This window comes from Panthera pardus, unplaced genomic scaffold (assembly GCF_024362965.1).
Source record: "Panthera pardus isolate Hobbes unplaced genomic scaffold, ASM2436296v1 HiC_scaffold_1, whole genome shotgun sequence".
NCBI lineage: Eukaryota > Metazoa > Chordata > Mammalia > Carnivora > Felidae > Panthera > Panthera pardus.
Window position 1 is genome coordinate 4726885 of NW_026526654.1, and position 72089 is coordinate 4798973.

Sequence of the window (72089 nt, forward strand, 5' to 3'; positions counted from 1 at the left end):
TACTGAATACAACCCACACATATATAAATCAATTAATATCAAATATAAAGAAACTAATTGATAATAATGCAATAATAGAGGACTTTAACCTACCACCTACAGTAGTGGACAGATCATCTAAATACAAAATATACAAGGAAACAATGGCTTTGAATGGCACACTGGAACAGATGGACTTAAAAAACATGAGAACATTTCATCCTAAAGCAGCAGAATACACATTCTTTTCAAGTGTACATTGAACATAATTCAGAATAGATCACATACTGGGTCACAAATCAGACTTCAACAATTACAAAAAGGTTGGGATCATACCGTGCATATTTCCATACCACAACACTATGAAACTTAAAGTCAACCACAGGAAAAAGTTTTTAAAGACCATAGATACATGGAGATTAAAGAATATCCTACTAGGGGCACCTGGGTGTCTCAGTTGGTTGAGTATCTTCCTCTTGATTTTGGCTCACATCATGATTTCATGGTTTTTGAGATAGAGCCAAGCTTCTAGCTCTGCGCTTACAGTGAGGGGCCTGCATAGGATCTTCTCCTCCTCTTTCTCCCTCTCATACACTCTCTTTCTAATTCCATAAATTTAGAATAGAATAGAATAGAATAGAATAGAACAGAATAGAATATCCTACTAAAGAATTTTCTGGGTTATCCAGGAAATTAAGAAAGGAATTTAAAAAATACATGAAAATGAAAATAAAAACATGACAGTCCAAAACCTTTGGGATGCAGCAAAGGTGGCCATAAGAGGGAAGTATATAGCAATACAAGTTTACTTCAAGAAGTAAGAAAATTTTCAAATATACAACCTAACCTTATATGTAAAGAAGCTAGGAAAGGAAGATCAAATAAAATCTAAACCCAGCAAAGGAAGGGAAATAATAAAGATTATAGCAGAAATAAACAATATAAAAAGCGAAAAAAATAAAATTGCAGTAGAAGAGATCAACAAAGTAAGAGCTCGTTCTTTGAGAAAATCAATAAAATGTATAAATCCCTAGTCAGAAAGATCAAAAAGAAAGGACTCAAATAAATAAAATCAGGAATGACAGAAGAGGGGTCACAACCATCAACACAGGAATGCAAACAATTATAAGAGAATGTTACAAAAAAAAATATGCCAACAAACAAGACAATGAAAAAGAAATGCATAGGGGTGCCTATGTAGCTTAGTTGATTAAGCATCCAACTTTGGCTCAGGTCATGATCTTAACAGTTTGTGAGTCCATGCCCTGCATCGGGCCCTGTCCTGACAGGTCAGAACCTAGAGTCTTCTTCAGCTCCTGTGTCTCCATCTCTTTCTGCCTCACCCCTGCTTGCACTCTGTCCCTCAAAAATAAATAACATTAAAAATTTTAAAAAAATTCTGTCTCTCTCTCCCTCTGCCCCTCTCCCAGCTCATGTACTTGCTCTCTCTCTCTCTCTCTCTCTCTCTTTCTAAAACTAAATAATGATAATAAAAAAGAAATGTATAAATTTCTCAAAACATACAAACTACCAAAACTGAAATAAAGATTAATAGAAAATTTGAACAGATCTGTAACCAGAAAGGAAATTGAATCAGAAATAAAAAATCTCCCAAAAAACAAAAGTCCAGGGCCAGATGGCTTCACAGGGAATTTCTAAGACATGTATAGAATAATTAATATTTATTCTTCTCAAACTGTTATTAAAAATAGAAACGGAAGTAAAACTCCCAACTACATTCTATGAGCCCAGCATTACATAGATTCCAAAGTTAGACGAAGACTCCACTAAAAAGGAGAATCACAGGCCAATCAAAAGACCTGATGATTTTTGATGAAAAAAATCATCAAGATACTAGCAAATCAAATCCAACAGTACATTAAAAACTTATTCATCATTATCAGGTGGAATTTGTTCCTAGGTTACAGAGGTTGTTCAATATTTGAAAATCAATCAATTAATCAATCAACATTAATAAAAGAAAGGATAAGAACCACATTATTCTCTCAATAGATGTTGACAAATGGAGCTAGAATGTATTATACTAAACAAAATAAGTCAATCAGAGAAAGACAAATATATGATTTCATTCATAAGTGGAATTTAAGAAACAAAAGAGATAAACATACGGGAAGGGGGATAAGAGAAGAAAGAGAAACAAACCACAAGAGGCTCTTGACAATAAAGAACAAATTGAAGATTGATGGGGGGGATGGGCTATATGGGTGATCAATATCACAAGGAAGGCACTTGTGATGAACACTGGGTGTTGTATGTAAGTGAAGAATTGCTGATACATATATACATATATATAACTAATATATATATTAGTTAATATATATATCAGTATCTCAAGGAAGGCACTTGTAATGAACACTGGGTGTGTATGTAAGTGATGAATTACATATATACATATATATTATATACATATATACATATGATACATATATACATATATACATATATGTATATATGATATATACATATATATTAACATATATATACATATGTACATATATACATATTCTACATATATATACATATATATTAACTAATATATGTATTACATATATACGTATATATTATACATATATACATATATTCATATATATTAACTAATATATATATTAGTTAATATATATATAATCTAACACACACACACATATATATGTATATATGTGTATATATATATATATATATATATATATATATATATATATATTAAAAGAAAACCCAGAAATGTACCCACAGCTATTTGGTCAACTAATCTTTGGCAAAGCAGGAATAAATATCCAGTGGAATAAAAGACAGTCTACTTAACAAATTGTATTGAGAAAACTGGACAGTGACATGCAGAAGAATAAAACTAGGCCAATTTATTACACTATACACACAAATAAATTCAAAATGGATGAAAAACCTAAATGCAAGACAGAAAACCGTCAAAATCCTAGAGTAGAACACAGGCAGCAACCTATTTGACTTTGACCATAACAAATTCTTACATGTCTCTGGAGGCAAGGGAAATAAAAGAAAACATGGACTATTGGACCTCATCAGGATAAAAACCTTCTGCACAGCAAAGGAAACAATCAACAAAACTAAAAGACAAGCTACAGAATGAGAGAAGATATTTGCAAATGACATATTTGATAAAGTGTTAATATCCAAAATCTATAAAATATCATTGAACTCAGCAAACAAAAAAATAAATAATCCAGTTAAGAAATGGGTGGAAGACATGAACAGACATTTTTCCAAAGAAGACATACAGCTGGCTAACAGACACATGAAAGAATGCTCAACATCACTCATCATCAGGGAAATTCAAATGAAAACCATGCTGAAATACCACCTCACACCTGTCACAATGGCTAAAATTAATAACACAGGAAACAAAAGATGTTGGCAAAGATGTGGACTAAGGGGAACCCACTTACACTATTGGTGGGATTGCAAACTGGTGTCGCCACTGTCAAAAGAAATATGTAGTTCCTCAAAAAGTTAAAACTAGAATTTTAAAGCTATGACTCAGCAATTTCACTACTAGGTATTTACCCAAGGGACACAAAAATAGTGATTCGAAGGGACACATGGCCCCTGATGTTTACAGCAGCATTATCAATAATAGTCAAACAATGGAAAGAGCAAAAATGTCCATCGACTGATAAGTGGATAAAGAAGTTTTGTACATTTCAAAAAGAATGAATCTTGGTATCTGCAATGATGTGGATGGAACTACAGAGTGTTATGCTAAGCGAAATAAGTCAGTCAGTGCTATATGATTTCATTCATTTGGAATTCAAGGAAAAAAGCAGATAGATATAGTGGAAGGAAAAAAAAGAGAGAGGGAAGCAAACCATGAGAAACTCTTAACTATAGAGAGTATACTGAGATTTACTGGGGCAGGGGAGGCTACTTGGCTGATGGGTATTAAGAGCACTTGTTATGATGAGCACTTGGTGTTACATGTAAGTGATGAATCTCTCAATTCTACACTGGAAAACAATTTTACCATATATTAACTAACTAGAATTTAAATTATAACCTGAAAAAATAAAATTAAGTCCTCTCCTACTATTGTAGTACTATCAAACTTTATCTTTGTTATTAACATATATACACATACATACATACATACATACACTGTCATGTTGGGTGCATACGTACTTACAATTGTTACATTTTGTTGTTGGATTATGTCCCTTAATATAATGTCCTTCTTTGCTTTTACAATCTTTATTTTTTGTCCAATATAAAAATTGCTATTCTAGCTTTTTTTGACACCATTTCTATGGAAACTGTGTCTCCATCCCCTCACATTCTTTCTTTCTTTCTTTTTTTTTTTAATTAACTTGTTTTATTTTTTATTTTTTTAAATTTACTTCCCAATTAGTTAGCATAAAGTGCAGCAATGATTTCAGGAGTAGATTCCTTAGTGACCCTTAACCATTTAGCCCATCCCCCCTCTGACAGCTCCTCCTGTTACCCTCAGTTAGATCTCCATATTTATGAGTCTTCTGTTTTGTCCCCCTCCCTGTTTTTATTTTATTTTTGTTTCCCTTCCCTTATGTTCATCTGTTTTGTCTCTTAAAGTCCTCAAATGTGTGAAATCATATGATTTTTGTCTTTCTCTGACTAATTTCACTTAGCATAATACCCTCCAGTTCCATCCATGTAGTTGCAAATGGCAAAATTTCATTCTTTTTGACTGCCAAGTAATACTCCAGTGTGTGTGTGGGGGTGGGGTGCACCACATCTTTTTTATCCATTTAGCCATCGATGGACATTTGGGCTCCTACCATACTTTGGATATTGGTGATAGTGCTGCTATAAACATGGGGGTGCATATGTCCCTTTGAAACAGCACACCTGTATCCCTTGGATAAATGCCTAGTAGTACAATTGTTGGGTTGTAGGGTAGTTCTATTTTTAATTTTTTGAGGAACCTCCATACTATTTTCCAGAGTGGCTGCACCAGCTCTTGTTTCCACCAACAATGTGAAAGAGATACTCTTTCTCTGCATCCTCGTCAACATCTGTTGTTGCCTGAGTTGTTAATGTTAGCCATTCTGACAGGTGTCAGATGGTATCTCATTGTGGTTTTGATTCATATTTCCTTGATGATGAGTGATGTTGAGCATTTTTTCATGTGTTGGGTGGCCATCTGGATGTATTCTTTGGAGAAGTGTCTAGTCATGTCTTTTGCCCATTTCTTCACTGGATTGTTTGTTTTTTGGGTGTTGAGTTCGATAAGTTCTTTATAGATTTTGGATACTAAGCCTTTATCTGATATGTCATTTGCAAATATATTCTCCCATTCTGTCAGTTGCCTATTAGTTTTGCTGATTGTTACCTTCGCTGTGCAGAAGATTTTTATTTTGATGAGGTCTCAGTAGTTCATTTTTGCTTTTAATTCCCTTTCCTCAGGAGATGTGTTGAGTAAGAAGATGCTGTGGCCAAGATCAAAAAGGTTTTTGTCTGCTTTATCCTCAAGGATTTTGATGGCTTCCTGTCTTACATTGAAGTCTTTCATCCATTTTGAGTTTATTTTTGTGTATGGTGTAAGAAAGTGGTCCAGGTTCATTCTTCTGCATGTCGTTGTCCTGTTTTCCTAGCACCACTTGCTGAAGACAGTCTTTATTCCATTGGATAGTCTATCCTGCTTTGTCAAATATTAGTGACCATACATTTGTGGGTCCGTTTCTGGGTTCTCTATTATGTTCCATTGATCTCAGTGTCTGTTTTTGTGCCAGTACCATACTGTCTTGATGATTACAGCTTTGTAGTATAGCTTGAAGTCTGGGATTGTGATACCTCCTGCTTTGTTTTTTTGTTTGTTTGTTTTGTTTTGTTTTGTTTTTCTTCAAGATTGCTTTGGCTATTCGGGGTCTTTTCTGGTTCCATAATTTTAGGATTATTGGTTCTAGCTCTGTGAAGAATGCTGGTGTTATTTTGATAGGGATTGCATTGAATATGTAGATTGCTTTGGGTAGTATCAACATTTTAACAATATTCGTTCTTCCTATCCAGGAGCATGGATTCTTTTTCCTTTTTTTGTGTCTTCTTCAATTTCTTTCATAAGCTTTCTATAGTTTTCATTGTATAGATTTTTTACCTCTTTGTATAGATTTATTCCTAGGTATTTTATGATTTTTGGTGCAAGTGTAAATGGGATCAATTCCTTGATTTCTCTTTTGCTTCATTGTTGGTGTATAGGAATGCAACTTATTTCTGTGCATTGATTTTATATCCTGCAACTTTGTTAAATTCATGAATCAGTTCTAGCAGTTTTTTGGTGGAATCTTTAGGGTTTTCCAAGTAGAGTAACATGTCATCTGAGAAGAGTGAAAGTTTGACCTCCTCCTAGCCAATTTGGATGTCTTTACTTCTTTGTGTTGTCTGATTGCAGAGGCTAAGACTTCCAATACTATGTTGAATAATGGTGGCAAGAGTGGACATCCTTGTCTTGTTCCTGACCTTAGGGGGAAAGCTCTCAGTTTTTCCCCATTAAGGATGATATTAATGTTGGGTCATTCATATCTGGCTTTTATGATCTTGAGGTATGCTCCTTCTATCTTTACTTTCTTGAGGGTTTTTATCAAGAAAGGATGCTGTATTTTGTCAAATGCTTTCTCTGCATCTATTGAGAGGATCATATGGTTCTTGTCCTTTCTTTATTGATGTGATGGATCATGTTAATTGTTTTGTGGATATTGAACCAGCCCTGCATCCCAGGTATAAATCCCACTTGGTCGTGGTGAATAATTTTCTTAACGTATTGTTGGAGCCAGTTGGCTAATATCTTATTGAGGATTTTTGCATCTATGTGCATCAGGGAGATTAGTGTATAGTTCTCCTTTTTAGTGGGGTCTCTGTCTGGTTCTGGAATCAAGGTAATCCTGGCTTCATAGAAAGAGTTTGGAAGTTTTCCTTCCATTTCTATTATTTGTAACAGCTTTAAGAGAATAGGTGTTAACTCTTCCTTAAATGTTTGGTAGAATTCCCCTGGAAAGCCATCTGGTCCTGGACTCTTGTTTTTTGGCGGATTTTTTATTAGTAATTCGATTTCCTTACTGGTTATGGGTCTGTTCAAATTTTCTATTTCTTCCTGTTTCAGTTTTGGTCGTGTATATGTTTCTAGGAATGTCCATTTCTTCCAGTTTGCCCACTTTATTGCCATATAATTGCTCATAATATCCTCTTATTATTGTTTTTATTTCTGCTATGTTGGTTTTGATCCCTCCTCCTTCATTCTTGATTTTATTTAATATGTCCTTTCCTTTCTCTTTTTGACAAAACTGGCTAGTGGTTTTTCAATTTTGTTAAATCTTCCAAAGAACCAGCTTCTGCTTTCATTGATCGGTTCTACTGTTTGTTTTTTTGTTTGTTTGTATGTTATTGTTGTTTTGTTTTGTTTCAATAGCATTAATTTCTGCTCTATTCTTTATTATTTCCTGTCTTCTGTTGGTTTGGGGTTTTATTTGCTGTCCTTTTCCAGCTGTTTAAGCTGTAAGGTTAGGTTGTGTATCTGAGATCTTTTTTCCTTCTTTAGGAAGGTTTGGATTGCTATATACTTTCCTCTTATGACCGCCTTTGCTGAAGCCTAGAGGTTTGGGGTTGTGATGTTATCATTTTCATTGATTTGCATAAACTTTTTAATTTCCTCTTTAACTTCTTGGTTAGCCCATTCATTCTTGAGAAGGATGTTCTTAAATCTCCAAGTATTTGTTACCTTTCCAAATTTTTTCTTGTCATTGATTTCGAGTTTTATAGCATTGTGGTCTCAAAATATGCACAGTATGATCTCGATATTTTTGTACTTGCTGAGGGCTGATTTGTGCCCCAGTATATGGTCTATTCTGGAGAACGTTCCATGTGCACTGGAGAAGAATGTGTATTCTCCTGCTTTAGGATGAAATGTTCTGAATACATCTGTTAAGTCCATCTGGCCCTGTGTGTCATTCAAAGCCATTGTTTCCTTGTTGATTTTTTGATGAGATGATCTGAATACATCTGTTAAGTCCATCTGGCTCTGTGTGTCATTCAAAGCCATCGTTTCCTTGTTGATTTTTTGATGAGATAACCTGTCCATTGCTGTGAGTGGGGTGTTGAAGTATCCTACTATTATGGTATTAATATCAATGAGTTTCTTTATGTTTCTGATTACTTGATTTATATATTTGGGTTTTCCCACATTTGGCACATAAATGTTTACAATTGTTAAGGTTCTTGGTAGATGCACCCCTTAATTATCATATAGTGCCCTTCTTCATCTCTTGATACAGTGTTTATTTTAAAGTCTAGATTGTCTGATATAAGTGTGAAAACTCCGGCTTTCTTTTGTTGACCATTACTATGATAGATTGTTCTCCATCCTCTTACTTTCAATCTGAAGGTGTCTTTAAGTCTAAAGTGGGTCTATTGTAAACAGCATATAGATGGATCTTGTTTTCTTATCCATTCTGTTACCCTATGTCTTTTGCTTGGAACATTGAGTCCACTGAGGTTTAAAGTGAGTACTGAAAGATATGAGTTTATTGCCATTATGTTGCTTGTAGTTTGAGTTTCAGATGGTGTTCTCTGGTCCTTTCTAATCTTTGTTGCTTTTGGTATTTATTTATTTATTTATTTATTTATTTATATTTTCATCTTTTCTCCCCTCAGAAAGTCCCCCTTAAAATGTCTTGCAGGGCTGGTTTACTGGTCACAAACTCCTTTAATTTTTGTTTGGGAAACTTTTTATCTCTCCTTCTATTTTGAATGACAGCCTTGTTGGATAAAGAATTCTTGGCTGCATATTTTTCTGATTCAGCCACTCTTTTATGCCACTCTTTTATGGTCTGTCAAGTTTCTGTGGATAGGTCTGCTGCAAACTGATCTGTCTTCCCTTGTAGGTTAAGAACTTTTTTTCCCCCTTGCTGCTTTCATGATTCTCTCCTTGCCTGAGTATTTTGTGAATTGAATTATGATATGCCTTGCTGATGGTCGGTTTTTGTTGAATCTAATGCGTGTCCTCTGTGCTTCCTGGATTTTGATGTCTGTGACTTTTCTCAGGTTAGGAAAATTTTCTGCTATGATTTGCTCACATAACCCTTCAACCCCTATTTCTCTCTCTTCCTCTTCTAGGACCCCTATGATTCTGATGTTGTTCTTTTTTAATGCTCTAATTCTTTTTTTTAAATTTTTTTAAACATTTATTCATTTTTGAGAGAGAGACAGAGTGTTAGTGGGGCTAGGGTCAGAAAGAGAGGGAGACACAGAATCTGAAGCAGGATCCAGGCTGTCAGCACAGAGCCTGATGCAAGTCTCAAACTCATGAACCATGAGATCACGACCTGGGCCAATGTCAGATGCTCAACCAACTGAGCCACCCAGGCTCCCCTGCTCTAATTCTGAAATTGTGCTCTTTTGCCTTAATCTCTCTCTTTGTTTCTGCTTTGTCATTCTCCATAAGTTTGTCCTCTATATTTCTGATTATCTGTTCTGCCTCATCCATCCTTGCTGCCATGGCATCCATTAATGATTGCAGCTCAATTATAGCCTTTTTATTTCATCCTGACTAGCTCTTACTTCTTATATCTCTGCAGAAATGGATTCTAATCTATTTTTGACTCCAACTAGTATTCTTATTGTTGTGATTCTAAATTCTGATTCAAACATCTTGTTTGTATCTGTGTTGGTTAAGTCCCTGGCTGTTATTTCTTCCTGCTCTTTCTTTTGGAGTGAGTTCCTTCATTTCATCATTTTGAGGGGAGAAAAGGAATTAATGAGATAGAAAAAATTAATATAAAAAATTAAAATTAAAAAAATATTAAAATTAAAAAATTAAACACACACACACAAATAGAATAAATGATGCTATACCTTATGTGTGTTTGGGTCTGGGTGTTCACAGTGGCTTGAAAGATTAGAAAAAAAAAAGGGGGAAGAAGGAAAAAAAGGAAATCGTTTGAAAATTTGAAAAAATGAATACACTGAAGTAGACCCAAATTAGTCTACTTTTAGTAGTGATGGAAGTAAACTACAATTTGAAAAAATTTACACAAAAGTAAAAAATATAGCAAAAAAATTAAAGAAAATGTATTTTTAATAAAAAGTGAAAATAAAGATATTTTTTTGTCTTTCTGTATTCAAGAAAAAGAAACTAAAAAGAGAAAAAAGAAAAAAAGAAAAAAGGAAATCGTTTGAAAATTTGAAAAAAATGAATATACTGAAGTAAACTAAAATCAAATGATGTAAATAAAATAGAATTTGAAAAAAAATTACAAAAAAGTAAAAAATACAGTAAAAAATAAAGAAAAATATTTTTCATAAAAATTGAAAATAAAATGAATTTTTCTCTTTTTTGAATTAAAGAAAAATAAATGAAAAAGAAAAAAAGCAAAAATATAAAGAAAGAAAGAAAATTGAATAGATGGACTTGCTGAGACTGAAACACAACTGAAATTACTTTGTTTTCCCCTAGAAGTTAGACTATGAAGCTCCTTATAGTCCATGAACTAAGCAGGTGGTGAGGCTTCTGTTCTTGTATAGTGAGGTTAGCCTAGTGTGAGAGGCTTAGTGTAAGGGCTCAGTTCTCCACTAGATGGCGCTGCTAGTCCACTGGGGTGTATTGTTGTGGTGCTTGTAGGTACTTATGCACATGCGCGGGAGAGGCAAAAATGGTGTCACCCAGCTACCCAGTCTCTCATGTCAGAACTCTGTTCTCCCTCATCAGCAATCATGCACCTGTCCTTTGGCTTCAACTTTCATCCACTCTCCTCTTTTATGCTGTCCGTGAACAAGCCCAAGTAGTTCCTTTCTCCTGAGTTTTGTCTCAGATGCGGCTGAAGATGCTGCGGAAGCCCAGAGAGTGCAGCCAGGTGCCAGCCCACTCCAGGAAAAGTTTGCGAGATACTGTAGCAGCAGTGTTTCAGGGATTATGGAAAATCAGAACACACATCTGGCACCAGGCTTAACCCTTAACAACTTTGTTCCATCACATGCCAATGTGGCCATTCTTTGGAGTCTGCTGGGCCCAGGTTTCCTCACAGCCTCTACCAAATGTCCTTCTAGCAGTGGAACCGCTTCTCCCTGTGTGGCCCAATAACTTCCTGGACTCCACTCTGCTCCTGGGGATTTGCCCATCCCACCAAAGCACCACCAGTTATCGAGCTATGGAGTTGCAGACTGCATTCTCTTTGTTTACAGTCTTAATAGAATTTAAACCCTCTCCTTTCTCCTTTCTCCCTTTTTAGTTCAGTCCCTGTGGCTGTTTCCAATTTTCCACTTTTTCTTCAGCTGCTTTTGGGGAGGGGTGCTTTTCTCATATTCTCCCCACCGTCTCTGTCCTCTCTCCTCAGGCAAAATACTTCCCTGCCCTCTGTGGCTTCTATCTTCCCAAGTTCACCTCTCTGTGCTGTGTACCTGCTGAATTCTGTGGCTCAGGTTGTGAAGATTGTTGTGCTAATCCTCAGATCAGTTTTCCAGGTGTGCAGGATGGTTTAGTATTGGTCTCGCTGTATTTCATGGCCACAAGACACACAGAACACTTCCATACTGCTCCACCATCTTGGCTTGCCCAGAAAAATATTTTAAGTGAGTTATGTAACATAAAAAGTAAATTCCTTAGGATGGTTATGTGAAAATTAAAGTTCAAATGGTGCCTGTGGTATGAAGATGGAGGTATATGCTTAAGAATCCATACATTGGGCCATGCAGTGGAAGTGGATTGGAGGGGTGGAAGAGAACTGAGGAAGGCTGGCTTAATTTGTCCAGATAGAACAGGAACTTATTGTTTGCTTTATTTACCCAGAGATTAACTCCTAACTTTTTATTGGGAATCATGGTAACACCTACTGCTTAGAGTCAGTTTTAAGAATTAAATTATTTAATTTAATTGGAAGTAACTTCCAGTGTTTCCTGGCATGCTGCAAGCAGTTAGTAAGTACTAATTTTAATAATGGTCATTGTTTTTGTTATTTTTATTTGATTATCATTCTATATAAACTAAAATGCATCCAAGAATTGAGACATTTCCAGTGCTTTGCTCCAATATGAACACAAAACTTTTCAATATTTATACACATCCAAGTGTGACCTACTTCTATTAAACACTCAAAAACAAACAAACATAAAAAAGACCAAACTATCCCAACAGAAAATAACTTAAAATTAACCCTGTAGTATAACCACTTATCTGCTTACATGTGCAGCCCAACCCAACCACATTGATACTGATCAGAGCTGACCTACTCCCGCTCCTCAGTTCACCATCACAGGTGCATCAAATGCCTATTTTTCCCACCTGGGAAATACTTTAGTCCCATACATGGGAGCTTAACCCCAAATAGTGAACTGAGAGGGATCTAAGGTTTCTTTACCTCCATTTCTAAGTTTGGTCCACACAAGAAAGGAAAAGAAACATAAAATATTGTCCTGTAGTAGCTGATCCAAAGTAAAAAAAAAAAAAAAAAATTAGTTTAAGCAAATATATCATGAAGAAAATGAATAATTGCATCACTATGTCAGATAGCTTTCCTTTAGGTGTATAGACTGGGCACTTTTGTTCCTTAAAATCAAGGAAAATTTGAACTTCAGGAATTGGATCAACCCGAAGCTCAAGAGCAAAACAGTATTACCATGATGTAATTGAAAAGAACTACTTCCAGTTTGTTTTTTCTGAGTTGTACTTCAAATAAAGTATGACATTGTAATTTACTTAATTTTCAGGGAAAATCATCTTAGTTATTCATTTATTTGTTAGTTAACTCATTCATAATAATATACTGATTAGGAAATAAATACCAGGGGGAATGTTAAAACTCTGAAGTACAAAGATGTATATGTAATCCCTTCTCTCAAGAAGTCCACAATAAAAGAGATGGATAATAAGATCATTACAGTTAAACAGATAGGTATAAATGCGTTATATTCAAGAGGAAGTGCATCTAACTCTGTCAGTTGTGGCAAGAGGGAGAAGGGAGGGGAGGTGGAATAAACAAGTGTAGAAGGGCAACATAACAGAAGTCGTAAAATCTACATGGACACTTTAAGATTATGAGAATGCCTAGCTAAGTGAAGATGTAAGGATTTTCAGGAAAGTTATCATCTTGGCATCTGTCAACTCAACATTGTAAATATTACATATTCAGTTATAAAAAAATGAGTTACTACAGTGTAGTAAATATAGGGAAAGATAGTTATTAGGGTATAAAAATCATTCTATTATGGAGTAATTTACTCTGTTCTCATATTTCCATTTCTCATTAAACAAAGAAAGAATGAATCACAGCAAACAAGAAGCATGGTTTAGCAGTTCAATAGAACCTTGTTCCTTGAAAATAATTTGTTCATATGTTGACTCCTACAGATGGTCTTTCTGACATGACATCACTACCTACTTATATACCTCAGCAAATTACCTTTTTCATCTATATTTAGTAGTCTTTATTGTAACCATATAGAGGAAGACATGTCCTCTCCACTATAGAATATTTATAATCATATTATTATGGCTATATACACTGATGTTCTAGATGCTGCCTGGTTGTTCTGCATCCTTGATTTATACTGCATGGAGTTAAATTTATAAATGGCAGGAGACGAGTAAATGTTACTTCAGACACTAGCATGTTTAAGCACAGAGAAACATATGGTCATACATGAGAAAGTAAAATAAGTAGAATTATTGTATCATAAAATTCCAGGCATGATCAACTTATAAATACATGAATAAGCCAGATGTGTGCATTTATTAAGCAGTTTATAGTTTTATATTATCAGATTTTCCAGATGAAATTCTATTTTTATGAGATACTGGCTGATATAATAGAAATAATGCCTATGTATATCCCACTCTTATGTAAATGTGTGTGTGTGTGTGTTTGTGTGTGTATTGTTTTCTTAAAATTGATATTCTAATTTGAGAGCCAATCTTGAATACACTGAATTTATGATTCAGTTCAGTGGTGTTCCTAATTCTGGGTATTTCCCTTTCTTCAAAGCACAGTTAACTATCTAAATGGACTCAGGGCACGTTGGGGAAAGCTAACAGGAATATTTTTAGCACATACACATGGATAGTGATTTACAGATCCTCTTCAAGTATACCTACCATCCCATTTTTCAAGAATGTCTGAATCTATAATTTTGTGCTAGTTCTGCAAATGCATAAAGTAGAAATTTGATCTTGTGAAGAACAGATATCACTTTGCATGGAAATTGCCAAAAGTGAGCTTGTACAAGATATTCCGATGAGAATGAAATAAAAATTATTTTTAAGGAACTCTTTTGCCAATCTGTGCTTATTAGACAACGCTTTATCATTCTTGTTCATTATGACTGCTGTGTTTTTGTCATATTGAAGAATGTTTTCTTGGCTCCCAAGTTATGACAATATTTGCCTAAATTATTTTCTTTATGCTTTATTGTTTTACCTTAAACATTTATATCTATGGTCACCTGGATTTGTATTTATTTTTAATTTACAAATGATATGGAAGAATGAGCACATGTTTTTTTTTCTTTACACAAAAGTGTGCAGTTGATCTGGCAGCTTCACTGAACAGAATTTCCTCTTCACTGACCTAAACATCTACCTATGTCATAAATTACACATTACAATTAAAATAACAAAATGTAATAATAAAAAGTGAATTTTAAAACCAGCAAGTTGTGGACAGCTTGGAAGATGGTAATGTAAGAGGATCCTATGCTCACCTTGTCCTGCAGATACAACTTGATAACATTCACATCAGTGTAAACAATAGAGAAAAAGCCCAAAGTTGACAAAACAAACCCCACAACTAAACTGTGGGGCCACATTGTAGAGGGCAGTAAGACAGAGATTCAGTGGGGAGAAAAGGGGCCTCGGGACTGTCCATGATAGGAAGGTACATGTAGGCATGAAAAGGGAAGATAAACTATCACACTGAGGAGCCCCTATGGGAACGACAAACCTCTATATGATTTGGTTTTGAAAACTAGAGGGGCCAGATTTCATGAGTACATACTCCAGCAGGACTTAAAACCCAGAATTTTAAAAATCAGTAGGCTCCATTATAGGAGAGGTAGAGGGGAAGAGGGAACTTAGTCACTGCCCTTAGACAGCACAACCAACAGTCCAAAGAAATACAGCATAGAAGCAGCAAATTGAAACAGTTATTACTTAACCTGCTGACTGTGCACCCCACCCACCCATGCTTGGTGGGTCCACCCCCTCTAGCCAGGCAGGCATCAGAAAACCAGCACACAAACTTTACCAACTCTGAGTTCTGTCCCTCCCCATGTTACAGTTATACTCCCTCCCTACTCTCTTGGCCAGAGCCCATCCAAACTGGTGCCAGAAATGTGGCAGTGTGCACACACTGATAGGAGCCAGAAACTCTCCAAAGTGACTCATACCACATGGAGATGGAAAGATAACCACACATACCAGTCTGATAGCAGCCCCAACAGTGAGCTGAAAGTAGGCAATTGGTTTGGTTGTAGGCTATGCCTACCAATGAAATCTAAGTGGAAAACACAGGGAAAGCACCCTGTAATCAGGTGCTCTGACATCTATGGCAAATACATGAACTTATTCAACTCAAGTTCAAGGTGGCCCCAGCCTGGCCCACTATCACCACAGGGACCAAATGCTGTCCAAAACATCAGGCAAAGAGAGATACCCCACATGACTGAGATGAAGGAAAAAGTGGTTTAGCTACAACAGCAGGGCACACAAAGAAAATGCCCCGGAAAGGCCAAGTACTGGTAAAAATGGGACACTGCACTTTGGGTCACTGCAGGATCTCTTCTTCATAAGGCCACTCCTTTCAAGACCAGAAGACAGAACTGACTTTCATACCCCACAGACACAGATGCAGGGAGTTAGAAGAAAGAAGGAAATAGATGAGTATGGCCCAAATGAAAGAGCAGGACAAAACAACAGCAAGACACCTAAGCTGATATCCCTGATAAAAAAATCACATGCTAATGGAATGGAAGAAAACACATTGTTAAAATATCTATACTACTCAAAGCAATCTACTCATTTAATGCAATCCCTATCAATATGCCACCAACACTTTTCACAGAGCTAAAACAAACAAACAATTTTAAAATTTGTATGGAACTACAAAACATTCTGAATAGCCAAAGCAATCCTGAAAAAAGAAAACTAAAACTGGAGGTATCAAGATTTCAGACTGCAAGCTCTATTAAAAACCTGTAGTCATCAAGACATTATGGTCTTGGTACAAAAACAGACACATAGATCAATGAAACAGAATAGAAAACCCAGAAATGGACCAGCAACTATATGATCCACTAATCTTCGCCAAATCAGGAAAGAATATCCAATGGAAAAAAGACAGTCTCTTCAACAAATTGTATTGGGAAAACCAGATGACAACATGCAGAGAATGAAACTGGACCACTCTCTTACATCACACATGCAAATATTTTCAAAATGGATTAAAGACCTAAATAGGATACAGGAAACCATCAAAATCCTAGAGCATAACACAACAGTAACCTCTCTGGCCTCGAACACAGCAACTTCTTACTAGACACATCACTGAATGCAAGGTAAACAAAAGCAAACATGATCTATTGGGGCTTCATCAAGATAAAAAGCTTCTGCACAGTGAAGGAAACAGTCAACAAACCTAAAAGGCAACTGATGGAATGGGAAAAGATATTTGAAAATGATATATCAGATGAAGGGTTAGTATCCAAAATCCATAAGCATATCAAACTCAACACCCAAACAATAAAAAAACCCAGTTATGAAATGGACAGAAGACATGAATAGTCTTTTCCAAAGAAGACATCCAGATGGCTAACAGACACAAGATGCTCAACATCACTCATCGTCAGGGAATTACAAATCAAAACCCTCATGAGACACCACCGTAGACCTGTCGTAATGGCTAAAATTAACAGCACAAGAAACAACAGGTTTTGGTAAGGATACGGGGAGAGGGAAACCCTCCTACACTGTTGGTTGGAATGCAAACTGGTGCAACCACTCTGGAAAACAGTATGGAGTTTCCTCAAGAAACTAATAGAACTACTCTATGATGCAGCAATTGCACTATTAGGTATTTACTCAAAAGACACAAAAATACAGATTTGAAAGAGAAATGCACCCCAATGTTTAAAGCAGCACTATCGACAATAACCAAACTAAGTAGAGAGCCCAAATGTCCATCCACTGATGAATGGATAAAGAAAATGTGGCATATATATACCACGGAATATTAGTGACCCATCAAAAAGAATGAAACCTTGATATTTGCAATGACGTGGATGGAGTTAGAATGTAGTATGCTAAGCAAAATAAGTTAATCAGAGAAATAAAAATACTATATGATTTTATTCATCTGTGGATTTTAAGAAATAAAACAGGTGAACATATGGGAGAGGGAGAAAAGAGGGAAACAAACCATAAGAAACTCTTTTTTTTTAAGTTTATTTATTTTGAGAGAGAGAGAGCATGAGTGCAGGAGGGGCAGAGAGGAGACAGAATCCCAAGCAGGTTCTGCACTGTAAGCACAGAGCCCTACAAGGGGACTCAGAAAACTATGAGATCATGACTTGAGTCGAAACCAAGAGCTGGACGCTTAACCGACTGATCCACCCAGGCACTCCAAGAGACTCTTAAAGACAGGGAACAAATTACGGGTTGACAGAGGACGGCACTTGTTTTGATGAGCACTGGGTATTTTATGTAAGTTATTAACCACTGAATTCTACTCCTGAAACCAATATTGCACTGTATGTTAACTAACTTAAATTTTAAAAGGGGAAATTTTAATTTATGTATTTATGTATTTATTTATGTTTTTATTGTGATCTATTTTAGTTTATTTAATTTAAAAGCTTAAGTACAACAGATTTATAGGAAAGACATAAGACACACAATAGTAATCAAAGAAAATTCACCATCTTTGTCAACATGCCATGAGATACATAGATATACATTAGTCTATCTATCTATTTACCAACCTGTTAACTATATGGACAGTATGATGTGGATGCCTATCATAGAAATTCAGGAAAGAAATACAGGGACATTGAATAAAGTCTTTTCCTTTTTTAGATGATTGACTCTATTTTATCATTGAAACTAATAACACAATAACATCCTACTTTTAAGTGCATTTCCCCCTGATTGCCACAGTAAAAAATTGAAAGTATTAAATTTTAGTGATATTCAATTTGGGAAGCTATATACTAGGATGTTCTGTAAAGATATACACATATTTTAGGTTATCAATCTCTGTATTGCAAATCTTTATTTTTCCTGCAAGGTTTTATTTAAATTCCAGTTAATTAACATACAGTGTAATAATATAACCGTTTCAGGTATAGAATTAATGATTCATCACTTACATGCAATACCCAGTGGTCATCACAGCAAGTGCTCTGTATCATACCTATTACATATTTATCCCACTCCCCTGCCAACCTCTGCTTCAGTAACCCTTAGTTTATTTTCTATAGTTCACAGTCTGTTTCTTGGTTTGCCTCTTTTCCCCACTTACCCCATTCATTTTTTTTGTTGTTTCATAAATTCCACATGTGAGTAAAATCATATGGCATTTGTCCTTCTCTGACTGACTTTTTTCACTCCGCATAATATGAACATTATCTATACATATACCATTTCTTTATTTATTCATCAGTCAATGGGCATCAGTCAAGGTTAAGTAGTATCTATATTAATTGTTGAGAATTAAGATATCTTAACTGACAAATTTGAATTTTCTAGATGATTATCAGGAAAACTTATATTTCCTTAAAAATGTAAGTTGTTGCTACCATTTTAGAAACCACTTGGCATAATTCCAAAACCATGAACATTTTCATATCCTGTGAACCAGCAATGGCTCTTGTCCATGGGAAACGGGGGGCATATACATCAATATTCATAAATTCAATATATGTAAAGCTTAGAATTGTAAGTTGCCTATCATCCATCCACCAAAATATAAACAGGAATTTGATAAGGTTAAAAAGAGAATTGCATCTAACAGTGAAAATGTATATTCCAGTTGCATTCAACTATATTAATACAGTGAAATAATGTCAAGTGAAGGAAAGTTGTAAAACAAATAAATTACAGCATAACAACTGTTTACACTGTTTAAAACACTGATGGTAAACATTGTATATTTTTTCATGAATATATATTCGGTAATTATATAATATAGCAAGACAATTATACTCTAGAAATTCGGAACAATGGGGGAGGCACATGGATAGGATCAAAGATCTGAAGAGATCTAACAATTTTACTGTTTTAATTCTTGGACTGTTGGTAGGAACATTATATTATAAAAATAATAAGCTAAATAAAGAAGGATATCCATGAACCAAATAATGTAATTTATTTCAAATTAAGAATGCCCTTGAGACAAGTAAAATTGTCATGAAAATCACTGAAAATGGAAACACAGATATCAATGAGTCGCTAACATATTGGAAAAAAATATTTTTATAGTTTTCCTTTTGTACATTTTTTAGGTCTTTGTTTAAATTCCAGTTAGTTAACCTACAGTGTAATATTAGTTTCAGGTGTACAACACAGTGATTCAACATTTCCATACCAAATGCGGTGCTCATCACAAATATATTTTAATTTTAGCACCAGTTCATTGCATTACATACACCAACACTTAAACACTAGTACACTTTTATGTATTCCTGTTTGGAATATTTGATATTAAAACCACAATTTGTGTTATTAAAGTTAAGCATACACTTCATCTATGACCAATTTTATTCCTAAGTGTATACTAAAAGAATTCAGTGCATATGACCATAAGAAAATTTTTGTATGAGGAGGGTTATAGCAATTTTATTTATAATAGCTGAAAATATCAAACCATCCAATAAAACAATAGCAATATATTCATATAATGGAGTGCAAATCAGCAATAAAAACAATAGCATCATTGCACAAGAGAAGTTTTTGTTTGATTCTATCAATAAGTGCTTCCATATAATGTTGATGGAAGTCAGAATAATGACCACGGTACAGTTGAGGTACTCTTAGTGAAGGAAAACGAACTGGGTGAAGGAATTGTCACCTCTGTGGGTTTCCTCAACAGCAATAATGATGGTTTCTTATTTAGTCCTTTTATTCCAAGATCTTAGTACAATTCTCTGCTCATCTGATTTCCTCATATTTTACATCATATCTATCCACAAGCCATAAATATCTACTCTCTACTAATCTCTGGACTGGTCACTTCATGCTACTTTACTATTACTACTTTTATCTAAGGCAGTATCTTGTAACAACTGCACTACTGCTATGTCTCCTAATTGCCCATTTCAATTCTCTCTGCAAGAAATATTTCTACTGGAAATATCCCATATTTATTTAAAGCAAAGATGTTTTACTACAAAGGGGTAAATGTAGAGAAAGAAGTTACTAGACTACAACGTTCAATTTAAGTACTCTACAACATCCACTCTAAGTTTAGCTCTGATCACATATTTTCATTTTTCATTAAGACAAAAAAAATAGAAACAACATGCAAATGTAACAACAATTTCAGCAGTTAATTAAAACCCATTATTTAGAAAGAATCTGCCTGTACATTGACTTCCTTGGATGGTCTCAACTTTGACATGACAATACCAGCTACTTACAAATCTCAGCAAACTTCCTTTTTTATATACAATCAATAGTCTTCAAGGCAGATATCAATAGTGAAGGAATAGTCTGTTCTTTCTACTATAAAACACTCATAATTATTTTGTTTTGACTAGATACACTGACATCCTAGATGTGTGCCCAGCTGTTTTGCATCCTTAATCCCCTCTGCAATGTTAACAAAATTAAGGATAGCAGAAAGCTAAATGTTATTTTAAACACTAGCTTGTTTGTTTGAGGACAGGGGAATGATATGGTCACATGAAAGATTAAATAAATAGTACTGTTCCAAAAAATATACCATGCAGATATGCCTTTACATATAGGAAAAAGTCAGATGTGTACATTTATTCTATAGCCTATACATCTATCTCATATAATTTTGTAGATAAATTCAGTTTTCCATGAGGTACTGTGTGATATGATAGGAATAAGGCCACTAATATATATCCTGGTCCTTTTGGAGAAACCAGTAGGAAGATGTATAACATGTATATTGTAAATATGATGGCATTTAAGAATATTACTCAAGGATATCTTTCTTCCCATTGTTCAAAATTTGCTATATTTATTTTTTTTTTAATTTTTAATGTTTATTTTTGAGAGATAGAGTGAGAGGGGCGGGGTAGAGAGAGAAGGAGGCACAGAATCTTAGCTCCAGGCTCTGAGCTGTCAGCACAGAGCCTCTACCTGAGGCTCTAACCTACAAACCACGAGATCATTACCTGAGCTGAAGTCGGACACTTAGTCGACTGAACCACCCACGCACCTCCAAATTTTCTATATTTCAATAACCAGCACAAGTTTTGCAAAAAAATGAAGCTAGAATTGGATCTTATAAATAATGGACATTTTCCTGCAGAACAATTGCAAGAGGTGAATGCATTGCAATATATCCAGATAAGAAGCTGCCTGGGTCTAGATAACAGAGGCTTTCCTTCCTGGCAAGGAAAGGTTAATGGGATTTGAGTGTCCAAGGTATTCAGATTTTTTAATCTACTTAGATGTTTCCATTTCAATTTCTCTTTCCAATCAGTATACAATTTTAGCATAAGTCATATTGAGTCAGAAAATTCAATTTGTTTTATATTTCATCTCATCTTCACAAGATTTTTATTATGTTTTGTTAAGAGACCCCTGCCTCAAAAAAAAAAAAAAATCTTTTTAAGACAGTCATTGAATTTCATTGATTCTCTGACTGCTTTGAGTTGGGAATTAAAAAAAAAAAAATGAGTTTTTTTTCCTGCAATTTATTTAGTGAGATCAGAAAAAATATACTCCAGTCCATAAATAATATGTTCTTTATTTCTACCATAATAAATTCTTTAAGGGTAAATTTTTCTTCCAAAATTTTTAATGCATTAGATTTTTACCAATTGCCAGTGATAATTCAAACAACTTTTTTTTTTTTTTTCGGTTACAGTACATTCTGGTATACTAGCATTCCATTTTTCACTGGCAATTATTCTATTATTCTCTTTTCATCTAATCAGATTAGGAGAACAATTTCAGATTCCCATCTTTGAGGTTTTCCTTCCTTAGGACATCTTCTGACAGCAAACACTGTGTAAATTTGCATTATTTTGTAAACAAAATTCATTCATGGTTTTCCAGGTATAATGGATTTTATGATAGTGATTTAAATGTTTACGTGTACTTTAGAATGGCTGGGAGAGTGAAGGCTATTTTTAAAGGGTCTTAGGAACTCATGTGGTGGGTACTACAAATCTCAGAATGTATGTGATATTCCCACTGAAAGTCTTAATCTCTAGCATCAATGTAGTATATATCTTGGGGGCTCACTTGGAAGTGGATTTAAGACACATCTTTATCATCTTTCTACGCACATCTGCTTCCTCAAAGTATAGCTCCTTTTGTTCTCATCTATTTTCCAAATCATTGGTAAATGTGAGTCATAAACTGTTCAAGCAATGGGATCCTGAAAGTTGCATTAACGAGTTTACTTCTGCCATGCAGCTAAGATCTTTGAGTTAATACCAACCTGACAACTGTTAAGATAGTCATTTAGGTTAGAAGAAGTGTGATTTTTAGCTTCTATGCTTCTTTAATGGAAGGGAGGTTTCAATAAAAAATACGCTTAAAAATATTTCCAGTTATTTTCAGTGGTAACGAAACAAGATAAAAACCTGAGTTTTCTTTATGAAAATTCTGAAGTATTATTACATATATCCTATTTAAATCCCAATGGAAACGAAAAGAATAAGGCTAAATTTAAAAGAAAAAGAGGATAAATTGACTTCAAAATTGTTTTCACAATTTTCCTTTTATTCAGTAACAGTGCTGATACTCGTTTTCTTTTTTCTTGATATTTTGATAGTTTTTGCAAAATGAGTCCATTGTGAAAGGAGAAATGGACTGCTTTCTAATTATATGATTGTTGTGATGAATTGAGAATGTATTGATGTCTTTCTCAAATTTTGATTATTCTTACATTTGGATTTTAACACTGTACTATTTTTTTCTAAATATAATAAAAACAAACTTTCACCGATATTAAAGTTGCATGGCTATAAAATATGGGTATGATCACAGACACTGAAACAGTATTATGCCCAGTACCTTACTTCCAGGGACATTACCAAGTGTGAGGATTTAATATCTATGTAAACCACTTAAAACTCTGGCTGGCACACTGATTTATAATCAATAAATACTAACATTAGCTTGATATCTTACAAAAGTCCACACTAGAAAAATCCCTTTTTTTCACCTTAAAATCAATACTATATTAATCTCACCTTGTTATCCAATCCCAACTAACTTCACCATATGACTAATTTTCCCCTAGTTAACCCAAACTTAGCCAAATGTATCATTCCTAGGTCAAGCTCAGTTTCTGAAAACATTTATATATCTGTTATTTCTCCAAATACAGGAAAAAAGGGGGATTAGAATGATGAGGGAAACTTTATTGAAATATATATAATTACATTATAAATGTACCCAAAATCACAATGGTAGATGTATATCTCTGGTTAAAAAAGACCCAGGATCTTGATATATATGGGAAACATGACATTTAAGAATGGAATGAAACATATAGTAGATTACAAATACATGTTGAAGATTTTGAAAGGAAAAGCAAAAGAGCTACTATCTGAAGGGCATCTGATGTCTCGAAGAATGATGAATATGAGAAGACAATGGAGAAATGCCTTCCAAATTCAGAAGGAAACTGGTTATTAACCTTGAATTTTATTCCAAGCCAAAGTAGAAATCAAATATAAAGATAGATGAAATTATTTTACACATATATGGAACAAATCATTGATCTGCTATGAAGTTATATTGAGAAGCTATGTGAAGATGTGCTTTAGCAAAATGAGATGAAGCCTGATATCTCATGAGAAGTGGCTCCACTCAGGAGATTGTCTTTTTGAGAATCTCAATTGATACCTAAAATTTGGAACCAAGAAATAACAGCTCTAGGATTAATTTAGACAAGTGTCATATGTACAGAGAAATAGCTAAAAGAATTTGAAGTGTTTGGCTCTGGATAAGAAGACTGGTAGAGAAGAAGTTAGAGGAAAGTTACTGCTGTTTTTATTATAAATGTTTTAGAACTATTTGAGGTTTAAATTTGTACATGTGTACCTTGATTAAAAAAATATATTGAATACATGTTGACTATTATACAAGTCTCTAATTTGTATATTTTACATTACCATAAAATAAAATATAATTATATGTTATAGGCAATTCATACTCCTAATTATATTTATTCATAAGGTTCAAACTCAATTCCATGTGGAAACTTTTAGTATTTCCTATGCATTTGGCACTGTTCCAAGAAAATTGCTATAATCAATGAACTTCATACTCACAAAACCCTATACATACATACCCATTTTATACATAAGAACCAAAGGAAATAAAACTTAATTAGCATATCTGAGGTCACTAAAAATGATAAAATCAGGAAAAAACTTCACTTGCTCTGCATCTTCAGTGACAACTCTTCCATTGTGACAGCTATTATTTCACCACAGCAATTGTTAAGTTCCCAAGATAGAGGCATCTGGTGCTGACAAAAAAAAAAATAATAATAATTATGCAACTGAATTTTATTTGTGTTTGCTTGTTTTTAAGGGAACATACTTATTCAATTGGGGGCATTTGAAGGATAGTGGAATAATTTTGCTTACATAACAAAACAGAAAGGCAAACAAGAGATATTTACCCTGAGAGTAGTGCAGGTAGAACTGCAATTTTTCACAACTCTCTATGGTAGAGAGATTTTGTGGGCTGTTTAACCTCCTTAGTTTGTTGGTAATGTATGGCCCTGACATCAAGGGAAGATGAATCACTCCGAGTATTTTTACACGTAACACTTCCATTCACATAAAGATGTTTCTGGTAATATCTTGAGAAAAAATAATAGAAGGTGATAGTTTCTATATAGTATTTATGAAAAAATGATTTATTTGATACTGAACAATTAGTTGAACTTTAGTCCAAGTGATGACCAAAACATTGATCTGCTTAGGTGAGTAGTTTCCTTATTCAATGTCACCAGCCTTGCCTTTGCAACACAGTTTAATCCAATATAAATATAAGTAAAATCAAGCAATAATTTTACATACCAGATTTATGTATTTACTACATGTATGATGTCATACATTCTTCACAAATTATTCAATGACAAGAAAACTAAAATTGGGCTCAGACAATTTTTGATTTCAATTATGTATTTAAATTATTTAATTAAATTAAAATATTTAGAAAATATTAGCTATTTATTAATATTATTTAATATTGCTAGACTAAAGGATAAAATGAAATTGACACAATGTAAAATGATGGTGAGTCTGAACATTTTTGTCAGCACTATCCAGGATAATGAATCCAGAAGGAGAGAATGGAAAAATGGATCAATAGAACCACTGGAACTGACTTTGTTCTTTTGGGGTCATTTCACCATATCACCATATCACCCCAAACTTCTCTTCACTCTCATCTTCCTGTTTTTTCATGCAGCCCTTGCTGGCAATGTTATGATGATGACTCTTATTTACTTTGATTCTCTCCTCCATACTCCTATGTATTTCCTTCTCAGTCAACTCTCCCTGATGGATCTCTTACATAGCTCTATTTTTACCCCAACGATATTCATTGACTTTTTGTCTAGAAGAAGCAGCGTTTCCTATATTGGTTGTGGAAGTCAGCTTTTCCTTATCATGACTCTTATGGGAGCAGACTGTCTTCTTCTGGCAGTAATGGCTTATGGCCACTATGCAGCTATATGCCATCCCGTCCATTACTCATTTCTCGTGTGTCCCATAGTCTGTGCATTATGGTGTCTGTCACATGGCTGAGTGCACTTCTCAATGCCTTGATCCATGTTATCTATACTCTGGGTCTCCCTTACTGTGCCTCCAGGGAAATCCATCATTTCTTTTGTGAGATCCCAGCACTCCTGAAATGTGTGTGTGTGTGTGTGTGTGTGTGTGTGTATTTAGTGATGTTGTATTGCTTTATTTTTCCAATATCTGTCATCAGGGCCTCATATGGGCAGGTCCTTTCCACTGTTTTGGGATAAAGATCAAACTCAGGGAAAAGAAAAGCTTTGGCAACCTGTTCTTCCCACATGATTGTGATCTCTCTCTCTTTTTTCTAAAGTAAGCTTTTTGCCCATACAGAGCCCAACATGGGGCTTGAAGTCATGACCTTGAAACCAAGACCTGAGCTGAGATCAAGAGTCTGTTTAATGACTGAGCCACCCAGGAACCCTGTGATAACTCTCTTCTGTGAAACAATCATCATCAAGTATTTTCTCCCCAAAGTCTATCACACTGAAAAGTAGGACAAAGTGGTCTCTGTCTTCTACACCGTGCTTACACTCATGCTTAATCCCCTCATTGATAATGTGTGAAACAAAGAGGTGGCTGGAGCTCTCAGGAAAGTCCTGGGAAGATAATTACACTAATAAGTTAATATCTGTTGATAAGAGACATGTAAGGATGGATCTTGGTTGCAAAGGAATATTACTGTAATCGAGATAGGAAATATATAGTAACTAAATGCTACTTTTCTATAGACAACTCATGGCCAAACCCCTTCTCCCTATCCTTGGCAAACCGATATTGGGGCAGAGCATTCCTTTCTCTTGTGCCTTATATGATCTTTACAAATTCATTAAGCAAAATTCTGTAAGTCAGAAATCTGCCAGTCAGCCATCAGTATAAAATACAGCTGTCTTTACTCTCTTTATTTATTAAACAAGAGGGAAAAAATTAACCCTGTTCAATATTGACCCCGTACTGAATTTTATACTTATTCTTCCTAAATACCAGTATTATATCAACACTTAGGAAGTAAACATGTACAATGTATTGCTCAAAACTCAAGCTTTCCAACTTTTAACGTATTTAATTTTAAATATTTAAAATTTTGATGTTTAATTTTTACTGTCTATTTTTTAATCTACAAATGTCACTAGAGATAAACTATAGTTTTGATTTTTTTTTGTCTGTTAACAAGCAAATTCAATATGTGGCCAGCCCACAAACACAATTTTTCCTTCCTGTTCTTGCCACATTATGTTAAAATTAATATTATAATTTTGTACTGTTTTGTTTTACTAATTCCTAGAAGCACAATATTATAGATGTGACAACAGTCAAATAGTTATCTATAGTAGCTTGACTTAATTCATTCAGTATCCACCTTTACTTTAATGTTTATACTGTTTTCTTCAAATTTATATAAATATGTTTTTCTGTGCAGGTTTCCCTTTTCTAGGATTTTTTTTCCCTTACAAATTTTCAAAAGTAAATATACTAAGGAAAAGATTATTTCTCTTGTTAATACTTTTGTCAAACTTATAACTCATGGAAAATTGTAACATAACAAACAGACATAAAAATTTAGTATATGTGTCATTATTTTGTTTTTTATTTTATTTATTAAGTTAGTAAGTTATAGGGACCTCATAAATATTGCAACATTGATTAAAATTCTGAAATCAATTGATTGTGAAACTCTTTGTTATGTGTGGGTGTTATGTTCACATTCTTTTTTGGAATTTTTCCATTTTGCTCTTATCCAGGTGTTCATGTTGCTCCTACCAGCTCTGGTGTTCATATTTTCTCGTATGTTTGACTTATTTCTTACTTCTAACTATTTATTTATTTATTTATTTATTTATTTATTTAGTATAACTAGCATTCAAAATTAGTTTCAAGTATATTACCTTTAACAATTTACTTAATAGCACCCATTCATTAATTCTTTTATAAAAGAATTTTATATTTGAATATTTGAATTAACATGATTTAACTGTGAAAGTTTGATTCTTAAAAATTCTTTTCATTTTCACATAATTTGTTTTATACTCCTGTTTATTTTTTATTGTCTTTTTGACTTAAAATATTTTATTCTTGTATTTAAATATAGTCTCTCAGTAGTACTTAATAAGTAATAAATCGTCTTTAACTTTGTAAAGATTAATTATTCAGATATTATGGTCTCAGGTAGACCTGATTCACCGTAGCAATGAAGATAACTACAGTTATGTTTTTCAGTAACACTGCTTCCGTTTTTGTAGATTTATAATATATTCTAATATTTGACATTTTATATCTCTGCTTATATTTTGACATACACACCCTATAATTTAATACTTGCATGAAAATTGACATTATGGCTATTTTCTGGAGTTATGACCCTTAAATGGAGCAACTCTGACAAAAAGATATGTTTAATAAAGGTAGAGTGAAAATAAATGTAAATGTGTAAAAAATATGCATGAAAAATTATTTCTTTGTATTAGGCCACTATCTTAGTTTAGGTAATTCTACCTCTTTTCTCACTTTCACTAGTTAGCCAATACTTAAAAACTGTAGTACTCTTCAGGCAACAATAACCAAAACTGCATAAACTAATATGCATTAAATATCCCTAGAAGTTCCTCTCATCCATAGATGAGCTTTTAACCTATATCATAGCTTACCTCTCTCTACTTTAGGAAAATAAAAGACACTAATGGGGAAATTGAACATACAACACTTGTTGAAATATTTTTTTTTACCACACATCTGCTTTTTCAGAAAATGTTTCTCCTTGATTTCCATTATGGGCGTCTTAGTGGGCTTCTTTCTCCATCATGCTCTCCTAACTCACAGTGGTATGTGTTAACATGTGACCCGGTCCCACATATTACTCCAAATGACTAGTCACAAATACTGACCTGGCAATGGGAATGCCTTTAAATCAGGATAACACATTCCCTCCCCCCTAGATTTTTGTATCTTAGGCTAGTAGGCAAATAAAGAGGTCTTAAAATTTCTCTTTTAGGTGAATTATTTAACTTAATAAAGACTTCTGTTAGCACATCATTGTGTTTGAAAACCTATTAAATTAATATTTAAAATCATGAATTGTCACATACAAATATAAATACTAATGGAAAAATTCCTAGGTTTTTAAATAAGGGGTCTATATTTGTCCATGGACCATCAGATCAAGCTGACTACCCCTGTGTTCTTCACTTAGGATGTGAAGTGGCTTTCTACCATTGGCCTCCAATCTAATGTATGCATTTTCATTTATGTGTATTAGCAAACAGTCTTCTGTAGACACTGAGTTTGTTATACCTTTAATAGAGAAATATTTATTAAGTATTCCCTCAGTAATAATTCATAAAGTTTAACCATTGAATGCTAACATATATGCAATGTTAAAGTTTTAATGCCTATGTACAGGAAGGCTGGAATTTCATTCATCATTGTGAATTCTTCTTGTTTTGCTGACGTAATTTAGTTAGTTAATTTAAGAATATATTTCTTGTAACATTTTACCAATAATGGAGAACTTTTTAAATGTACTGTCTACATTTCAAAATTGTTTTCTTAAATTTTATTCTGTGTTCTTGATCTATATATTTTATATTTATATATTTTGACAGGGAAATTATTTTTCACATTGAACGTATGAATCCTTTTGTCTGATATAAAACTGTTTTTAGTTTTTCTGCTACCTTATCACTTTGCACATGTCAAAATGCAGGAATAGCAGAAGTAAAAGTAACAGATCACTAAATTAGTAAGTGATAAGAGTTTATTTAACATATAAAAATAGTTTGTGAATTGGGAGCTTTCAAACTAACAATGGAATGTATATTGCCTCAGATGTATATTGTTTTAAGACAGCTTATATAGTGTCTAGTCAGATAATTTTCAAGTTTGGTATCAATTTGTACTTGATTTGAAAAAATTGTTAGACTTCAAATATGGTCATTAGGCCACCAAAAATTTATTTGCCGATTATTAGAAAAGTCAGATATCCTGCATATCAAATAAATGTGACCTCAAGATGTTTTCTTTATCCAGAATTTAGAAATAAATAGAAAAGATGAGATATAAAATCCCAGGAAGAGATTCCTAAATTTTAACCAACAGTTTAAAATCACACTGTAAGACAAACACAGAAAAAGTATATACATGCATATTTAATGGTGCAGGCACTCAATTACATAAAACCATTTACATTCAGTTATATTCCGAATCATATCAGGAAAATCAGTGTATAATATATCTTCAAAACAACATTTATCTAAGAGGCATTTTATTTCATTTAGTTTCAAAGATCTTAGTGGTAAATTATTTGTGTTTTGTGATTCCTATTTTCTAAGATGAATATTGACACCTGTGCTTTTGTTATGGTTTATATTCATCTTATAAAGTGTTATTTACTGAGGTATGGGTTGAATGTGTCCCTTTTGTTTTTATATATTATTTTGAATTAACTCCTCAGACCTTGTATTTGTAACTATTACATTAAATTTTATTACTGGAAAAATTTTAGATAATTTTTGTTTAGGATGTTTAGGATGTTGACAACTTAAACTTACAATTTTAGTTCTCAAGAAATCTTCACTTTGTTTCTATTTGTTTAGTATCTGTTTATTGAAAGAATTGTGATCTGAACTATAAAAATTGATTAAATATGTCTTTCTTTGGAATAAACAGTTTCTTTTTGTGAATATTTCCTAGGTGGTAGTAAATAAAATATAACTTATTATCATACAAAATGCTTACTTGTTATTTATATTGTTTAGTGCTTAAAACAGATTTATTAATTACATAATTTTATAATTTTCTATTTTGCTTTCTTTTTCTGACAAACACAATTCTGTTTAAGTCAATATATCCTATTTTAAAATACAATTTTTAGCTTACATGTTTAATATATTACATCATTTATTATTTAGAAATAAATATAATTCGTATGAACATATTTTTCCAAACAGATAAAAATAATAGAAGACCCCTGGAACCATCAATCCTCATACAACATTAGAATAATATTGCCACACATGATATTTTGTATATTTCTTTTTGGTGGAAACACCTCCCACTTCCCAAATTAATGATTGCAATGAATCTTATATAATCACATTTTTATTTTTTTTAATATTTAGCAATATTATTTGCCATGCTAAAGTATAAAGTAAAATTTTTGAATTTTAAATCAAATATAAATTGAAAATTATTATATGTATCTATGCTGTGTCTTATTTCCTTTGCCTGACATTTTGCTTGTAACATTGTTTCCAATATTCTAACTTATTTATAGTTTACTCCCATACCTGAATAATATTCATTATATATATATTTTTTCAATATATAATATTTTTGAATTTGGAGGAATTTTTTTATAATTATAACTTCTCTATCAGTATTTGTTATATGTGTTCTATCACAAATATACGTGAATTTTTTGAGGTATGAGTATGAGTAGAATTGGTAGGTAGAAAGTCTGAAAATTTTAAAATATATTGGATGTATTAGCTGCCTAATGCTGATATAAAAAATCACCAGAAAATTTGGTGGATTACAACAATGTAAATTTACTCTCTCAAAGTTCTGGAGTCCAGAAATTTTACTTCAAGGGGTTGACAGGGTCCTATAACAGTCCTAAGGGAGACAATGCTTTGTCTCTTCCAGTTTCTGCTTGCGCTCAATGTTTCCTGGCTTTTGCAGCAGAATGTCAATCTCTCTCTCTATCTGAACATGGCTTTATTCCCTCTGGATATATTTATGTGTCCTTTCCTCTTTAAAACAAAACAAAACAAAACAAAACAAAACAAAACAAAAAACACAAAAAACTCACTCATTTCAGGCCCATTCTGAATCTAAGCTGATTTCATCTTGAGTTCCCAAACTAAGTACATATGCCAAGACATATTTCCAAAGACTACATTCTAATGTTTTAGGGTAGAGACATAATGTTTTGGAGACACATCATGAGACATCATTTAACCCACTAAACTAGGTAATGCCAAATGGTTTCATAAGTGATTGTGTTCATTTAATTAATTTTTGTGTGAATTACTATTATTTGATGATCTTAAAAAAATACTTAATTTTCAATTAAATTTCTACCTATATCATGATTGTGTAGCTATATCGCCTTGTACTTTGCATATCTTTGGTTACTAATAAAATTTTGCAACACTTAATTATGTTTATTTTTCATTGTCGTTTGTTGTTTTAGAAGTTACATTCAAATAGTTTGCCTCTTTTAAAAAATATTCGATTGGGTGTTTTGTTGTTGATTTTAGAAGGGCTTTTTAAAATATTTATTTATTCATTATTTTTACAGAATCTAGATACAGAGCATTTTATGATTACCCATGTTACAGTTATACTACCATCTCTTTGATCTGGGTTCTCATGTTCTTAATGCTGAGACATGTGAACAATTATAATTGCCATTAATGTCATATTAATCACTCCTTCCCTTTTCAAGGTTGGTGTTCATGTATACTATCCAATAATTTATTTTATATCCTTCAGTCAAAAATCTATTCCTCTTTGACCTCTTACCAAATTTTCCTCTCAAATATGTTTTATGACAAGTATGGAAATCATTATTTTGGAATTGGGTAATATTAATATCAAATTTGTTATTTTTAAAAGGAGATATCTAATTCACACTATTATTTGAAAAATATCTTATCCTCCAATTTTCATAAAGTGTATTTTTTGTTATAAATTATCTATATATCTATGTTTTTCATTATGGCCGGTTTACTTTGTTCCTGAGTCTGTCTATCACTTTTGCATATAGAAAACAATCCCAATTACTGGAATTTTGTAATTATATTAAAACAAATCCTTTGCCCTTGCTTAATTAAAAGAATATCTTAGCTTTGTTTTATGTTTGTCGTTTCATATGCCTCTCCAATTAACACATTGTGAGTTTTCACAAAAAAAGTGCATAATTTATGATTCTATAAATCAAAAAATCAATCCTTTAGTTCACATACATTGAAGAGAGTCAGCATGGAAAATTCTCCTGCTGTTATATTTGTAGCATTAATTAATGAAATTATAAAGGCCAAAATTTGTTATTGTCAGTTTGATTCATGGTTATCATTGTACTGAATTATAAAAAGACATTAATTAGCATAGTCCTTTGCCCATTGTCTTATGTATCAGCATATTTCTATATCTCCTTTGTAAAATGTTCAAGGTACTGTCACAGTTTGTATCTGTGAGTTTGTTTTCTTGTTGATTACTGGGAGTTATTTTTAATAGACCATAAACAGAGCCTTTGTTATTTTATATCTATTACAGATATCCTCTCACATTGTGAATTTTTTACTAATTTATTTATAAATGTCTTCAATTTTAATGTAAGAAAGTAGTCAAGGTTTTTAAGATTAGTGCTTTTTACAAATTTTAAAATGTTTGCTTATATTGTGGTGGGAATAGAATAATGTACAGTTGTCAAGTCACTATGTTGTGCAACTGCAATTAATTTAATATTGTGTGTCAAATAAACTTCAATAGAAATATTTTAAAAATAATATAAAGATATTTGCCATTAAGACATCATAAATACATTCTCCTCTATTAGCTTCTGAATACATTATTATTATTTTTATAAGATTTTATTTTTCGGTAATCTCTACACCCAACGTAGGGCTTGAATTTACAACACCAAGATCAAGAATCACATGTTCCATGGACTGAGCCAGCCAGGTGTGCCAAAGAATTATTATTTTGATCTTTTATATTTAGTTGCAAATCCAAGTATTATGGATTAAAAAGAATATTCTTTTCATATTGGTTGGCACTCATGAATTATGTCTTAAAAAGTTCTTATTTATTATAAACAAAAATATTTCTACCCTTTGTTTTGTGATGTTGCCACAGTCAGAATTACTTTTTTAATATATAACTTTATAATTAATGAAATATAATATTTTTTTAATTTTTTTTATCTTTATTTATTTTTGAGAGAGAGACAGCATGTGAGCAGGGAAAGAGCAGAGAGAGAGGGAGACACAGAATCTGAAGCAGGCTCCAGGCTCTGAGCTGTCAGCACAGAGCCTGACATGGGGCTCGAACTCATGAACTGTGAGATCATGACCTGAGTGGAAGTCGGAAGCCCAACCCACTAAGCCACCCAGGTGCCCCTGAAATATAATATTATTAATATTTATATATTATAGATATGGCCTTTACAACTCAGTTTTCAAATTCCATCTAAAAAATAAATAAACAAACAGAATAACTAATTCATTATTTTAAAGCTGATTTCCTTGAGTTTGCATTAAATCTCTATATTATTTGAGCAACACAAGAAAGGAAGATAAGAAACACGAAGATCACATGCCAGTAAAGAGACCCACTAAAATAAATAAAATTTAATTGTAAGATTATAGAACATTTCCCCTCCTCCATTTCAAACTAAAACAGTTTCTATAACCTGGTACAATATACCCAGTTTTCAAGAAAAAAAAAATACAAGACATGCTAAAAGGAAATAAAATAAAACAGCAACAGAGTCTCGAGAGAAAAAATAAGACCCAAAGGCAGATTCAGACATAATACAGATATTGGATTATCAGAAAGGGCATTTATAATAGCTATGATTTATATGTCAACAGCTCTAAGGGAAAAAGTGGGCAACATGCTAAATCAGATGTGTAATGCAATTATTGAGATAGAATGTATAAGAAGAAATCAATGGTAAATTTAGATCAAAAACACAAAGAAAGGGATCCCTGGGTGACTCACTTGGTTAAGCATTGGACTTCCACTCAGGTCATATTACATGAGTTTAAGCCCCATGAGTTTAAGCCCCATGTCAGACTCTCTGCTGTCAGCAGAAAGCCTGCTTTGGATCCTCTGCCCACACTCTCCCTGCTCCCCTTCCAGGCTTTTTTGTTTTCTTTCTCACATTCAAAATAAATAAATACACTTAAAATAAATAATAAAAACCATAAATAAAAATCATGAAGTAAAATACAGAATATTTTGATGGACTGATCAGTAGACTGGACAAAACAGGGAAAATAAGCAAATTTATAGGTCAATAGAAACTTTTTAAACAGAAATAAAATGATAAAAAGAACAAAATATAGAAAAGAACAAAACACTCAGTGCTTATGGATTGGAAGAACAAATGTTATAAATCATACTACCCAAAGCAATGTACACATTCAATGAGATCTCTATCAAAATACAAGTAGAGTTTTTTACAGAGCTAGAAAAAACAATCCTAAAATTTGTATGGACCCACCAAAGACCCCAAATACCAAAGTAATAATTTTTTTCTATTTATTTATTTATTTAAATTTTACTTAGTTAACATGCAGTGTAATATTGGCTTCAGTAGTAGACAGTGATTCATCACTTACACACAAGAGAAAGTGCTCATCATAACATGTGCCCTCTTTAATACCTATCACCCATCTAGCAAATTCCACACCCACCTCCCTCCATCAATGCTCAGTTTGTTCTCTATCATTAAGAGTCTCTTGTCGTTTGTGTTCCTCTCTCCTCTTTCTCCCCTTCCTAAACATTCATCTATTTTGTTTCTGAAATTCCACATAGGCATGAAATCATATGATACTTGTGTTCCTTTGACTGACTTATTTCTGTTAGCATAATACATTCTAGCTCCATCCACATTATTGCAAATGTCAAAATTTCATTCTCCCTGATGGGTAACATTCCATTGTGTGTGTGTATGTGTGTGTGTGTGTGTGTGTGTGTGTGTGTATACACACACATATTTCCATTAATCAGTCTGTGGACATTTGGGGTCTCTTCATACTTTTCCTATTGTTGATAATGCTGCTATAAACAGGGGGCTTTGAATCTGTATTTGGATCGAGTTTTATATCCTTTGGGGAAATACCTAGTAGTGCAATTGCTGGATGATAGGGAGTTCTATTCTTAGTTTTCCTAGAAGCTTCCATACTGCTTTCCAGACAGGCTGCACCAATTTGAATTACCAACAGGGCAAGATGGTTCCTCTATCTATGTATCCTTGCTAAAACTTATTGTTCCTTGTGTTCATTTTAGCCATTCTGACAAGTGTGAGGTGGTTTCGCATCATAGTTTTCATTTGTATTTCCCTGATGATGAGTGGCATTTAGCATCTTTTCATGTGTTTGTTAGCCATCTAAATGTCTTCTCTGGAAAAGTGTTCATGTCCTCTTCCCATTTATAATTAGGTTATTTGTTTTTTGGATGTTAAGTTTGTTAAGTTCTTTATAGATTTTGGATACTACCCTTTATCAGATATGTCTTTGAAAAAAAATCTGCTTGCATTCCACAGCTTGCCATATAGTTTTATTGATTGTTTCCTTTGTTGTGCAGAAGCTTTTTATCTTGATGAAATCCCAATAGTTCATTTGCATTGTTGTTTTTGTTACCCTTGCTTTGGTTAAAGTGTCTATTAGGAACTTGATGTAACCAAAGTTAATGAGGTTGTTGCTGCTGTTCTTCTCTAGGATTTTGATGGCTTTCTGTCTCACACTTAGATATTTCAACCATTTTGAATTTATTTTTGTGTATGGTGTAAGAAAGTGGTCCAGTTTCATTCTTCTACATGTCAAAGACCAGTTTTTCCAACACCATATGCTGAAAAGACAGTTTTTTCCATTGGATATTCTTTCCTGTTTTATCAAAGATGAGTAGACCATATAGTTTTGGGTCCATATCTGTGTTTTCTATTTTGTTCCACTGATCTATGTGTCTATTTTTATGTCAGCACCATGTTGTCTTGATGGCTACAGCTCTGTACTATAGCTTGAAATCTGAAATCATGATGCTACATTTTTGTTTTTCTTTTTCAGAATTGTGTTGCTGTTCAGGATCTTTTGTGGTTCCATAAAAATTTTAGGATTGGTGTTGTTCTAGCTCTTTGAAGAATGCTGGTGATATTTTGATAGGTATTGCATCGGATGTGTAGATTGCTTGGATAGTATAGATATTTTAAAAATATTTGTTCTTCCATTCCATGAGCATGTAATGTTTTTGCAATTTCTTTGTGTCTTCAATTTATTTCATAAGCTTTCTATAGTTTTATGAGTATATATCTTTAAACTCTTTAGTTGGGTTTATTCCTAGGTATATAATTGCTTTTGGTACAATTGTAAATGGGATTGATTCCCTGAATTCCTTTTCTGCTACTTTATTAGTGTATAGAAATGCAACATATTTCTACATGTTGATGTTATATCCTGAAACTTTGTTGAATTTATGTATAGTTCCAGGAATTTTGTGTGGGGAGTCTTTTGGGTTTTCTACATAAAGAATCATGTCATCTGCAAATAGTGAAAGTTTGACTTCTTCCCTGGTGATTTGATGCTTTTTATTTCGTTGCTGTTGTTGTCTGATTGCTGAGGCTAAGACTTCAGTATTATGTTAAGAGTAATGGTGAGAGTGGACATTCTTGTCTTGTTCCTGACTTTAAGGAGAAGACTTTCAATTTTTCCTAATTGAGGATGATATTAGATGTGGGTGTTTCGTATATGGCCTCTTTGATGTTGAAGCAGGTTCTGTCTATCCCCACTTTGTTGAAGGTTATCAAGAAAGGATGCTGCATCTTCTCAAATAATTTTTCTGCATATATGGACAGGATCATATGGTCTTATCCTTTCTTTCATTATTGTGATGTATCACATGGCTACATTTGTGATTATTGAAGCAAACCTACAACGCACCAAAAAATACCACTGAACGTGGTGAATAACTCTTTCAATGTACTGTTGAATTTGATTTGATAGTATCTTATTGAGAATTTTCCCATCCATGTTCATCAGGGATGCTGGACTATAATTCTCCATTTTAGTGAGTTATTTGTCTAGATTTGGAATCAAGGCAATGCTGGCCTCAGTATGAGTGGAAGTTTTCTTTCCATTTCTATTTTTTGAAACAGTTTGAGAATAGATATGATCTCTTCTTTAAATGTCTGGTAGAATTTCCCTGAGATGCCATCTGGTCCTGGATTTTGTTTGCAGATTTTTGACTACAGATTCAATTTCTTCGCTGTTTATAGGTGTGTTCAAACTTTCTATTTATTTTCTGGTAGTTTGTGAGTTTCTAGAAATTTGTCAATTTTTTCTAGATTGCCCAGTTTGTTGGCATATAATTTTTCACAGTGTTATCTTATAATTTTTCTTTTTAATTTCTGATGTTTTGGTTTTGATATCTCCTTTTCCCTTCATGATTTTATTTGATTGGGTCCTTTTTCTTTTCTTTTGTTGGGTCTGGCTGAGTGTTTATCAATTTTATTAATTCTATCAAATAAATAGCTCTTAGTTTCTTTGATCTCTTCTGTTTTTTGTTTAAGAGTTTGTTTCTATATCATTTATTGCTGTTCCAATCTTTGTTATTACTCTTTCTCTGCTGGCTGTAGACTTAATTTGCTGTTACTTTTCTAACTCGTTTAGGTGTAATGTTAGGTTTTGTATTAGAACTTTCTGGCTTCTTGAATATACCTGTATTGCAATCTATTTCCCTCTCAAGAATGTCTTTGCTGCATCTGAAAATTTTGGAAAGACTTTGTCTTTCCATTTTAATTGTCTTCCATATATATATATATATATATATCCATTTTAATTGTCTTCCTTGTGTGTGTGTGTGTGTGTGTGTGTGTATTAAAGAAGAAATTAATATATATATAATATGGACAGGATATATATATATATATATATATATATATATATAATATCTTCTTTAATTTTCTGGTTAACCCATTCAATCTTTAGTATGATGTTTTTTAATTTCCATGTACTTGAGGTTTTTCCTTTTTTTTCTTGTGGTTGACTTCAAGATTCACAGCATTCTAGTCTGAAAATATGCATGGTATAATCTCAATATTTTTGTACTCACTGAGGCTTAATTTCTGATCCAGTATGCGATCTATTCTGGAGAATGTTCCATGTGCACTTGGGAAGAATGTGTATTCTGCTGCTTTAGGAGGAAATGTTCTGAATATATAAACTAAGTCCATCCGGTCCAGTGTAACATTCAAAGCTGTTGTTTTCTTGTTGATTTTCTGCTTAGATGATGTGACTATTACTTTAAGTGGGATTTTAAAGTCCCCTAAAATTACAGTATTATTATCATTGGGTTCTTTATGTTTGCTACTGATTGATTTATATGTTTGGTTTCGTCCAAGTTGGGGGCGTTATTATTTAAATTTGTTATATATTCTTGATGGATAGACCCCTTATATATGATATAATGTTCTTTTTCATCTCTTGTTACAGTTTGTTTTAAAATTTAGTTTGTCTGATATAAGTATGGCTACTCCAGCTTTCTTTTGATGTCCATTAGCACGATAGGTGGTTCTCCAGCCCCTCACTTTCAATCTGCAGGTGTCCTCTGGTCTAAAATGAGTCTCTTGTAGGCAGCATATAGATGAATCTTGTTTGTTTGTTTGTTTGTTTGTTTGTCTTATCCATTCTGATTACCTGTGTCTTTTGATTGGAGCATTTAGTCCATATACCTTCAGAGTGATTATTGAAAGATGAATTTAGTGCTATTATGTTGCCTATAGAGTTGGTATTTCTGGTGATGTTCTGTAGTCCTTTAGAGTGTTTGTTACTTTGGTCATTTTTGTTTGTTTTGTTTTTTTCCTTTACTCAAAGAGTTCCCCTTAAAATATCTTGCAGAGTTGATTTAGTGGTCATGAACTACTAGTTTTTGTTTTTCTGGGAAACTCTGTATCTCTTTTTCTTAATGATGGCATTCTGGGTAAAGAATTCTTGGCTGGATATTTTTTCCTATTCAGCACCTAATATATATCCCACCACTTCTTTCTGGCTTGCCATGTTTCTGTGGACATATCTGCAACAAACCTGTTATATCTTCCCTTGTAGGTTAAGGCATTTTTTTTTTTTTTCCTTGGTGCTTTCAGAATTATTTCCTTGTCTGTGTATTTTATTTTGAATTTGCCTATGATATGCCTTAGTATAGCCAACTTTTGTGGGATTTCATAAGAGTTCTCTGCATTTTTTTGGATCTTGATGCCTGTGTACTTCCCAGATTAGGAAAGTTTTCAGCTATAATTTGTTCACATAAAACTTCTGCCCTTTTTCTCTCTCTTCGTCTTCTGGGACCCTTATGCTATGAATGTTATTCCTCTTTAATAAGTTGCTGAATTCTCGAAGTTCATATCATGGTCTTTTCCCTTTGTTTCCCTCTTTTCCGCTTTATTATTTCCCATAATTTTATCTTCTATATCAATGATTTTGTACTCTGCTTCATCCATTCTTGCCATCATAGCATCCCTTCTAAATTGCATCTTGGTTATATAATTTTTAATTTCAGCCTGATTGGTTTTAGTTCTTTCATCTCTGAAGAAAGGGTTTTTTTGGTGTCTTCTAGGATATTTTCAACCTCTAGTAGTCTTCTTATAATAATGGTTTCAAATCTCATTCAGTCATCTTACTTATATCTGTGCTCATTAAATCACTGGTCATGAATATCATTGCCTGTGTGTGTGTGTGTGTGTGCGTGTGTGTGTGGTGATGTTCTCCATTTCGTTATTTTGTCCAGAAAAGAAAAGAGCAAAGAAAGGAAAGAAAAGAAATCAAACAAACAAACAAAAATAAAGACATGTTTTGGTCTGCTTGTTAAAACAATCTAGATAAAAGAACATGTATATATAAATTTGTACGTATAAAAATAAAAGGTAAGAAAATACTAATAGTAAAACTAAGTAAACGTTAAGTAAAAATTAAGTAAAAAATAAATAGAAAAAATAAGAAAATAAATGAAAAAAAGTATAAAGAATAAAAGTAAAACAGAAGTTTGATATTATTTCCTCTAGAGCTGAAGCTTTACAGCACTATGATCTGTACACTAGGTGGAAGGGAGATTTTTGTGCTGGTCTTCTGGGGAGAAGAGCCCGATGTTCTCTAATTCTCAGGCTGACCTGTTTCAGAGGAAATGCATCTCCTGGGTATAGGGGGGAGGGGCTTGGCTTAAGTGGCTCCATCCTCCACTAAGTGGTACTGTTTTGCTCCCTGAAGGCTTTCAGCTCTGCAGGGCTGAATGAATATGGCCACACCCTGCTCTACAGTCCAGGAGCTGAGTTTGCACACTGCCCCCACTCTTCAAGGAAACCTCATAGAAGAGCAATTAGTCACCAGCCTTGTGTCCCCAGTTTCCATCAGAACCCCATGTTCTCCCAGCCAGTGTCCTTTCTTTTTTTTTTAAGTTATTTATTTATTTTCAGAGAGAAAGCACAAGTGATGGGGGGTGGAGGAGAGAAAGAGGGAGAGAATCCCAAGCAGACTCCATACTGTCAGTGCAGTGTTCAAACTCATGAACGGTGAGATCATGACCCAAGCCAAAGTCAGACACTTAATCAACTGACCCAACTAAGCACCACTCTGTCCAAACTTTTTTTTTTTTTTAATCTCAGGTGTGCCACTGAGTTTCAAAACTACAAATCTTAACGATCCCATGGTGTGGACCTATGATATTCATCTAGGGGAGGGTCTTGCCATGTTTTCACTGGCTTGTGGGAAAAAGTAGTGATAGGACTATACAGCTGTTCAAAGTTCATATCAAAACAGAGCAGAAATCCAGTACCCCTGCTTGCAGCCCTCATATAGGGCAAATCTCTTCTCTGAAGCCTGGAAACACAGAACTTTGACACTTGGCACAACCTGTTTCTGTGGCCACCTAAGGAAGGGATCCTCAGACCACACTGTCACTCCAGGGATTCTACCCTTCTTCACCACTTGAACACCTTTAAGCCAGGCACTTCCCCCATAGTAACAGACTGCTAAAAGTTCAGATTTTGTGCTCTGCTGCTTATACTACTATGTGGTAACCTCCCTGTGGCTTGGACCCAGAGCACTATCTCCCTTGGTAAACTGCACGTTGTACCTTCCAAAAGGTGGTCCTTTTTTTTACATGCAGTGTTGCAGTTTTTATTCATTCAGGCCTTCAATTGATTTATTTGACATTCAGAATGATTTTATATCTATCTAGCTGTGTTCAAGAGATGAGACAAGCTTAGAGTCTCCCCTCTCCTTTGCCACCCTAAGTCCTCCCTCCTCCTTGGTACCATTTCTATTTACTAATAATGAAGTAGCAGAAAGAGAAATTATAAAGGAATCTGGGTGGCTCAGTTGGATAAGCATCCAACTTCAACTCAGGTCATGATCTCAGAGTACACAAGTTCAATCCCTGTGTCAAGCTCTGTGTTGACAGAGCCTGGCCTGATTTGGATTCTGTGTCTCCCTCTCTCTCTTCCCCTTCCCTGTTTGTACTCTGTCTCTGTCTCTGTCTCTGTCTCTCTCTCTCTCAAAAGCAAATAAAACATTAAAAATGTTTTAAAGAGAAAGATAAATTAGAAAATGAGTCCATTCAAATTGTTTCCCCAAATATAAAACAGATATGAATGTACTTACCCAAAGAGATGAAAAATCTGTACACTGAAAACTATAAAACTCCAATTAAATAAATTGAAGATGACACAAACAAATAGAAAGATATTTCATCTCATGGATTGGAAGAACTAATATTTTCAAAAAGTCCATACTACGCAAAGCAATCTGCAGATTCAATTCAAAACCTGTAAAAATATAAACAATATTTTTCACAAAAATAAAAGAAATAACACTAAAACTTGCATGGAACCACAAAAGACCCTGAAATACCAAAGTAATCTTGAGAAAGAAAAACAGAGCTGGATGTATCACAATTCCAGATTTTAAGATATCTGGAAATAAGCCCACCATTATATGGTCAATTAAAATATATCAATAAGAATATACAATGGGAAAAAGACAGCTTCTTCAATAACTCATGCTGAGACAAGTGTATAACTACATGCAAAAGAATTAAACTGGACCACTTGTTAATACCAAACACAAAAACAAAATCAAAATGGATTAAAGACCTAAATGTATCACCTGAAACCATTAAATGCTAGAATAAAAAACAGGAATTATTTTTTTTTTAACATAAGGCATGGCAACATTTATCCATATATGTCTTCTTAAGGAAGTGAAAACAAAAGCAAAAATAAACTATAAGGAATATATCAAAATAAAATGCTTTTCGCAGTGAATGAAAGCAAGCAAACAAACAAAAAAACAAAAACAAAACACAACCTACCAAAAAAAGTAGATATTTACAAATGACATATCTGATAAAGTGTTAATCTTCAATATATATGTAAAGAGATTGTACAACTCAACACACACACCCCAACCTTATTAAAAATGAGCAGAGTTGGGTATAACAGTAATTAAACAGTAGTGAAATCATATGAAGTCAACTTTAAAGTAAAGGCTGTACCACGAGACGAACTGGGGTGCCTGGGTGGCTGAGTTGGTTGAGAATCTGACTTCAGCTCAGGTCATGATCTCGCAGTCTGAGTTCGAGCCCCACGTTGGGCTCTGTGCTGACAGATCAGAGCCTGAAGCCTGCCTCGGATTCTGTGTCCCCCTTTCTCTCTGTCCCTCCTCTGCTTATGCTCTGTCTCTCTCTCTCTGTCAAAGATAAATAAACATTAACAAAAAGAGAGACAAAGAAAGTCACTACATAATTATAAAAATCAACAAAAAGACATAAATAGTATAAAAATTTATGCACACATGAGCACCTCACTTATAAAAGAATTATTAACAGACATAAAGGAAGATTGTGACAGTAATAAAATAATGGTACGAGTTGTTAACACACCACTAACATCAATGGATTTCCCATTGACAGAAAATCAAAAGGAAACTATGGCTTTGAATGACACATTGAACAAGATGAATCTAACAAATATATTAAGAACTTTCTAACCCAAAACAGAATACATATATTTTCATATGCACATGGAACAGTCTGCAGAAGAGATCACAGGTTAAGCCACAAAACAAGACTCAACAAATTAAAAAACTTTGAAATTATACCATGTATCTTTACTGATCACAATGCTATGAAATTAGAAATCAAACCACATGAAAAAATATTGGAAGGACATCAATACATGAGGCTAAGTAACATGCTACTAAACAATAAATGGGTCAACAAAGAAATCATAAAAGAAAAAAATATATACATGTAGACCACTGAAAAACCCAATAAACAAAAGTTGAAGAATAGATGGCTTCACAGGTAAATTCTAAGAGACATTTAAGGAAGAATTAATACCTATTCTCAAATTACACTAACAACAAATGAAGAGGAAGGAAAACTGCCAAATATTCTATGCAAGCATCATTCTGAGACAAAAAACAAAACACAATAAAAAAGAATACTACAAATCCAAATCTCTGATAACCATAAATGCAAAAGTTCTCAATAAAATATTAGCAAGCCAAATCTACCAATATATTAAATAAATCATTCAGAGTTTGCACTTCTAGTGGGTAATGTGGAAGCTAGAGCATTGGATGCAGTTTAGCAGAAAATCCTGGTGAAGGCCTAAAGGCACTGGACAGGTCATTTGTGTGGGCTAGAGACTCACTGGAAATCTTTAATCCTAAGGTTGCAGGCTCAGACCTTGGTGAAGTGGAGAGTGGCAGGCAGCAAAAGGCATCTATACAGAGCTTCAGGAAGATGTCAGCAGAATAAGGGACCCTAGGCTCCTTTCAACCCATGAATACAAGTAGGTAACTAACAAATTATTCTAAATATCACAGAAACCAACCTGAAGAATGACAGGACACATTTCACAACTAAAGGGAAAGAAACCACCTCAAAGAAGATAGGAAGTATGGAGACATGGGTTAGGAGACACAGATCAGAAATGATGAAAAGTGGAAGGAGCCATGGATGCAGAGAAGGACATGAGAAAGTGAAGCACACAAGGAGAACATTTTCCTAAACTTGTTGTTGGGAAAATGAGAAGGGCTGATTTGCCTGAGTTCTTGAAACTAGTAGGGCTTTAAATCTAGAGTTTGAAAGGTACTAGGTTCAACCGGGATAGAGCCTTGAGGTCACTGTGCTGTTCCTGGAGAGAAGGCAGAAAAATATCCCAGGGGCAGACATCATGGAAACAGCAATTTAAAGAATACCTGGGGCACACAGGGAGGTGATTATTCACTCTTTTTGTCACATGTCCCTGAGATGCAGCATTCATGGAGACTCCTTTCCAGAGATAAAGGAGCTGGCTGGAGAGAATTTTCTTCCCTGCTTGTCAATAAGCACAAAGCCACCTGTTGGAAGGAACTCAGGGTTTACACATGCTGCCTAGCTTGCATATACTGAGCCCCACCCTCCTCTGCTTTATTGGGACTGCCCTTCTTGGTCATGCTTATTTAAGCCCCAATGCAGCTGCACCCTTCCCCAGAAGACCAGGGCAAGCCCCTCTCCACACCACCTCCCTAATTCCTGGGGTTTTAAAAGTCAGTAGGATTGAGGGGTAGGCAGCCTGGAGGGCACTGTGCTACCTCTAGAGAGAGGCAGGCAAACAACTAGGAGGCAGGTAGTGTGGAAACAACAATCTGAAAATCATCTGATACATACAAGAGAGAGATTGCTTTTTTTTGGAGAGCATCCCTGAAAGTCAGAATTCATGGAGACACCTCTTCAGGGACAAAGGAGCTGGCTAGCACAATTTCCCTTCAGCACCCGTCAGCACAACCACAGAGCCACCTGCTGGAAATAGTGCAGTGACAACACTGGCTATGTAACTTGGTTACATCAAACTCCACACCCCTTTGCCCTGACAGAATTGTCTTTCTCAGTCAAGCTTGCCTCAGTCCAAGTGCAGAGACCCCTTCCTGTAAAGACCAACACAAACTCCTGCCCACACTACATCTCCCAACCAGAGAGGTCTGCAGGGCAAGGTTCATTTAATAAGCAGACAGAGGACGTCTAGTCAAAAATCACCACTTTCTCATGAAGAACCAAACACTGAAAATTGCAGGCAAGGAAAGCCTCTGCAGACAGCTTATCTTAATGATTCACCAGCCAAAACACAATAGCAGAGTGCACACAACACACACCAGAGACATTCCCTGAAGAATGAGGCCCTGGACACTGCATGATCTCTTCTTCATAAAGCCATTACTCTCAGGAGCAGGAGATATAAAGGACTTTACTTCACACAGAAGAAGGCAGAGAGGTAGACAAAACACCAATACAAAGAAATCCATACCAATTAAAGAACAAGATAAGGTCAGGGCCAAACAACTGAGCAAAACAGATATAAGTAGCATGATTGATGGGGAATTTAAAGCAACAATCATAATGATACTCACTGGGATTAAGAAAATAATAAAATACATTAAAGAGACCCATACCTCAAAGATAAAAGAGGTAAAAATAATAAGTCAGTAATTAAGAATGCAAAAACTATGAATGGAAACAGGCTTGATGCAATGAACATTAAGATGGAAAAGGCAGAGGAAGAAATAAGTGATATAGAAGACAAAAGAATGGAAAATAATGAAGCTGAACAAAAGTGAGGAGGAAGAATTGTGGAACTTGAGAATAGATATAGGAAACTCTGTGATTTGATCAAGTGTAATAACATTCATATCATAGGAATTCCAGAATAAGAAGAGAGAGAAAATGGTGCAGAAAATGTATTTGAGGAAATAATAGCTCAAAACATCCCTAATCTGGGTAAGAAAATAGACATCCAGATCCTGGAGGAACAGAGAACTCTTATCAAAATCAACAAAAGTAGGCTAACACAAAGACATATTGTAATTAAATTTAAAAATATAGTGATAAAGCAAAAATCTTAAAAGCAGAAAGACAAAATAAGTCCTTAAGTTATAAAGGAAGACCTACAAGGCTAGCTGGAGGTTTCTTAGCAGAAACTTGGCAAGCCAGAAAGGAGTGGCATGATATATTCAAAGTGCTGAATGGAAAAAATATATATATATCTGCAACCAAGAAAACTACTCAGCAAGGCTATCATTCAGAATAAAAGGAGAGATAAAGAACTTCCCAGACAAACAATAACTAAAATAGTTTGTGACCACTGAAGCAGCAATGCAAGACACACTAACGGGGATGATTTGTGTGGAAAGGAGAGACCAACAGCAACAAAAACAAGAAAGGAACAGAGGAAATCTTCAGAAACAATGACAAAACAAGTAATAAAATGGCAATAAATAGATATCTATCAATAATTACTCTGAATGTAAATAGACTAATTCTCCAGTCAAAAGATATACAGTGTCAAGATGTGCAAAAAGAAAAAAAAAAAAAAAAGTCCCATCTATACGCTGCCTAAAAGAAACTCATTTTAGACCTAAAGACACCTGAAGACTGAAAATGAGGGAATGGAGAATCATTCATCATACAAATGGACGTCAAAGAAAGCCAGAGTAGCAACACCTATATCAGACAAACTAGACTTTAATACAAAGACTGTGACAAGAGACAAAGAAGAGCATGACATCATAATAAAGGGGAAAATACAACAAGAAGATCTAACAATTATAAATATTTATACACTCAACATGGAGATGCCCAAATACATAAAATTTTTAGTAAGGAATATAAAGGAACTAATTGATTATAATACAATAATAGTAGGGAACTTTAACACCCCACATACAGAAATGGACAGATCATCTAAACAGAAAATCAACAAGGAAACAATGGCTTTAAATGACACACTGGACCCGATGGACCTAACAGGTATATTCAGAACATCCATCTTAAAACAGCAGAATACACTTTTTTTTTTCAAGTGCACATGGAATAGTCTCCAGATTTGATCACATGTTATGTAACAAAACAGGCCTCAACAAATGCAAAGAGACTGAAGTCATACCATTCACATTGTCTGACCAGAATGCTATGACTAGAAATTAACCACAATAAAAAATTGGAAATACCACAAATACATGGAGGTTAAGTTACATGATATTAAACCATGAATGGGTCAACCGGGAAATCAAGAAGTAAATTTAAAAAATACATGAATCAAATGAAAATGAAACAGCAATGATTGAAATAGTTTGAAATGCAGCAAAAGTAGTATCAGGAGAGAAGTATGTAGCACTATAGATCTACCTCAAGAAGCAAGAAAAATCTCAAATAAACAACCTATCCTTATACCTAAAGGAGCTACAAAAATAACAAAAAACAAAGCCCAAAGCCAGCAGAAGGAAATAAATAAATAAATAATCAAACAATAAATAAATGGCATAAAACTTCAAAGAAAAAAGAAACACAACAGAACACAACAATAAAACCAGGAGCTGATTGTTTGGGGAAAAAAAAAAGAAAATTGATAATAAGCCTCTATCCAGACTTATCAAAAATACAAAACAAGGAATTAAATAAATAAGATCACAAATAAGAGAGGAGAAATAACAACTGACACCACAGAAAATAAGAATTATAAGAGAATATCATGAAAAACTATATGCCAACAAGATAGACATCTTTGAAGAAATAGGTAAGTTTATAGAAACATAAACTACCAAATTGAAACAGGAAGAAATAGAAGACTTGAACAGACCAACTGCCTGCAAAGAAATTGAATCACTAATGAAAACACTACCAACAAACAAAAGTCCAGGGCCAGATGGTTTCACAGGCAAATTATGCTAAATATTTAAAGGAGAATTAATATCTAGTCTTTTCAAACTATTCAAAAAGTAGAATAGGAAAGAAAATTTCCAAATCCATTCAGTGAGGCCAGCATTACCCTGACACCAAAACCAGATAGAAATACCATTAGAAAAGGGAACCACAGGCCAATATCCTTGAAGAACATGGATACAAAAATTCTCAACAAAATTCTAGAAAAACAAATCCAATATTACATTAAAAAAAGACATTCACCATGATCAAATGGGATTTATTCCTGGGTTGCAAGATTGGTTCAATATTTGCAAGACTATCAATGAATTTCATTATATTAATAAAAGAAAGGAGAATACTGAAAAGCATTTCAATAGATGCAGACAAAGCATTTGACAAGGTAAAACATCCATTCATGACAAAAAAAAAAAAAAAACTTCAAGAATGTATGGTTAGAAGAAACATATCTCAACATCATAAAGGCCATATATAAAAATCCCACATCAAATATCATCTTCAATAAGGAAACCCTGACAGCTTTTCCTCTACAGTCAGGAACAAGACAGGGATGTCCACTCTCATCGATGCTATTAAACATAGTAGTAGAAGAGTAGAGGGCCAGGCCACAGTAATCAGACCAAAAACAAAACAAAACAAAACAAAACAAAACAAAACAAGACAAGACAAAACAAGACAAAACAAGACAAAACAAAAACAAAAACAAACAAAACAAAACAAAAAAGTGCATTCAAATCCTCAAGGAAGAAGTAAACTTCCACTATTTGCAGCTGGGATGATACTCCATATAGAACCTGAAAGACCCCACCAACAAAATACTAGAAGTGAGAAATGAATTCAGAAAATACACAGGACAAAAAATCAACACACAGATACCTGTTTCATTTATAGACATACACTAATAATGAAGCACCAGAAAGAGAAATTAAGAAATAAATCCCATTTACAAATGCACCCAAAACAATAGATACCTAGGAATAAACCTAACCAAGAAGGTGAAAGACCTGTATTCTTAAAAGTATAAAACACTGGGGGCACCTGGGTGGCTCAGTCTGTTGAGTGCCCGACTTCAGCTCAGGTCATGGTCTCGCAGTCTGTGAGTTCGAGCCCTGTTACAGGGCTCAGACAGCTCAGAGCCTGGAGCCTGCTTTGGATTCTGTGTCTCCCTCTCTCTCTGCCCCTCCTCCACTCATGCTCTATCTGTCCCTCTGTCAAAAATAAATAAAACATTTAAATTTTTTTTAAAAAAGCATAAAACACTGATGAAAGAAATTGAAGAAGGCACAAAGATATTGAAAGACACTCCATGTTTATGGATTGGAAGAACAAATATTACTTAAATATCTATACTACACAAAGAATCTACACTTTTAATGCAATCCCTATCAAAATACCAACAGCATGTTTCAGAGAGCTAGAAGAAACAATCCAAAAACTTATATGGAACCACAAAGACCACAAACAGCCAAACAACCTTGAAAAACAAAAGTAAACCTGGAAGCACCACAATTCTGGACTTCAAGGTATATGACAAAGCTTTAGTGATCAGAATAATATGGCACTGGCATAAAAATAAAAATAGATCAATGGAACAGAAAAGAAAACCCAGAAATGAACCCACAATTGTATGGTCAATTAGGCTTTGACAAAGCAAGAAATTATATCCAGTGAGAAAAAGATGGTCTTTTCAACAAATGGTAAACATGGGAAAACTAGACAGTAACATGCAGTAGAATAAAACTGGACCACATTCATACACCATACACAAAATAAATTCTAAATGGATTAAAGACCTTAATTTGAGACCTGAAACCATAAAAATTATAGAAGAAAACACAGAAATTAACTTCTTTGAATTTGGTTGTAGCAACTTGTTTTTTCTAAGTTATTTTAATGTTTATTTATTTTTGAGAGACAAAGATAAACAGAGCATAAGCAAGACAGGGGCAGAGAGAGGGAGAAACAGAATCTGAAATAGGTTCCAGGTTCTGAGATGTCAGCACAGAGCCTGATGCAGGGGTCCAACTCATGAACCACAAAATCATGACCTGAGCCAAAGTCAGACACTCAAATGACTGAGACATCCAGGCGCCCCATAAGCAACTTCTTTCTAGATATTACTCCTGAGGCAAAGGCAGCAAAAGCAAAACAATAACAATAACAATAACAATAACAAAAGCAAAAACAAAACAAAAACAAAAACAAAAACAAAGCAAAACTATTGGTGCTTCATCAAAACAAAAAGGATCTGCACAGTGAAGGATACAATCAATAATAAAATATATTAAAAACCAACCCATGAAATAGGATAAGATGCTTTAAAATGATATATCTGATAAAGCGTTATCATCCAATGTATTCATAGAACTTATAAAACTTTACACCCCCAAAATGAATCATCCAATTAAACACGGGCAGAAGACAGGAACCGATGTTTCTCTAAAAAAAGACATACAAATAGCCATCGGACACATGAAAAAATTCTCAATATCACTGAATATCAGGGAAATGCAAATAAAAACCTTGCATCTGTCAGAATGGCTAAAATCAACAACCTAAGAAACAATAGGCATTGGTGAGATGCAGAGAAAGGGGAAAACTTGAAACTGTTGGTGGAAATACAAACTGGTGCAGCCACTCTGGAAAACAATATGAGGATTCCTCAAAAAATTAAAAGTAGAACTACCCTGGGGTTCATGGGTGGCTCAGTTGGTTAAACGTGAGACTTCAGCTCAGGTCATTATCTCACAGCTCAGGTCATGATCTCATGGTTCATAAGATTGAGACCTGCATCAGGCTTTGTGCTGACAGTTTGAGCCTGGAGCCTGTTTCGGATTCTGTGTGTCCCTCTCTCTCTGCCCCTCCCCTGCTTATGCTCTATCTCTTTCTCAAAAATAAATAAACATTAAAAAAAAAAAACTACCCCAAGATCCAGCAATTGCAGTACTAGGTGTTTACCCAAATACAACAAAAATACTAATTCAATGGGATACATGCACCCCAATATTCATAGCAGCATTATATACAATAGTTTAATTATGGAAACAGCCCAGGTGTGCATTGACTGATTAATGAATAAAGAAGAAAAGAAAAAAAAAAAAAGGTATTTACAGATCAGAGGATTGAAGATGGTGGCATAGGAGGACGCTGGGCTCACTGCGTCCTGCTGATTACTTAGATTCCACCACATCTGCCTAAATAACCCAAAAAACCACCAAAAGACTAGCAGAACGGACTCTCCAGAGCCAAGTGTAGATAAAAGACCCACGGAAGAGGGTAGAAAGGGTGGAGAGGTGGTGCGCTCTACACTGACCAGTGGGAGGGAGCTGGGCGGTGGAGGGGCAGCCTGCTTGGCAACACGGAGCACCTGACTCTGACTTGCAAAAGTGGAGGGGCCAGACGGAGTGGCTGGACTTAACATCTGGAATGTTATAAGTCAACAGCTCTGCTCAGAGACCAGGAGGGCTAGAAGGCAACAGGAGGGAGATTGATGAGCCCCAGAGGACAGAGCTCAGCTCCACGGGGAACAAAGGCACTGGGAAGCACCATCTCCCTCATCCATCCCCCAGCCAAAATCCCAAAGGGAACCAGTTGCCCTCACGGAACTTGCTTTCACCGTGAAAACACCCAATGCTGTGCTTCTGTGGATCCATCCCACAGACAGGTCTGTCTTCCTCCCATGCCGCAAGACCTCTCCCACAGGGCACCACTGAAGCAAAGCGAGCTGAGCCTGCCCCTCCCGCACCTGTGTACCTTGCGGGTCCACCCCAGCTAATAAGCCAGATCCCACAGAAGCAGCACCACAAGCCTGTCAATGTGCAAGTAGCCCAGACAGGGACCACACCACTCCACAATGAGTCCTTCCCCTGGAAAAGGGGAAGATAAGGTACACACCAGTCTGACTGTGGACCCAGCAGTGGGCTGGGGACAAACATCAGGCCTGACTGTGGCCCCGCCCACCAACACAAGTTGCTCCAAACATCACAGGGGAAGATCCCTGCAGTTTCCTGCCACTCCACGTACTATACAAAATGATGAAACGGAGGAATTCTCGTCAAAAGAAACTCCAGGAAGTAGCAATAACTAACGAATTGATCAAAAACGATTTAAGCAATATAACAGAAAATGAATTTAAAATAATAGTCATAAAATTAATCGCTGGGCTTGATAAAAGTATAGAGAAGAGAATCTATTGCTACAGAGATCAAGGGACTAAGAAACAGTCAGGAGGAGATAAAAAATGATATAAATGAGGTGCAAAATAAAATGGAGGCGACCACAGCTTGGATTGAAGAGGCAGAGGAGACAATAGGTGAATTAGAAGATAAAATTATGGAAAAAGAGGAAGCTGAGAAAAAGAGAGATAAAAAAATCCAGGAGTATGAGGGGAGAATTACAGAACTAAGTGATGCGATGACACGTAATAATATCCGTATAATAGGGGCTCAAGAGGAGGAAGAGAGAGAGAAAGGTGCTGAAGGGGTACTTGAACAAATCATAGCTGAGAACTCCCCACATCAGGGAAGGAAACAGGCATTGAAATCCAAGAGGCACAGAGAACTCCCTTCAAACGTAACTTGAATTGATCTTCTGCACGACATATCCTAGTGAAACTGACAAAATACAAGGATAAAGAGAAAATTCTGGAAGCAGCTAGGGATAAATATGTTCTAACATATAAAGGGAGACCAATAAGAGTAGTGACAGATCTATCTACTGAAACTTGGCAGGCCAGAAAGAAATGGCAGGAAATCTTCCATGTGATGAACAGAAAAAATATGCAGCCGAGAATCCTTTATCCAGCAAATCTGTCATTTAGAATAGAAGGAGAGATAAAGGTCTTCCCAAACAAACAAAAACTGAAGGAATTCGTCACCAGTAAACCAGTCCTACAAGAAATCCTAAGGGGAATCCTGTGACACAAAGTACCACAGACATCACTACAAACGTGAAACCTACAGACATCACAATGACTCTAAACCCATATCTTTCTATAACATTGAATGTAAATGGACTAAATGCGCCAACCAAAAGACATAGGGTATCAGAATGGATAAAAAAACAAGACCCATCTATTTGCTGTCTACAAGAGACTTATTTTAGACCTGAGGACACCTTCAGATTGAAAGTGAGGGGATGAAGAACTATTTATCATGCCACTGGAAGTCAAAAGAAAGCTGGAGTAGCCATACTTATATCAGACAAACTAGATTTCAAATTAAAGGTTGTAACAAGAGATGCAGAAGGGCATTATATAATAATTATAGGGTCTATCCATCAGGAAGAGCTAACAATTATAAATGTCTATGTGCCGAATATGGGAGCCCCCAAATATATACAACAATTAATCACAAACATAAGCAACCTCATTGATAAGAATGTGGTAATTGCAGGGGACTTTAACACTCCACTTACCGTAATGAATAGATCATCTAGACACATGGTCAATAAGGAAACAAGGGCCGTGAATGATACATTGGATCAGATGGATTTGACAGATATATTTAGAGCTCTGCATCCCAAAGCAACAGAATATACTTTCTTCTCGAGTGCACATGGAACATTCTCCAAGAGAGATCACATACTGGGTCACAAAACAGCCCTTCATAAGTATACAAGAATTGAGATCATACCACGCATACTTTCAGACCACAATGCTATGAAGCTTGAAATCAACCACAGGAAAAAGTCTGGAAAACCTCCAAAAGCATGGACGTTAAAGAACACCCTACTAAAGGATGAGTGGGTCAACCAGGCAATTAGAGAAGAAATTAAGAAATATATGGAAACAATTAAAATGAAAATACAATCCAAATGCTTTGGGATGCAGCGAAGGCAGTCCTGAGAGGAAAGTACATTGCAATTCAGGCCTATCTCAAGAAACAAGAAAAAATCCCAAATACAAAATCTAACAGCACACCTAAAGGAACTAGAAACAGAACAGCAAAGACACCCCAAACCCAGCAGAAGAGAAATAATAAAGATCAGAGTGGAAATAAACAACATAGAATCTAAAAAACTATAGAGCAGATCAATGAAACCAAGAGATGGTTTTCTGAAAAAATAAACAAAATTGATAAGCCTCTAGCCAGGCTTCTCAAAAAGAAAAGGGAGATGACCCAAATATATAAAATCATGAATGAAAAGGGAACTATTACAACCAATCCCTCAGAAATATAAGCAATTATCAGGGAATACTATGAAAAACTATATGCCAACAAACTGGACAATCGAGAAGAAAGGGACAAATTCCTAAACACCCACACACTTCCAAAACTCAAACAGGAAGAAATAGAAAGCTTGAACAGACCCATAACCAGTGAAGAAATTGAAACAGTTATCAAAAATCTCCTAACAAATAAGAGTCCAGGACCAGATGGTTTCCCTGGAGAATTCTACCAGACATTTAAAGCAGAGATAATACCTATCCTTCTCAAGCTATTCCAAGAAATAGAAAGGGAAGGAAAACTTCCAGACTCATTCTATGAAGCCAGAAATACTTTGATTCCTAAACCAGACAGAGACCCAGTAAAAAAAGAGAACTACAGGCCAATATCCCTGATGAATATGGATGCAAAAATTCTCAATAAGATACTAGCAAATCGAATTCGACAGCACATAAAAAGAATTATTCACCATGATCAAGTGGGATTCATTCCTGGACTGCGGGGATGGTTCAACATTCGCAAATCAATCAACGTGATACATCACATTAAGAAAAGAAAAGATAAGAACCATATGATCCTGTCAATCGATGCAGAAAATGCATTTGAAAAAATTCAACATCCTTTCTTAATAAAAACCCACGAGAAAGTCAGGATAGAAGGAACATACTTAAAGATCATAAAAGCCATTTATGAAAAGCCCACAGCTAACATCATCCTCAATGGGGAAAAACTGAGAGCTTTTTCCCGGAGATCAGGAACAGGACAGGGATGTCCATTCTCAGAGCTCTTGTTTAACATAGTGTTGGAAGTGCTAGCTCATCAATCAGACAACAAAAGGAAATCAAAGGCATCAAAATTGTCACAGATGAAGATAAGCTTTCACTTTTTGCAGATGACATGATATTGTACATGGAAAATCTGATAGATTCCACCAAAAGTCTGCTAGAACTGGTACATGAATTCAGCAAAGTTGCAGGATACAAAATCAATGTACAGAAATCAGTTGCATTCTTATACACTAATAATGAAGCAACAGAAGGACAAATAAAAAACTGATCCCATTCACAATGACACCAAGAATCATAAAATACCTAGGAATAAACCTAACCAAACATGTAAAAGATCTGTATGCTGAAAACTATAGAAAGCTTATGAAGGTAATTGAAGAAGATATAAAGAAATGGAAAAACATTCCATGCTCATGGGTTAGAAGAATAAATATTGTTAAAATGTCAATACTATCCAAAGCTATCTACACATTCAATGCAATCCCAATCAAAATTGCACCAGAATTCTTCTCAAAGCTAGAACAAGTAATCCTAAAATTTGTATGGAACCACGAATGGCCCCGAATAGCCAACATAATTTTGAAGAAGAAGACCAAAGCAGGAGGCATCACAACCCCAGACTTTAGCCTCTACCACAAAGCTGTAATCATCAAGACAGCATGGTACTGGCACAAAAACAGACACATAGACCAATGGAATAGAATATAAACCCCAGAACTAGACCCACAAAAGTATGGCCAACCAATCTTTGACAAAGCAGGAAAGAATATCCAATTGCAAAAAGACAGTCTCTTTAACAAATGGTGCAGGGAGAACTGGACAGCAACATGCAGAAGGATGAAACTAGACCACTTTCTTATACCATTCATAAAAACAAACTCAAAATGGATAAAGGACCTGAATGTGAGACAGGAGACCATCAAAACCCTAGAGGAGAAAGCACGAAAAATCTCTCTGACCTCAGCCGCAGCAATTTCTTACTTGACACATCTCCAAAGCCAAGTGAATTAAAAGCAAAAATGAACTATTGGGACCTCATGAAGATAAAAAGCTTCTGTACAGCAAAGGAAACTATCAACAAAACTAAAAGGCAACCAACGGAATGGGAAAAGATATTTGCAAATGACATATCGGACAAAGGGCTAGTATCCGAAATCTATAAAGAGCTCACCAAACTCCACACCTGAAAAACACATAATCCAGTGAAGAAATGGGCAGAAAACATGAATAGACACTTCTCTATAGGAGACATCCAGATGGCCAACAGGCACATGAAAAGATGCTCAATGTCGCTCCTCATCAAGGAAATACAAATCAAAACCACGCTCAGATATCACCTCATGCCAGTCAGAGTGGCTAAAATGAACAAATCAGGAGAGTATAGATGATGGAGAGGACGTGGAGAAACGGGAACCCTCTTGCACTGTTGGTGGGAATGTAAATTGGTGCAGCCACTCTGGAAAACAGTGTGGAGAGTCCTCAAAATATTAAAAATAGATCTATCGTATGACCCAGCAATAGCACTGCTAGGAATTTACCCAAGGGATACAGGAGTACTGATGCATAGGGGCATTTGTACCCCAATGTTTATAGCAGCACTTTCAACAATAGCTAAATTATGGAAAGAATGTAAATGTCCATCAACTGATGAATGGATAAAGAAATTGTGGCTTATATACACAATGGAGTACTACGTGGCAATGAGAAAGAGTGAAATATGGCTTTTTGTAGCAACGAGGATGGAACTGGAGAGTGTTATGCTAAGTGAAATAAGTCATACAGAGAAAGACAGATACTATATGTTTTTACTCTTATGTGGATCCTGAGAAACTTAACAGAAGTCCATGGGGGAGGAGAAGAAAAAAAAAAAAAAAAGAGGTTATAGAGGGAGAGAGCCAAAGCATAAGAAACTCTTAAAAACTGAGAACAAACTGAGTGTTGATAGGGGGTGGGAGGGAGAGAAGGGTGGGTGATGGGTATTGAGGAAGGCACATTTTGGGATGAGCACTGAGTGTTGTATGGAAACCAATTTGACAATAAATTTCATAGTAACAAAAATAAAAATAAAAAAATGAATAAAGAACATATGGTATATATATACGATTATATATTACTCAGACTTAAGAACAAATGAAATCTTGCCATGTTCAATGACATGCATGGAGCTAGAGAATATTATTCTAAGTAAAATAAGGCTATTGAAGAAAGACAAACATCATATGATTTCACTCCTATGTGGAAATTAAGAAACAAAATAAATGAAAAAAGGCAAAGTAAACAGACAAAGGTAAATCAAGAAACAGATTCTTAAGTATAGAGAATGAACTGACAGTTACCAGAAGGGAGTTTGGTGGGGGATGGGTTAAATAGGTGATGGGGATTAAGGAGTACACTTGTGATGAGTACCAGGCGTTGTACGTAAGTGTTGAATCACTGTATTGTACACTTGAAATTAGTATTAGAGTGTATGCTACCTGAAATTTAAATAAAAACTTAGTTTTTTAAATATTTATTTATTTTGAGAGAAAGAGAATCCCAAGCAGCTTCTGCTCTGTAAGCACAGATCCTGACATGGTGCTTGATCTCACAAACTGTGAGTTCAAGACCTGAGCCAAAATCAAGAGTCAGACGCTTAACCAATTGAACCACCCAGGTGCCCCCAAAACTTATTTTTTTAAATAAATTGGTTAAATTCCCTATGGAAATGCATATAGTGGCAAAATGGTTTAAACAAATGATCCAACTAAATGTCTAGAAGACACTTACTATAGGTCCAAGCACACAAACAATTTGAAAATGAAAAAATGAATATGTACACAATATTCAAAAGACAGTTGAGATGGCTATATCAATACCAGACAAAATAAAAATTAAATTAAAGAAGAATAAAACAACAGAATACTGAAACAGTAATCACAACATCTCAACAACACACAGATTAAAATCAAATGTCTAAATATATGAAAGTGCATTAACACTAATCTTTTGAAACCCTTCAAAAAATTCTAGGAAAGGAATAAAGTCCTATTTCATTCTGTGAGGACTGCATTAATCTAATACCAAATCGACAGAAAGTTAATACAAGAATGAAATTCTATGTAACAACATATCTGTTGAATATAGACACAAAAATCATCATTAAACTACCAAGAAACTGAAGACAGCAGCACATTAAAGCAATCATACACCATGAAAAATACAATTTATTCTTGTAATTCAAGGATGATTCAATATGCAATAATCCATAATGTAATATACCACATTAATAGAAAAAAGGAACAAAAAACCTAATTATCTCAACTAATGCAGAAAAGCAATTGACAAAGGTCAAACCCTTTCATGATAAAACAAAATGAACACTCAAAAAGCAGAAAGAATAATATATTACCTCAACATAATAAAAGCCATATATCACAAGCCCACAACTTACATTAATTATACTTAATGGTTTAACAATGTAGCATTTCCCCTATGTTTGGAAACAAGAGAAAGATGATACCTTTCATCATGTCTAATAATATAACATTAGACTTTCTAGCAAGAACAATTGGGAAATAAAAAGAAAAAGAAATAAAAGGTGGGGATAGGAGGATCCTGAGGTCACCTTGTCCCATAGACACACTGAGATAACAGCTACATTTGTAAAACTAACTTAAAATGATCAGAGTACTGACAGTAAACCTGCTTCAGTTAATCCTAGAGAGGAGGCCACATCATAAAGGGTGGAAGAGGCAGAGACACAATTGGGAACCAACCTCCCCTTGGCAAGACTAATCACAAACAGGAAGGACACCACAAGCACGTAGAAATGAGAGGCTCAGACACCATTCCAAGCACTCTAGTCACTGGGGACCTGCATTGGGAAATGAGTTCCCATAACATATGGCTTTGAAAATCAGTGAGGCTTAAATTCAGGCGCTTTTAAAATCAGCAGGGTCTAACCCTGCATACTTAAAAATCCGTGGACTTAACTCTGGGAGAGGCAAGTGAGAAATGAAACTGAGTCCTCACCTTTAAAGACCAAACCTAATAAATAACCCTGTATGACATACAGCACAGAAAGAACAATTTGAAAAGCATCTGGTGTGTACGTGGAGATTTATTTACTAATCTGAGAACATGCACTGGAGGGGCAGGGATATTCAGGAGACTTTTGTAGGTACAAAAGTGCTGGTGGATGTCATTAATTTTCCTCTCTGCCAGCTTAGATAGCCAGACACTTGTCGGAACCAGAACTAACACTGTCCACGTCTCTGACTAACACTATGAGCCCCACCTTCATGTGCCCCTGCAGACAAGCCACATTCAATCTGCCTGCCTTTGTAGGTATCTCCCTAAAGCATCTCTGACTGGCCAGCACCAGTCCAAAGTGACTCCTGCCCTGGGAAATGGGGGAGATAACCCCACACAACAGCTCATAAGCAGTTTCAACAGGCCAGCCTTGTCGCTTGCCCACGATTGAAGCAGAGAGACTAATTGAAGATCTCTAGACTGCTCTCCCTTCTCATCTGTGAGCCCACTATGGCCTCAGGCAGGCACCTGACAGTGCAAGAAACAAAGCCTGACCTGTGCACCCACAGCAAGCAAAGTGGGTCATTGCAGGTGATGAAGATGAAGACAAATGTGGCTCAACCACAACAGTGGAGCATACATAGACCACACAGAAGACAACACCAGACCACCTGGTCCTGTCACCAAGGGGCCTTGTGCTACAGGGCACCACAGGACCTCTTCTACCTTCAAGAAAAAGAGAGGTAGCAAACATTTCTAACACATACAAACAATCACAGAGAGTTAGATAAAATGAAGACAAGGAGAAATATGTCTCAAATGAAAGAACAAGACACAATCACAGCAAAAGAGTTAAATGAAACTGAGATAAGCAATATGGTCATAAAGTCACTCACTAGATCTGTGTGGGGGGGCACTGAATTTACTCAGTGAGAACTTCTACAAAGAGATAGAAAATATAAAACAGAACCAGTCAGGGATAAAGAATTCAATAACTGATATAAAAACACATGAGAAGAGAGTTCTGGTATAAGACGGTGACATAGAAAGACACTAACTCACCTCCTCCACAGAACACAAAAAATGACACCTATTTATAGAGCAATTCCTCCAGAAGAACTGAAGGCTGACTGAACATCTGTGCAATCAAAGAGTGAATATAGAAAGAGAATAGTGATAAAGACAGAGACATTAATGAAAGGGACTTCCACCCCTGATGTTTTGAACTGCCATGGGGAAGGATACTAGTTAGGAAGTGGGAACAGATTTATCTTTCCTTGGGCACAGAAAACAGTCAGTTTTAGAAACAACTAGTTCATAAAAGAGCCAGCCCCAAACTCCTCCAAATTGCAGAGGGGCTACTGGAACTCTCTCTGGGTCAGAAAGAATGGAGAATGACATGGTTTATGCTTCTCCCCACCATCTTGGAAGTGCAGACCAGAGCAGGGTCTGGACCCCATAGCCAGGTTGCTGCTTCAACAAGCCCCAGGTACTGTAGTTCACATTGCCCCTGTCACCCTGTGGCACAATTAAAAAGCTGAGTTTTTAGGGGTGCCTGTGTGGCTCAATCGGTTAAGCATCTGACTCTTGACTTCAGCTCAGGTCATTATCTCACAGTTCTTTAGTTTGAGGCCCATGTCGGTCTTTGTGCTGGCAGTGAAGAGCTTGCTTGGAGAATTCGCCCTCTCTCTCTCTCTCTCTCTCTCTCTCTCTCTCTTTCTTTTTTTCTTTCTCAAAATACATAAATAAACTTAAAAAAAAGTTGAGCTTTTAAGGAAAAATTAACCCATAATAGAGCCAGATCTAGAACTCTCCCAAAAGGTGAAAGAGCTGCCAGAACACTCTTGGGGTGGGATTGGCTAAGACACAACGTTTACATACCCCTACATCTTGAAAGCACAGACCAGTGAATGCACAGTTGGAGCATCCCAACTGACCTGCACCTCAGAGAGCCCAGGGGCCCTAGCCTACACCAGATCCAGCCATCCCACCAAGGTGTCCACAGGGCAGTTCTCACTAGAACACCCTGATTAGCACCAACTGCAGTTCCAGCCTTCATGCCAAGGTGAAAAATGTGCAAAGCACCCCTACAATACTCCAGGTTCATACCACTTTGGCTTCAGACAGCTTGCTAGGGCACCCTTGACACAGAGCACTCCAGAATGCACTGGGTGATATCTACTTCAGATCTATCCACTTTTCCAGTGTGCCCCTGTGCACAGAGACCCATGAACCCCTGCTCATGCCTACATTGACTGTAGTCAGCCATCCATGGAACTCCCTTGCACTGAGCACCTTGGAACAGCCCAGTTTGCACACAAGTCATCATCAGCTGTCTTGTAAGGGCATGCATTTCATGGACAATCCAGATACCACAGCCACTCATACCCATATAAAATTTAACTTTCCTCAGAGGGTACCCACTGCATGGAGTGCCCCAGGACCTCCTAGCCTATAAAACACCTCAGCTCCAGCCACCCCTGTAGGGCACACTCTGTACAGAATCCTGAAACATCTGGGTCTACATCCACTTCAGCTATCCTGCCAAAGTACCTGTGTGTGTGGAACCCCACATCCCCCTAATTTATACACACTTTAGTTTCAGCTATTCTTCCAGGGAAAATGATAAATAAACTTTGATACATCCAAACAATGGGATGCTTTTTTACTGCTAAAAAGAAGTAATCAATCAAGCCATGAAAAGACATGGATGAATTTTAAATGTGTGTTACTAAGTGAAAATAGCCTATATTTTAAGGCTGCATACTTTATGATACCAATTGTATAATATTATGGAAAAGGTAACAATATGGGTAGGGTAAAGAGAGGAAAGATTGATGTAAGAGAGAGTGAAAAGGTCACTGAGAGTCTTTAGGTCAGTAAAAATGCTCTCTATGGTGCATAAGATGTGTACATGGCATTATACATTTGTCCAATCCCACAGTATGTACAAAACCAAAAATAAACTCTACTATAAACATGGACTTTGGCTGATTATGCTATGTGGGTATAAGTTCATCAAATATAGCTAATGCACTACCCTGGTGGGGATTGTTAATAATGACAGTGTGTATGCATCTGTGGGGGAAGGGGGCTATATGGGAAATTTCTGTACTTTTTCCTGCATTTTTCTGTGAACCTAAAATTCCTCTAAATAATTGCTTCAACCTTTAAAAAATCACCTTTTGAAGTTTACATGCTATATTATTCAAAGTATACAACATTCTTGCAATGGCAATATTTTAGAAATAGAAAACAGTTAAGTGATTCTGGGATTTACTGAAGGATATAGAGTGGATGTAGATATAAAAGGGATTCTTGTGGTGATGGTACTGTTCTGCATCTGGTCTGTATTAATGACATTATTGTGCATGTGATCTTTTGCTAAGGTTTTGAAATATTTTATCATTGGGAAAATTCGGTAAGGTATACATAGGACTTCTCTTTGCATTTTTAATGGCATGTAAATATACCGTCATGTGGAAATAAAAATTCAATTAAAATTGTTGAAGCTTTAAAATACATGAACATGTTATTCCTTTCCTTTAATAATACTTTATGTTTCTCTCAACAGTATTTTATATTTAGTGTGTGTGTGTGTGTGTGTGTGTGTGTGTGTGTGTGTGAGAATATGTGTGCATTGCAAAAATTCTCCATTTCTCATATCTTCTATGTGTTCTTTTCTGCATGTTCCAGTTAATGCTTTTCTCTCCCTTTATAGAGGGGAATGGAAGAATGAAAAGCAGTGAAATATTTCACCCCAAAATGTGCCACTTTGATTTATTGATTATTTTTAACCAAAGACAATTAAAAAGCAGTACAAAAAATTTCCACTCTACGCTTAAAAACAGGACATAATTTTGTAAAGGTGCCCCCATCCTCTTTCTAATAAGAAGGGCAGAAATTAATCACTGGAGACAACTCAAGATCCTTATCAACCCAGAGATAGCACCAGAGGAGTCTACAAAACAAACTTTTTATGTTTTATTTATTTTTATTTGTTTAATGTTTATTTTGAGAGTGAGAGAGTGAAGGAGGGGCAGAGATAGAAGGGGACAGAGAATCCAAAGCAGGCTCTGTGCAGAGAGCAGACAGTTTAATGAAGGGCTCAAACTCACAAACCATGAGATTGTGACCTGAGCCAAAGTCGGATGCTTAACCAACTGAGCCACACAGGAGCCCCCAAAAACAAACCTTTAAACTTGCCATATTCTATCATCAGTTTCCCCCATATACTTGATTATCCACAATTTGCCAACACTAAAGGCCCAAAGACTTTTTTTCCCTTTTTCTTGTCACTTCTCCAAAATTTTCATTCTTTGCTAAGATGCTATATAAACTCAAATTTTAACTGCTTCTTGGAGTTATTCATGTATATGTGATGCATTTAATTAATTTATTTATTTTGTGTTATTAATCTGTCTTCTATCATTCTATTTGGAGACTCCCAGTCAGTGAACCTAAGATGAGTTGAGGAATTTTTTCCTCCCCTAGAACTAGCAATATATGAGCCCAGGTATTTAAAAGTATGTTCATATTATTTAGAATTGAACTAAATCAGGCTATTAAAATGCAGTCATTAATAAAATCATGGTAGGGGCACTGGGGTAGCTCAGTCCATTTAGTGTCTGATTCTTGATTTCAACTCAGGTCATGGTCTCATGGTTTCATGAGTTCAAGCTCCACATCAAACTCTGGGCTGGCAGTGTAGAGCCTGCTTGGGATTCTCTCTCTTCCTCTCTCTCTGCCCTTCCCCAACTCACACTCTCTCTGTCTCTTTCAAAATAAATTAATAAACTTAAATAAACATAAAATAAAGAAAAGAAAAGAAAAAAAGAAAAGAAAAGGAATAATGAAATGAAATGAAATACAAAAATTAAATAAAATAAAATAAATTAAATTAAATTAAATTAAATTAAATTAAATTAAATTAAGGTTTGCCTGGGTGACTCAGTTGATTAAGCAGCTGACTTGGGCTCAGGTCATGATCTCACAGTTCATGGGTTCGAGCCCTGCAATGAGCTCTGTGCTGACAGCTCAGAGCCTGGAGTCTGCTTCAGATTCTGTGTCTCCCTTTCCCTCTGCCCCTCCCCAACTTCTGCTCTGTCTCTGTCTTGGTCTCTCTCTTTCTAAAAATTAAATAAAAATTAAAATACATAAATATAAAATAAAATAAAATAAAATAAAGTAAAATAAGATAATAAAATAAAATAAAATAAAATAAAATAAAATCATGGTATTTTATTATCTGGGATACTGTTTGCTTTTATGCTCACTGACTTAGAAGTTTGTTTTCAATTTTGTAATCTAGGCTCAGTTTAAAACCCTTTAAAGTACTTAAAAGGACAGGTACTATGTAAATGTTATTACTTTTGTTATTTTCATTGACTTTTTCATGCATTGACCCAACAACTATGTTGGAGTACCATCATGAGATAAAACTATGCCCACTTTATTTTGTTCCAAGATATCATCTACATCACATCTTCATTTATCTTTCTTGGTAACTTCAAGCTTCTTATAACTTATGCATCCAAATCCATGTGCTTTCTGACCCCTGACTTGATTAACTCCGTTATTTTTCTTCTATCCCCCTCAGACGACAAACCACAGTTTTGGATATATTAATTTTTTGGACCTAGAATAAAACTCTGGCTATACAGAATTGTATCCTCGACTATCTCCCAGGGATGTTGATAAAATTAGACTGAATTGTGACTCCTTTATTATTTATTTTTAATCTTCCCTAAGGTAATTCTAATGGAGAGCTATTGCTCTAGAGCTCCCTGACAGTAACAGCACCCTTTAGGAATGGACTTCAGGCATATCAGCCTCTGACGTCTGACTCTGTTATGTAGAATCATCCTCATTATTAAGAGACTTTGATAGTTTCATTGTGGGAATCAAATGATTAGCTAAAAGTATTAACCTTTATAGATATCCATTCAACTAGAGATGATCAATTAGATTTAAATGAAAAATCTTGGATGAGTTTTGCCAGAAAGTGGCAAAGGCCACTCTTAAGTGCTGTCAATCATTTTTTTTTTTTAAATTTCTCATGGCTTTTTTCCTTTCATACCAATAATTATTTGAAGATGTTAACAGTCTTCTTATAACCATAAGGAACTGGCAGGAGGATGAAGTTATTCTGAGGTCAACAGATAGGAGTTCAACATAACAAGCATTTCCTCCGTACTGATATTTGTTACTTTATTAAATAAAGTGCCTTCATATTTTTGATACGTTTTGTTCTTCTTTTGTATTTTATTTTATTTTTTAAATGTTTTAATGTTTATTTATTTTTGAGAGAGACGGAGTGTGAGCGGGGGAGGGGCAGAGAAGGAGAAGGAGACAGAATCCAAAGCAGGATCCAGGCTCTAAGTGGTCAGCACAGAACCCGAGGAGGAGCTTGAATTCACGTGCTGTGAGATCATGACCTAAACCAGACACTTAAACTGAGCCACTCAGGAGCCCTCTTAGTCTCTATTTTAACAACAGAAATTTAACACATATTTTCACACCAACGATTTTGACCTCTCCAGGAACTCAAATCCCTTGTTATGTTATTTGCAACCAATATTACCATAAATTATTGATTCCAAATCTGTAATAAGGATATGCTTTCTCTTCTGTCACACACATTCTCTTCTATCACCTTCACACCTGGAATAATTCCACTGCCTGCTAACAGTTCACCAATATTTGAAAAGTTTCATAATTTTGGAGAATAATTTTTAAATTGTGCTAACTTGTTTTATTTTAAATACATCTTCAAAAACAATAAAGGACAATAAACCATAGCAAGAGATAAGATATGACTACAGAGATATTTTAATTTTCCCATTCAAGACTACATTTTACTGGGGTGCTGGGTGGCTCAGTCAGTTAAACATCTGACTCTTGATTTTGGCTGAGGTCATTACCTCCTGGTCCATGAGATTGAGCCCTGTGTTGGGCTCTGTGCTGAGAGCATGGAACCTGCTTGAGATTTTCTCTATCTCTCCCTCTCTCTCTGTCCCTGCCTCCCCTTTCTCTCAAAATAAATAAACTTCAATAAAAGACTACATTTTACCTTCTTTTCACTCTTCATATCAACCTACTTTCTCTGTCACTATTCAACTTCTCAATATGCTCCAATTCATGACTAATTCTTACATTGTAATGAGGAAATCAAAACAGTGAAGAACTCCATGCATTATTTCCATAAAAAATACTTACACTTTCCTCTGTTTATATACAATACCTTTTAGCCTATTACAACTGAGAAATGTACTGATTCTTATTGAAAGCTTTGAATTCACCAATGTTTGCCATTTTTAAAGACCTCAATCCTCATACCAGAAACTTCCTCTGGGTTCCAAAGAGCCTTTTTCTAAATTTAAATATTAGATTCAGGGGGCACCTGGGTGGCTTAGTCGATTAAGTGTCCAACTTCAGCTCAGGTCATGAGTTCAAGCCCCACATCAGACTCTATGCTGACAGCTCAGAGCCTGGAACCTGCTTCAGGATTTTTATCTCCCTCTCTTTCCCTGTCCCTCCCCTGTTTGTGCTCTATCTCTCTTTGTCTCTCAACAATAAATAAATGTTTAAAAAAATTTAAATATTAGATTAAGTTTGCAGACCCATTTAGTACATCCTATTTTTAAATGAATCAAAACATTCCATAATGAAGCATTGTTTCCTTTTCATACCTCAGAGTATTCTAGTAAAAACTTCCACTTTTTCATCTCTCTTCTTTTTCACACTCCAAATGAAATTTTATTCTCAACTAATTCTCTGAAAGAATTGTCAATGTTACTAACATCTCTTTGTTGGGTCACATACATATTTTCTCTTGTAAGTTTCTTACCAGCATACCAAACGCTTGCTGACGCTACCTAGAACTTGGTTTCAAACAAAAACAAAAAACAAAAGCAAAAACAAAAACAAACAACAGAACTCATTTTCTTTTATTTTCTGATTATTATTTATTACTGCCAATAAAATCATCCTCAAATCTAGTGGAAACTACATTATTATTGTTCTTATTTATGAATCAGAAAATTTTACAGGGCTTAGCCAGAATAGTTCATCTTTGTTTCACGTTCTGGCTGTGTGGACATTGAAAGGATGTATTTGCTAGGTGTTTGGCTCTGGTTGGATGACCTAATTCACAGCACTGGAGGGTGGAATGACTGGATCTATCTGGATCTATCTCTGTTCATATTGCCTGTCAGCATTTATCAGTGTGGCCTGAGGTTATTTACATGGAACTTAGATCCCAAGAAAACAAAATAGGTAGCAGCCAAGACTCTGGTGAACTGGGCCCAGGATTCATACATTACAACTAGCATACTCTGTTGACCAAAGCAAGTCACATGACCAGACCATACTGAAGTGTTTGTCTGTGGATGGAAGGCGTAAAAGACATGCATAGTATGAAAGGAACTGGTAATAGTCATATCTGCAAACAATTTACCACACTGTCCAATTTTAATGCTTTGCTGATCATCCCTTTTCCTCTGATTTCTAAACATTAACTCATTTAATTTTTTATTTTTTAAGTTTATTTTTTATTTTGAGAGTGTGTGAGTGAGTGGGGGAGGATGAGAGAGAGAGAGAAAGAATCCGAAGCAGGCTCTGCATTGGCAGCACAGAGTGTGACATGGGGCTCAAACTCACAAAACTGTGAGATCATGACCTCAGCCAAAACCAAGAGTGACAAAACCAAATGAGTTACCCAGGTGCTGGAAACGTTAATTCATTTTAGAACTTAGTTCTAGTCTCTTTCTTTGTTTCTTTTATTTTCCTTAGTATAAGTTGTTTACTTCAGTTATCTTATCTAATTCTACTCCATAAATGGGCAGTAAAATATGCATTTAAATAACATCTTTATACTGGTGAATTTCAATTAACATTACCAATGCTACCTTTCTAACCTGAGGTCCTGACCTTTTACATAACTACCACATTGATATCCTTGTTTGACTATTTTTTCTTTATTCTAAACATAATTTGTCTAAAAAAGAACATTTGAATCCCTACCCCAACTGTATATTTGCTTTTACTTCAATCACTCCCATTCCAGAAAAGGTTCTAATCAACACTTACTTGCTAAAATTACAAATTGCAAATTACATCACTCTTAATTCCTAATCAGTTCTCACTCTACAAATTCCATTAGAAAATACTCCTGGCTTGATCTCTAAAATACATCTTTGATTATAAATTTACTCTTTTCATTGATACTGTTTATTGCAAACCATTAGCTACTGTTGTCTCATTTACTACTATAGTCTGTTTTGCCTCATCTTTGTCCCAAAACTTCCATGCTCTGCACAACAGAAGGAGTGGAACTGTGAAATTGAAAAATCATATTATTTACTTTCTCCACTACTTCTTGTCTTAGTCTGTAACATTACCTGTAAGATTCTTCATGTTCTGGCCTTCTCTGTCTACCTCTTTGATTCTATCTCCACTATTATCTCTCTAGAATCCCACTCCATGAACAATGACCATTCTTCTGACTCAAAGTATGCCAAGCCTCCTCTTACATGGCAAAATTTAAACTTAACATCCCTTCTTCTGGAATGATTGTGACAGGTCTTCATTTTCATCCTCTGGATGTGACTAAAATACTATTTCAATATAGACCTTCCCAGAACATTCCACCTTTCCCAACTTCTTGATTACTTCCCATGATATCAATATAAATGTCAATATATATGTATACATATTTTAAATTTTATTTACATTATCACTCAATGAAAGCTTTATTCTTTGTCATTTATTGTCACCAGCGTAGATATTAGTAGTTAAATTTCACAAAATCAGGATCGTGTCAGTCTTTTCTTTTTAGTGTTGTTTATTTATTATTTTGAGAGAGAGAAGAGAGGGAGCAGGGAGGAGCAAAGAGAAAGGGACAGAGAGATTCCCAACCATGCTCCATGTTGTCAGTGCAGAGCCCAACACAGGGCTTGGTCTCACAAAGTAGCCATGAGATCATGACCTGAGCTGAAATCAAAAGCCAGACGCTTAACTGACTCAGCCACCCAGGCACCCCAAGGGACCTTGTCAGTTTTGATCAAAGCTTTAATCCAGCACCTAGAACAGTGCCTGCGATACAAAAGCCATTCAATAATTCCTATTGAATCAATAAATAGATAATAAGGAATATTAGCTACATTTTTCTGTGAGAGTGTTTTGTTGTTTTTGTTGCTTTTGTTGTAGGACAATGATACTGAAATATAAATTATTATCCATGTTGATAGATCTTATCAAAATTTGTAAAGGTGAATGATTATAATAAAATATTCAATATTCTCTAATGGTTAAACATTTCAGAAAGTCTGGGTAAAAGAAATTTCATTTCAATTTTCTCTCTTTCCTTTCTAGACTGACTAGAAAACATGGCTCTGTTTTTTAGTATAGTATGTTAACCATCTAGATATTTGTACATTAGTAATGGTCAACAGATATTCCTTGAGAATAACCATTTTTGAATATTATAATTTATGTACTTCTGCATGACTTGCACAAAAGAAAACTAAAGATGGACCATAAACTCTGTGATGAAATATTCCCAAACTCTGGCAGATGGTAGTAATGCAAGATCAATATAGTGTAGGATATTAACATAAGAAATCATTGCTATCATTGTGTTAGGTTATAATCTCTTCCTTGAAGACAGATTTCCCAAAATTAATCTTCTCAGTGCCCCCTTCACCTCTTTGTTTCTGAAGGTATAGATCATGGGGTTCAGGAGCGGTGTGACAATGTTGTAGAAAAGAGTGAGAAACTTTCCCTGGTCCTTGGAGGAGCTGGTTCCTGGTTGCATGTACATGTAGATGATGTTTCCATAGAAAAGGGAGACCACTGTGAGATGGGATCCACAGGTGTTGAAGACTTTGTGCCTCCCTGAGGATGACTGGATACTTAACACAGCCCTCATGATGTAGCCATAGGATATCAGGATAAACACCAGAGGTGACAGCACAATGCCCACTGCCAGGATAAAGGCAATGCCTTCAATTGCAGCTGTATTGACACAGGCCATCTGAATCAGGGCAGGCATCTCACACAGGAAGTGGTCTACTTTGCAATATCCACAGCGGGGTAGCCACAGAGTCATTGGAGACATAATCAAAGAGTTGGCCACACCACAGCCCCAAGCAAGGGACACTAAGCCCATGCAGAGACGTGGATTCATGATCACCAGGTAGTGCAGGGGTTTGCAGACTGCAACAAACCGGTCATATGCCATGACAGCCAGGAGCAAGCACTCCACACCACCCAGACCCAGAAACAGGAAGAGCTGGATGGCACAGCCTGTGTAACTGATGGTCTTGTCACGGCCATTCAGGTTATAGAGCAGCTGAGGAATGGAGCTGGTGGTGAAACTGAGGTCCAGGAAAGATAGGTGGGTGAGGAAGAAGTACATAGGCGTGTGGAGGTGGGGGTCCAGTCGGGACACCAGGATGATGGTGGTGTTGCCCACAAGGGTCAGGAGGTATGCAATCAAGATGACCACAAAGAGGATCCTCTCGAGATGGGGACGGTCAGAAAACCCCAAAAGGATGAAATTTCCCTGAGTGCTGTCATTTGTTCTGTCCATCTCTACTGTACCTCAGGAGAATGGGAAATTGGGGGAAAAAGTATTTCACAGCCATTAGCCACTCTTTATGCCACAATCTTTGAAACTTATAATAAAAGCCTGTGTGCATATCTGTGTGCATATCTTAAAACCTTAAAAAATAGAAACAACTAGATAGAAAGTTTTATAATTGTCATCAGTAATCTATTCAAAACAAAACATAAAACTTGAATATCATTTTTAAAAATACAAAATATTTGATGAAAATTAAGAAATAAGTATTATTAATTAGAAAAAAGAATGAAGAGTAAACTGACATGTACTACAGACATTTTCCTGAAAATGGACAATATCTTTAGAATATGTAAGTATCTCACAAAACTTTAATAAGATATTTTTAAGAGAAAATTTGTGCATTCTTCTTCTAGTTCTTAAATATACTGATCCAGGCTATATGTGAACAAGCAAGACATGTCCATTTGTACTGCCCCTTACTCTAGGTAGAAAGTCATGATATCATCCTAAGAGAAATTCATTTTCTCTCCTTTTCAGTGAATACATTTTCTGAATATTCCTGAAACTGCTTCGAAGTGGTTGATAACAATTGGCAGTCATTAATTCCTGTGAAATTTCACCTTTCCCCAAATATATATCCCTAATATGTCAGGTTTGAAAGAGCATACGTTGGGTTCTCTGGTTCTTATGATCTTTAAATACCAGGACCAGATGTGAATTTATCCACCTATTCGATACTACCAGAGATCATGATGTGAGTTGTCCTCTATGATCAATCTTTTAGAAATTGAATATCTAACCTAGTCATGCCCAGATATCATACTTTTCACAAGGTAATACAGTGCCTTGTGTATTTACTTCTCTTGAATCACCCCCGCTCTCCATTCCAAATCCAGTTTTTGAAGATGTAAATGATTATATCACATTCATATTACAACTCCAATCACTGGTATTTGCCCTGTATTCTCATTCCCTCACATTTTCTGTCACCTGGAAATGTCTTTCTACTTTCTATTCATATCTTCGTGTATCACTTAATCTCAAGTTTAATTCACCCTATTTCTGCAGATCATTTTCTTTGATTCACATGTTAATTAGTTTTTTTTTTTTTGCAATAGTTTA

At 35.2% G+C, this 72089-nt stretch overlaps 1 protein-coding gene and 1 long non-coding RNA gene across 2 annotated transcripts; both read right to left on the reverse strand.

Annotated features, from left to right (window-relative positions):
* Nucleotides 1–23523: 23523 nt before the first annotated feature.
* On the reverse strand, nt 23524–42453 carry LOC109257180 (uncharacterized). Its single transcript, XR_002075914.2, has 2 exons — nt 42315–42453; nt 23524–24998 (listed from the first exon to the last, which is right to left on the reverse strand). It is a non-coding gene; the product is annotated as an uncharacterized LOC109257180 (long non-coding RNA).
* Nucleotides 42454–70025: 27572 nt separating this feature from the next.
* LOC109257115 (olfactory receptor 2W3-like) lies at nt 70026–70973 on the reverse strand. Its single transcript, XM_019433085.2, has one exon. The coding sequence runs from the start codon at nt 70971–70973 to the stop codon at nt 70026–70028; it is 948 nt and encodes a 315-aa protein (XP_019288630.2).
* Nucleotides 70974–72089: the final 1116 nt, after the last annotated feature.

Coding starts and splice junctions, on each gene's coding strand:
- LOC109257115 (XM_019433085.2), bottom strand. CDS start 70,973: ATGGACAGAACAAATGACAGCACTCAGGGAAATTTCATCCTTTTGGGG.